Source organism: Cornus florida, unplaced genomic scaffold (genome assembly GCF_030987335.1).
Source record: "Cornus florida cultivar Cherokee Brave unplaced genomic scaffold, ASM3098733v1 CherokeeBrave_3.0.0_Hap2_Chr09, whole genome shotgun sequence".
In the NCBI taxonomy this organism is placed as follows: Eukaryota; Viridiplantae; Streptophyta; class Magnoliopsida; order Cornales; family Cornaceae; genus Cornus; species Cornus florida.
The window spans coordinates 78,543,767-78,615,855 of NW_026775579.1; the positions used below are offsets into that span (position 1 = coordinate 78,543,767).

The following is a 72,089-nucleotide window of genomic DNA, read 5'->3' on the forward strand; positions in this document are numbered from 1 at the left end:
TGAGAGTCCAATACTCCTTGTATGCCTTATGAATGCCATTTAGGAGTAAATTTTTCAAAAGATTGATATCTTGCTTGCACTTGTGGTCCACATCATCCTGATTTTGTGATTGTTTTGAGATTCACTATAGTCTTCTATACTAGCACAGGCTCACACTAGTATTCATTTGTGGGGTACATGCTTTGTTGATTATTGAATTAGTTATATCCCAATTGAGCTAGTAGTGCATTAAAAGTTTTTATTCTTGATAAAGGTGGATAACAACCCCTTTTCACTAAGTAGCCGGGATTCTAGCCTCATTAAGCACTGATCTTCTCGCGTCGAAAGGTGGAGGGCCCAAACTCTAGGTTAATAATTGAACTTGTTTATTAAAAATAAAAAAAATAAAAAAAATAAAAAAAAAGAGCAATAAAAAGTGAGGACTTCTCCCAAATGGTGAGAAGTGGGAAATGATTAGATGGTTGTTGTCTTGATTTGTAGCCTAGTTGATTTGAGCTTGTAAGTCCGTAGGGGTGTCTTAACGCCTAATGCCCTAAAGCCGTCTGGTTTGGGAGTCATTGACCTAACGCTCGACCTCATGAATCGCTAGAAAGCTTAATAGATCAACACATTACACTATACTTCCATCTTTGATCCTATAAAAAAAATAAATAAATAAATATCCGAGTGAAAAGAATAAGCACACCTAGATGAATAAAGCTTTAATAAATGGTCCACTTTTTGTCTTGATGATCGGTACTAGATTTGTGTGCTAGTTTGAGGGTAAGGATGTGATTTATTCTTAAGTTGGCTAAGATTGCAACACATTGATGCCGGTCCACTCAAAAGAATTCTAGAGTCGTTTTGATTTGCATGATCACTTTCTTGATGTGTGAATGACCATACTTGCTTGCTTGATATTGAAATTTTGAGAGATTGCTTAGAAAGGGTTGAAAAATTGCATACTTGAGGTAGTTTTCTCCCAATGCTTGTTTGCAATATTGGTACCTCTTTTGACAAAAATGAGCTTAATGTTTGTGGGTACCATTTCTGGAAACCCTCACAAGACTTCACTCGTCCACTAGGGGTAACCTAGGGGTTTAAAAGGCTTGTTGCATGTGCTAAGTGCAATCGTGTTCCCAACAAAAGTGGCATTATCCATTTATTATTTTCTAGTTCATAGCTGTATAGTTGTTCATCTCATTTCTTTACTTTTTAGTTCATTGCTAGGGACTAACAATATTTAAGTTTGGGGGTGTGATGAGTACTAAAAAGTGCATATTTAAACCCCTTAAGCTTAGGCATTCTAGTACCTTTATCTATCTTACTTTACCGTTTTAGATTGATTTCGTATTATTTCCATTTTCAGGCGCTTATCCCGAAAATAAGCTAACTCAGCCAAATAAGAGCTTAATTGAAGCAATTCTGAGATTGAATGAAGGAAGGAGCAAAGTAGAGAAAGAAAGAAGCAAATGAAGTCAAAGGTGGAAAGTAGCAAAGTTCGATCGATCCAAGTTCAAGGTTTGATCGATCGAACATTGATCAATCTCAGCACTTCAAGATAGATCCAAGCTTTGATCCAAAGCACTTAAGTCCAAAAGTTTGATCGATCCAACATCATTCTTCGATTGATTGAACACCTTTGTCCTTATCCAAATGATTGATCATATCCACAGCTATACTACCCACCAACCACTTTTGTCCTTTTCCCATAAATATCTCCCACAAATATCTCGGATTTGTCTTTTTCCAAAAAGCTCAGCCAGATGGATCAATCCAGCCAAAGTTCGATCGATCTCACTTACTTTCAATCGATCGAACTTCCTCCAGTGCAAAAAAGGTAAAATTTCATCTCATTGAAAGTTATCCTTTATCCAATCATTAGGGAATACTGTGTGCACGATCCCAGCTCATTTTGGGTGTCATTTTGACCTACCTATATAAGGATAAGGATTACTTTTTCAAAAGGGAATGAACATTACTTTCAAATCATCTCTTGGAGAGGAAACTTAGAGGAGAAGGAGGCTAGAGACACCATTGGAGATCTTCATCAACAAGGAGCAAACCTCTTCCATGGAGTTAGCCCTTGAGGGTTGGAACATCATCACCATGAGTGGCTAGACATCCTCTTGGGCCTAGAGTTAGCCCCAAGCATGCTTTCTATATCTTAATCTTGTGTATTATTGAGGGATTAGTGTTGTAATTGATGTTTTGACACTTTGAAATATATAGATCTTGTTTATTCAATGATTTATGTGGTTTAATGCTTCTAATTGGTCATTTCTTTCAATCCATATGTCTATGTATGCTAGAATAGATGTTCATGTGTTTATCTCTAGATTTTGTGTTATTGATGCATGTCTATGTGTATTGATGCTATAGATTTAGAGATTGTCAAAACATTGTGCTTAAAAGAATGCTTTTGTGATTCTCTTGATGGTTCATGCTTACCTCTTGATGGATTGTGCCTCTCCCCTAGTTTATTTTCATGCTAGTAGTGTAGTTGTAGTGTAGTGTTAAATAGGAGGACAATCTATGCTTGTTATTTGATGATCCAAGCTTGTGAATGCAATTAGCATATGTCTCTATCCTTGTGTTGTATTTGGATTGTGAGCTTAATGAAAGGATTAATAACTTGTTTTGATTTATTGTGCCTTTCACATGTTGTTTAGACAATATATACTTCATAGCTTAGATATATTGTGCCTTTCACATGATATTTAGACAATACATGATTAACTAGTCATCCTTGCTTATTGAATCAACTAAATACACACACACCAATATTGCAACCCACTATTTGCCCTCATTAATCACTTGTCAATGATATAGAAATGCATTGCTTGGTGGTGATCTCTAAACCTCAAGATCTCTCTCTCCCTTACTTACTCTCTTTAGCATTGCATTTTTACCTAATTTAATTTAGTTGCTCTTTAATCAACCAACCAATCACTTGTTTGATCATTCAACCTACTAACCCTAATAGCGATTCCACAACCAAATTCGACTCCAATCCCTTGGGACGATCCCTACTCGCCCTAGCTATATTTTTAGTAAAGGTAGTAGTGGCTTTATAATTGTAAAACTTGGACCTCGCCTTAATGCACACTCTCAAACGTATGGTGCGGCGACACGCCATCAACTGCAACGACAATCTCCCAATGAAAAACTCTATGAAAAACAACGACACCTTATCACGTGTTCCACCTCTACCCTTTGAAGTTGACACTGCCTCAATCGCTGTGCGCGCAAGACCTGTGACCTCAATCACAATGACTCACTAACTCTTCAAAGAAAAGATGCCTACATGGCAACACCTACCGATCTGGTCTTAAAGACTAAGCTGTCCACCACTACCTTGATTGATGCACAATCGCATCACATATCCATCAGCACACAACAACACTCACAATTTTCAACCTACATTCGGATCATACCTCAAACTATTACGCTCATCAATACCAAACATCACGTCATAACACCTCAACTACTATTCTTCCCAAACAACAATCCAAACCTATCGTCCCACTGGACCATCAAACCACAACTAAATAACTTTTCCTCTAAACATCTTTAAATCAAAATCATCGCAACAAAAGAACAAACATTACCCTCGATACTCCCCATAATGATCACTGTATATCACTTAGAAAAAAATCTCTATACGGCAATGTCATGCCGACAAATCCTCAAATAAAATGTGCATACGATCCGGAATACTCAACACTCATTTGTCTCCTTAGAATCATCAATGACACAATCATTCACAAACGCTTAACCAACTACTTAATCCACTCCTTCTAAGGTGATCGATGTGCCTAAGCAAGAAAACTTCGTGTCCTAAGTTCAACATCATTGCCATTACCATCATTATCACCATTACTCATTGACCAAACACTTACCAAAGGAAAACACCAATAAAATGCTAGAAATAATTGTAATCACATACCTTTGACTACAGGAGGTCTATCTGGTGACTCAATAGGAGAAACAACAAAATTGTCTCTACGACCCTGAGTCTCCCATTCCCGTAGCTCTTCAAGCTGAACACTAATCTGTGATACTGAAGGTCGAGTCGGTCCTTGCCCTGAACCTATCCCGTCAACTGGAATTTCACCTCTTTTGGGACAATCCTTTTTCCTATGGTCAAGCTAACCACATGTAAAACAAACTCCAGAACTAGGCCGATCCCAAGGGCATTCTGCTCTCAAATGACCTGTCTGCTTGCACCTATAGCAAGTCTTCTCGACCTTAGGGGATGTCTCCAATGGTGACGTAAAAACCACGGGAGAGCGAGAAGAATCACTCTTCAACACCTTCCGTACATAACTCTCAAATAACATTTCCACTTCTTTAACCTGATTCCGCAAGTCTTTATCTCCTGATCCGTCCTTAACCCCTGATCTCTCTGACTACACCATCGACCTCTGAGTTTCCATGACTACTGCACATACAAAGTTTGCCATAGCCTCAACCAGATTCTTAACCAAAAGGTCCCAATCAAGGAACTCGCCCTGCTCCCTATCATTATCTGCTTCTCTACGTCTCTTTGGAGGCATAATCTAAAAATGGAAAGAAACATGTCAAATACAACACAATCATACAACCCTAACTCAAGACCTTGAACACTCACACACAATAAAGGTATTAAGCCAAGAAGTTTGAACCCGTTCTATAGTCGTGCTCTAAGCAACGCAAAGAATGCAATAAAAGATCAGGATGACTACACGCTAAATAGCTTAATCCACGAGCTAGAAGCCTATGCCATTTGTTCGACAGGAACCGGTACCCAAACAACCTTAGAGCACCCGAGCTCCTCACTTACTCAAGTCAAAACCTACCTAACCGTCAATACCATGACGAATACCCTAATATACTAACAATCACTCCAATGCTTAACCTTATAACTACATAAGGATGTGGACGCATATACATACACAAAATGAATGAAGCCCACAATAATATACGAAACACATTTGCATATACCATGCCCATAACTTGTCATATTAGTATCTAAATTAGAACTGCACACACCGTGCCTACTACTTCTCGTCACCAAACTCCTCATGTACAATCAACAGGCTTTTCTTTCCTTTCACATTTTCGTTACACGGTTAAATTATCTAACTAATCCTCATACAAGGCCATGTAGCATAAATTTTAGCATTTAAACACGTAAGCATTTAGCAATTCGGTATGCCCTCAAAATTATAAACATATAAGCATGTGATCACATAAACAACTAAGCAGATAAACTAGTAAGCAAGTAAGCATGCTTTCCAAATTGTAAACACATAATCAATTAGACAAATAAACATGCTTCTTCAAATATCAAAACACGTAACAAATAATTTTATATGCAATGCAACAACCTCCCACGCAATCCTACATAGGCCTCTACTCGTCGTCCTAAGGTTTTTGAACCATCGCTCTGATACCATTCTGTAACGACCCAAATCCTCATGGATCCGAATCATTAAACGGGTCCTTACCCTACCCAAAATCATCCGAGGGTAAAACGGTATTTTCACATTAAATTTAAATATCAAGCCTGAAAAGGGCAAAATGGTAATTTACCACAATTTAATAAATTGAGACTCAAGGGTACAACGGTCATTAACTTATATCACATAGTAAATAAAATAAGGTTCGAGGCAATATAGTCCTTTCGGCGGTTAAAATATAATTATGGCATTTTAGTGGGTCATAAAATAATTATTTACAACTTCAAGTGGGTGCCAAAGTGTAATTTGGGAAATTAAATACATACTACTTGAGTGGCATAAACCGGTCGATGTCTCTACACCATACGTTGAGTGGTTTGGGTATAAACAGTGGGAAAACCCACTGCCAAGATACCAGTCGACGTATGGGGAGCCATACGTCGACTGGTTTGGAACGTGATACCGGTCGATGTATGGGAAGCCATACGTCGTCTGGTTTGGAACGTGTATAAGATTACCACACTATAAGATACCGTCGACTGGTTTGGGTCATTCACGTTCAAAATGCTTACTGTCAGGATATCGGTCGACGTATGGGATGCCACACGTTGACTGGTTTGGGTTATCCAGACTCGGTTGCCACTGTCCAAAGAAAAACCAAACACTTGATGCTCAACCACCCACGCCATTACACTTACGTACATAAATTAAGATATACTTCAACATCAAATTATAACATAATTTACAACACGTTACTTAAAATACACAAAACTAATTTTGAGTGAGTAATACTTAATTACATTTTCCAATATAATTGCAAACTTATTTACATTCTCCAAAAAACTATGATTATACATGTAATGGCCAAATACAAAATAGCAAAAAATCATCTTCTAACAACTTTCAAGCTTTCGGAGGATTCTCATCCACTATATTCTTGCCATGACGTGAAAAATATAATAATATAGTAGGGCGAGCAATTTGCTCAGTAGGTGGCGCCTAAGACGCACCTCATGAGACCCCATGAATCCAAAACAAAGAATAGGCCAATAGGAGTTGGAGTCATTCAATATAGGAAAAATACAATGTGGTTATCATCCTCAATTCAACATAGGAAAAATACAACATGGTTATCATCCTCAATCAACATAGGAAAAATACAGCATGGTTATCATTCTCAACACAAATAATAAGATGCAATGGAGATGCAATGCATGCCGATGTCGCTCCCCATTTTCACAATTAGAATCATCGCTTTCAAACTGTTAATGTAACCCCCTTTGGTGACTTCGCAGTGCCGAGAGAAGGATTGGCTACTATCCCTGACCTTTGGTGACTCCACAACGTCATTATGGGGCCCAGATAGCTCAACAACGCTAGGACAATCTCCCTAGTTCCCTCTAGGTTAGATTAACCTACCGGCCCGTCGGTGACTCCGCAGCGACCGGGTTTTCCAAAACACTTTCATCAAAATATTCTTTCCCAAAACTCCCCCTTTTTATTTCAAAAATAATTTCTTCCCTTCATGCAACCCAATGGTGTACATGCATGTCTCATGATCACAATACTATGAAAATGAGGAATTTGACACAACACAAGTAAGCATTTTCTCATACATTTAATATTTAGACAATAATAGATTATCACAAAATACAATAGGGCATACTTTCATACACCATTTATAGCATGTGAACAATACAATAGGCATAAAACTCATTATATAAGCATACTTCTCATATAGCACAATCAAGACAAGTCTTCACATATTCACATATATACAATCAAGACATTTTAGGCTTCAATTAATACCAATAAGCATGTTATAACACAATTCAAGTAGAATAACTCACAAAGGTGCATGAATAATGTGAATTAGGAAGCCCCTACCTCAAAATGAGCAAAACCCTAGAAATGGGTCAAGAATTTCAAAATCCCTAGGAGGCACCAAATATGAATTTGCTAGTACTCAAGTGTAGAGCTCACCTTGGTCTCCGATTTGCCTCAAACGGTATCCAAAATCTCTAAGTAATGAGAGAGGAATCCAAACACAAAGTTTGGTAACAAAATGGAAAAGAAAAAAAGAATGAAGAAGAGAAGAGAGAAAGGGAGGGTTACGGGAGAGATAAAATGAGGAAGCCAAAATGGGTTTCTAGACCACTTATGTGGTTAATGGTGGGTCCCTGAGAAGCGCTGAATACTGTATATTCAAGCGCCCTAAATTATATTAACAAAGTCCAGTTATTAATTATTTTATGTAGATTAACTCCATTTGCATGTTTTTATGCATTTTCAGGTTAAAGTGCAAAAAGGAAGCAAAAATGATGCCTTGTGGAATTTTGAACAAAAATGATGCCATTTCTGAATTTCTGGTAGCAGTGATCCTGACTTTTGTTGCCATTTTCGACCTAGCAAACTCAAGAACTGGACTTCCATCATAACATGAAAGATTTAGATCTCTGAATCAGCTTTCCAAATCTTCAAGCGGTTCATCATTCGGAGTTCGGAGCAGAGATTTATGATCTTTGTAACAGAGGTGCGCAGAACTGCCTGGCAGCACTGAAGTACTGCCTTTCTCCCCATTTTCGACCAACCAGACTTGAGAATTGGGTCTTCATCAAAACATAAAGTTTTTAAAGCACTGAATCAGCTCTCCAAATCTTCAAACAGATCATCATTCGGAGTTCGGGGCACAAAGTTATAGCAGTTTTACCAAAGTAGGTCAGCGCTAAGCAAGAAGAGCATGTTGCACATTGCACTAATTTAGAGTGCTCGAGACCACTTTTAGAGTGCTCAAAAATCAGGCAGATTGCACTCGGAAATGGCTCAATTTCAGCCACTTGCACATTGGTTTACTCAATGCCATCTTCCTTCTTTATGAAGTGGTTGGAGGTGTTCCTTGGAGGAGAGAGAGGGTTTTGTTGGAGAATAAAAAGCTACCAAAGGCCACACACTTCCTAAGCTTCATTTCTACAAGATTAGAGGAGAGAGAAGAGAGCAAGAAAGAGAGTTCTCCAAGCTTGAAGAAGGGAGCACGAAAATGGAGGAGGTCTTCAAGCTTCTTCTTCATTCTAAGGCTCCAATGGGTAACTAACTCTTCTTCTAGGGAGGTGATGAAGTCCCTCCCTTGTAAGCATGTTCTAGTGTAGATTTTATTTTGGGATTTCAATGTATAACCTATGGTCTTTTCATGGTCTAGAGCATTTTGCTTCTTGTAATGGATCTTCATGTATTTTAATGATTATTGTTGAATTAATTATCTATCTTAGATGGTTTATTCTTTTAATCATAGTGCTTGCACTCTCATGGTGACAATGGTAGTGAGATCATGGAATAGTTTTAATGGCATGAAGTTGGAGAAATTTGATAGTCCATTGCTTAGGTTCCCCCTTTGATGGTCTATTCTTGATTCCTAACTTTATGTGCTTTTATCATTCAATTAAGGGCTTGATAATCTTTGGCTTAGGGAGCATGTTGAAGACTACACCCTAGTTTATGTAGTTTAAGCATGTATTTCTTTGATGGATTATTCTTGTTTTTGATTCAATGAACCTCTTGAGGATATTATAGCAACCAAGGGTTGTTATGTATCATGACCATCGTTTATGTTGATTTCCCGAATTTAAATTTAGCCTAGCATGTGTATAGGGATGGAGACGAATTCACTTCCTTAGTTTTTCTTACTCGTATCTTATCTCGCTTCAATTATTGCAAGTTTCTATTTCATGCACTTCACATATTCAATTTAGTGACAAACAAACAACTCCTTATTTCCCCTTCATCATTCTAAGAACGATTCTAGACATTTAGGTTGCCTTAGACTAGCGCAGTCCCAGTGGTTCGACTTACCCGACCAATAGCCCTATTTTACAATGATTCGTGCTATTGCGAAGGTTGATGTATGATTGACCAACCGATCAATTTTTGGCGCCGTTGCCGGGGACTTGCAAACGGTTTAGCAACCAAAGTTTAGGGTTAAATTTAGTTTGATTGTGCATATTGTGTCTTGTGAATATTCCTTGTGTGTTTTGATCATCTTCGTGTTGCAAGATTCTAGGGACTCGAAGCTCGCCGTGGGATTGCTAGCAAATTGTAAGTCTAGAGGACCCCAGGTAAGTCTCGTGACTTCTAGCTTCAAATTGTGAATATCGTGCATGTGTTAAGCTTAGAAGTAGATAAATTGCAAGCCCTTGTCGAGGCTATTTCAATTGTGTATTTTCAATTCCAAGCATCGGTACTTGTCGTGGCCATTTATTTTCTGTCTTGATAATTGAGGAGAAAGGGAACATCGTATGTGGAGTTGATGATAAAGATTTGTTGTGATGATGTTGTTGTGAATTGTTGATGTTTGGCCGTAGGTCACTCTCTCTTCCCACACTTGACTCGCCTATTGATATAAATTCACTTGAAAGAACTCTTAGACGGAACCTTAGGGAACCCACTCTTACAAGGGACCTTGAAACTGAATTCAATATAATGGGGGATAACGTAGGAAATCCGGGGAATGAAAGGGCTGAAATTCCTAATGTAGAACCAATGACTCTTAGAGATCATTTCATTCCTACCACCTATGCTTCTCCTTCTTGTATAGTGATGCCAAACATCGATGCAGCTCAATATGAGATTAAGTCTAGTACCATTCAAATGCTTCTATCATTTCATGGCTTTGATAATGAAGATCCATATAAGCATCTTGATGAGTTCCTTGAAATCTATTCGACCATCCGGTTGAGAGGTTTTCCGGACAATGCACTTCATCTCCATCTTTTCCCATTCTCCCTAAAGGATAGGGCAAAATATTGGTTGAACTCCCTCGCTCCCAACTCTATTACTTCTTGGGCTCAATTGCAACAAGAATTTCTTAAGAAGTATTATCCGGTGAGTAAAACCAACCAAATGAGGCGTTCCATTCTAAGTTTTTCTCAAGTTGATGGAGAACAACTCCACGAGACTTGGGAAAGGCTACAAGATCTTCTTCGAAAATGCCCTCATCATTTGATCCCAAAATGGCAATTAGTGCAAGCTTTCTATGCTGGCTTGACCGAAACCCATAGATTCATGGTTGATTCTTCTTGTGGTAGGATGTTCATGTCCAAGAATGCGGATAAGGCTTGGACCTTACTTGAGAATTTGAGTGAAAATTCACTTCAACACAATTCTCGTAGGGCTCCAACCGCAACCACTCCAAACAACACCAACCCTTGTCAACCAAAGTCAATAAGGGAGGAATCATCTCAAGTGGATGCCATCGCTCATAAATTCTACCAATTGATAGCACCACATCTTCCTCTTTCATTGTCTCAGAATTCGGCAAGTTCAGTTTGTGCTTCATGTACTAGTCCATTCCATCTCTCGGAAGATTGCCCCACACCGGAGCAATTTCCCAATCCCAACCAAGAGCAAGCTAATGCCATGTTCTCGCGGCCCGGGAACAATCCATATTCTAACACCTACAATCCGGGTTGGCGAGATCATCCGAATTTCTCGTGGCGGCAACAAGCCCCACAAAATTCCCAATTCCAAAACCAAGGGCGGCAAAATCAACCCTCTTCTCAATATCAAGGTAGACCTTTCCAAGCCTCTTCAAGCTACCGTCCTCCTTACAATCCAAATGTCTCCAATCAACCTCCTGTGTGTCCAACTGACGAGATAGTAGCTGCAAACAAGCAAATGATGGAATCATTAAATAAGCAAATAATGGATGCCAACAAGCAACTCTTGACATCCTTACAGCCTACTCTCCAAATGATTCACTCTCATACTCAATCCATAGCTAATCTCAAAAATCAAGTGGGCCAAATAGCTAACTCGGTGAATCAATTGCTTCAAAAGGACAAGGGCAAGCTTCCCTCTCAACCTTTTGAAAATCCTAGAGGAATGCATGTGATTGATGAAACCCCTCCTCCGAGTGGGCCGACTCATGAACAAGTTCAGGCTATCACCACCCTTCGGAGTGGTAGAGTGGTTGACAACAAGGTCGATGGAGACAAAAGTGAGGAAGTTTCTCCTTTGAAAAATCCAAATTCAAGCTCTTCTAATCCAAATTCTTGTCCAAATACCATTCACGGAAATCCCACACATGTCACCCCAAATGTGGACACGACTTATGAGCCAAAAGCTCCGTTTCCTCAACGTCTTCAAGAGTCGACACATTTTGGGAACAAGAATTGTAAAATTCAAGACATGTGGGAAGTTTTCAAGCAAGTGAAGATTAACTTGCCCCTCTTGGATGCTATCAAGCAAATCCCTCCCTATGCAAAATTTCTCAAAGATTTGTGCACTCAAAAACGCACTTCTAAAAATCATTTGCTAAAAAAAGTGAGGTTGACTGAAAATGTTAGTGCTATCATTCAGCACAGCACTCCCCCGAAGTATAAGGATCCGGGTGCCCCCACAATCTCGTGCGTCATTGGTGACAGCAAAATCGAGAGGGCCCTCCTTGACTTAGGAGCTAGTGTGAATTTAATTCCATACTCAGTCTACCTACAACTTGGTTTGGGAGATCTTAAGCCGACTTCCGTGGTTTTGCAACTTGCCAATAGATCGGTCAAGCATCCACGAGGTATTCTTGAGGACGTTATCATCAAAGTGGACAAATTCTACTTCCCGGTAGATTTTGTGGTTCTTGATACGGAACCGGTCCATGACCCAAAAAAGCACATTCCCGTGATCCTTGGTAGGCCATTTTTAGCCACGGCTAATGCATCAATTAATTGCCGAACTGGGGTGATGGACATTGCTTTTGAAAACATGCAAGTCAAACTCCACATCTTTCATGCAACTCAACATCCCTCCAATGAGGATGATTGTTTTCTTGTGGATGTCATCGATGAAGTGGTCGAAGAAGCTCTCCCCTTCATTCTAAGCAAAGATCCTCTTGAAACTTGCATGTCCCATTTTGACTTCTCAAACTTTGATGTTGATCAAGCCATTCAAGAAGTCAATTCCTTGCTTGATATTAGTGCTATCATGGATGTACCTCCTTGGAAAATTCCAAAAGAACCACTTCCCCAACTTTCCACCACTCCTCCGGTCCCATCATTGTTATCTCCGCCACAACTTGAGCTTAAGCCGCTCCCGGCCCATCTCAAGTATGTGTTCCTTGGTCCAAAGCAAACCCTTCCGGTCATTATTGCCTCGGACCTTCAAAAAGACCAAGAGACCAACCTTTTAGCGGTGCTCCAAGAGCATAAAGAAGCTATTGGTTGGACAGTGGCAGATTTGAAAGGAATTGACCCCTCCATTTGTATGCACCGCATTCATATGGAGGATGACGCAAAGCCTACTAGAGAGGTCCAGCGCCGGTTAAATCCAAATATGAAGGAAGTGGTCATGAAAGAGGTGATCAAATTGCTAGATGCGGGAATCATCTATCCTATCTCTGATAGCAAGTGGGTGAGCCCCACACAAGTTGTCCCCAAGAAATCCGGGCTCACCGTTGTTGAAAATTCAGCGGGTGAGCTCGTGCCATAACGAACCACCACCGGGTGGCGTGTGTGCATTGACTATCGTAAACTCAATTCATCAACTAGGAAGGATCATTTCCCACTCCCATTTATTGATCAAATCCTAGAAAGGTTAGCCGGCCAAAGCTTCTATTATTTTCTTGATGGTTATTCCGGCTATAACCAAGTGGCAATCGCCCCCTAAGATCAAGAGAAAACAACATTCACATGTCCCTTTGGTACTTTTGCCTATCGACGCATGCCTTTTGGTCTATGCAATGCACCGGCAACGTTCCAAAGGTGCATGATGTCCATATTCTCCGATATGGTTGAAAGGTTCTTGGAAGTTTTCATTGACGATTTTTCCGTATTTGGCTCCTCCTTTGACTCGTGTCTCAAAAATTTATCTCTTGTGCTCCAAAGATGCAAAGAGACGAATCTCATTCTAAGTTGGGAGAAAAGCCACTTCATGGTCCAAGAAGGCATTGTTTTAGGACATGTCATTTCTAAGCGGGAAATCGAGGTAGACAAGGCAAAAGTTGAGTTAATCTCTAATCTTCCTCCTCCAAATTCCGTCCGTCAAATCCGTTCTTTTCTTGGCCATGCCGGATTCTATCGTCGCTTCATCAAAGATTTTAGCAAAATCTCACGGCCCTTGTGTAATCTCTTAGCCAAGGATGTTCTGTTCAATTTTGATGACGCTTGCATGGAAGCTTTCATCAAACTTCGCATTCTCCTCTCCTCCGCCCCAATCACGAAACCCCCTAATTGGTCTCTTCCCTTTGAGATCATGTGTGATGCATCCGACTATGCATTAGGGGCGGTTTTGGGCCAACGTGTGGATAAACTTCCGCATGTCATTTATTATGCTAGCAAAACTCTCTGCGATGCCCAATTGAACTACACCACCACTGAAAAAGAATTGCTAGCTGTGGTGTACGCCTTGGATAAATTTCGCTCTTATCTTCTTGGCTCCAAGGTCATCGTCTTTTCAGATCATGCCGCTCTTAGGCATTTGTTAGCGAAAAAAGAGACAAAACCCCATTTAATTCGATGGATCCTCTTACTTCAAGAGTTTGACATTGACATCCGGGACAAAAAAGGGACCGACAATGTTGTCGCCGATCATCTCTCTCGCTTACTTATTGAGAAATCTTCAGAATTCGCAGCCATCCGTGATTCCTTTCCAGATGAGCAACTTCTTCAAGTTTCACATTCTACTCTTCCATGGTTTGCGGATATTGTCAATTATCTTGCGGTTGGCAAAATTCCAGCCCATTGGTCCAAACAAGAGAGGGACCGGTTTTTCTCCCAAGTCAAGCATTTCTTTTGGGAAGATCCGGAACTATTCAAGTATTGCCCGGACCAAATCATCCGGCGATGTATTCCTGAAACCGAGGCCACAAGCATTTTAAATTTTTGCCATACTCTTGCTTGTGGAGGCCATTTCAGTGCCAAAAAGACCGCTAACAAAGTCCTTCAAAGCGGATTCTTTTGGCCTACCTTGTTCCGGGATGCATACAATTTTTGCAAATCGTGTGAACGATGTCAAAAACTTGGATCCATGTCCCGAAGAGACATGATGCCCCTCACCAACATTTTAATTGTTGAAATTTTTGATGTGTGGGGGATTGACTTCATGGGACCATTTCCATCTTCTTATGGCTATGAGTACATCTTTGTAGCGGTGGATTATGTGTCTAAATGGGTTGAAGCCGAGGCTACCAAAACCGATGATCATAAAGTCGTGATCCATTTCATTTAGTCTCACATCTTTAGTCGTTTTGGTACGCCCCGAGCAATCATTAGTGATGGCGGATCTCATTTCCGAAATCGTTATCTAAAATCCGTCCTTGCTAAGTATTCTGTCATTCATAAGGTTGCTACACCTTACCACCCTCAAACGAGTGGTCAAGTAGAGATTTCTAACCGGGAGATTAAGCACATTTTGGAAAAAATGATTAAACCGTACCGCAAAGATTGGTCAGTAAGGCTAAACGATGCGCTTTGGGCTTACCGGACAGCTTATAAAACACCCATTGGCATGTCACCATATCGACTTGTCTTTGGCAAAGCATGTCATCTCCCGGTAGAATTAGAGCACCGTGCTTATTGGGCCATAAAAAGGTTCAATTTTGATCTCAAACAAGCCGGCTCTAATCGTGCGTTGCAATTAAATGAACTTAAGGAATTGCGTAATGACGCGTATGAAAGCGCAAAAATTTACAAGGCAAAGACTAAAGCTTTTCATGACAAACACATCGTCAAGAAGTCTTTCGCCCCGGGACAAAAGGTCTGGCTTTTCAATTCCCGCTTGAAACTCTTTCCCGGTAAACTCCGGTCAAGATGGGATGGTCCATACATTGTCACTACCGTCTTTCCTCATGGAGCAATCGAACTTCATGATCCTGCAAGTGGATCACTCTTCAAGGTAAATGGTTAACGGCTTAAGCCTTGCATTGACGACACAATCCTAACCCGAAAAGTTGAGGAAGTCCTCTTGACGGATCCAATTTATGAGGATTAGTGCCTGCTCTAGCTTTGTCTAGCTATCGACATTAAATTTAGCAACTTAAGGGAAGAAATTCTTTCAATTCCCAAGCTTCCTTTTCTTTGAAATTGCTCGTGCCTTGCAAATTTTCTGGGAAACGGTGTAGAAATGCCAAAATTTAACTTTCTCTGGAATTATCTTAACTTGTGTTCCACATTTTTTAAACTGGCTTCTTAGACCTTCTCAACTCTTGTTTTCATTCCCGGAAGTTTCCGGCTCTATCAGGCAATTTTCTCGGACTCCCGACATGGCACTCACATGCATAGCCTCTCATCTTCAATGCATTGTTGAAATGTTCTTAAACTCATCCATGCATTGTGGGAGGTGCAAAGTTTGAAATTTTTTCCAATTTGATCACTACATTAGCAAGATGTTGCAAAGTTTGACAAATTATCCATCCATGCATTGGATTGGAATAATGTGCCAAGTTTCAAATTTTCCATGCACGGCTTGAATTTAGGACTGACATGCAAATTTTCAAAAATTCTCTATGCTTGAAATATTCATTTTGGCGAATTCCATCCATTTTGCATCATGTTGCAATGTTTCAAGGCTTGGAAAGTTTTCCATTGACATGAACGTATAAAAAATAATAATAATAATAATATTAATAATAATAAAAATATTACTTATTATTTTACGCCAACTTACTATTATTATTATTGTTGTTAATAATAATAATACTAACGCCTATTTTTAAGGTTACAGTTCACAGTTTTCTTGCATGCATTGCATTCATGCATCATGTTGCCTACATTCAGCTCTCAGTGCATGCATTGCCTTCATGCATGCATGCAAATTCCATGTAGAAATTCTTGCATGCCTTAACCCCTTGCATGTATCGGACTCAATGTTGCATGGCATGCCACTGTAGTCATTTGCTCACTGGCATGCTCACTGTCCCTCCATGGTTCAATGGTTTCAAGAACCAGCTTCATCCTCCTACCCAAGCCCCGATTGCTCAAGCTCACAAACTCTTTTAAACCACACCATTCTGAGCCTACTGACCCACTTTCAAGCACTCAAACTCCAATTTGGAGTGCTCGAGCTTCCTTGCATTTTTCCTCGACCTCTCTAGCTTCATTTCGAGCAATCTAAGCTCCTATTTGGAGTGCTCGCGGTCCATGCATTAAACCACTGAACCTACTGCTCTCAACTCGAGCACTCGCAATACCATTTAGAGTGCTCGACATTGCTTGCACCAAACAACCACCTCACTGCTCTCAGTTCGAGCACTCGCCAAGCCTCTCTAGAGTGCTTGAACTCCACCTTCTTTCTCTCTCAATAGCCAACCCCAAGACATCCATGCTTGCCTCCACAACCCTTCCCATGCAACCACCTGCCGAGTGCACCATGCACTCTCCAGCAACCCCAACCGGCCAACCTTCCCACTCCCATGCTCTCGGTTTCCCCCTTCTCCCCACCAACTTCAACCAAACCCTCCTCATCTCTCTCATCCAACCATCCCAACAACCTCTCCTTCACCGCCCAAGGCATCCTTGCATGTATGCAAGCTCCATGCATGCATGCATGCAAACCACTCTCCACTTTCTCCCTACCAACTCTCTCCCTCCCAACTCTTGGCTATCCCCAACCTCCATCCCTCCATGCATCCACATCCAACCACACAACTCACTAACCCAAGCCCCCTAACCACACACCATGCATGCATACGACCATGCAGGTGTCACCACAAACCAACTACCAACCTCGCCACCTCACCTCTCAGCCACCATGGAGGTGCATGCGTGCATGCATGCAAGCCCCATGCATGCATGCACCACCTTTCTTCCTCCAGCAACCAACCTCCTCAACTTCTCCAAACCTCTCTCTATCTCGGCATCCAACCCTCATACCCACTTCAACCCTCCTTTGCTCGAACCCCCTCTCAACCCCAACCCACACCAACTCCAAAACCAAAACACCACCTCACCCCCTCAAGCCACCTCACCCAATACCAACTTCCGTCCACCAACCCATCCCCCCCATCAAGCTCACCACCCTAACCCACCACACCAACCCAAACCAAACCCTCTCTGCCGATTTCTAGAGCACTCGAAGCCAAGCTTCGAGTGCTCGCCATTGCCCGAGCTCTCTCACCCAAACCAGCCGAGGCCACTGCCCCAATTTCGAGCACTCGAAGGCACCCTTCGAGTGCTCGAACCAAGCCTCTCTCTCCCTCCCTTTTAAACACCACACCCCCTCACTCTCACTCACCCCTCTCGCCACCATTCCCCACAACCACCTTACTCCCCTTGCCTGCAAGCCCCATGCATGCACCTCAAAACCCCCTCATCTTTCATCATCCACCCTCACCATCTCTCGGTTTCTCCCTTTCCAACACCCCCAATGCATAAACCACCCCATGCATTCCTCTCTCGGTTCTCTCTCTTCAACATCACCCACCTCCACCATTTTCTCAACCCACATAACCAACACCCAAACCAACCCACCCCTTCTCTCTCTCATCCCCACCACCCCATCATCTCACCTCCCTCTTCCTGCCTTCTTTCTTACTCTCGGATACACTGAAATTCAGGTCTGTGTCCTCTTCATTTGTTTTTCTTTTCCTTTGTTCATTCATGGTGTTTTACAAGGAGGATGGGCTTGTAATGTTGGAGTTTGGTTCTGTTGATGCTTTGTTGTTGATTTGTTGATAATAGGGCTTGTTTGTTTGTCAAAAATTTTGGGTTTCATCCTCCACCCCACTCATTTTCACCTTCTCCTTTTTGTGGTGCACGCCAGGTGTTCGCTAAAATTCCTCAACCAAGTCCACCTCTCTAAATGTCTCGTGCCGGTCCTTCTCGCCCTCCTAGACCCTCTTCGGGTGCCCGTGCTTTCACTCGTGAGCGACCACGTGATCCTTGGGATCGCAAACAACTCAACTACGAACTCTCATTTCCGCTCACGGATGCCTTTGACATTCTACCCACAACTTCGTGGGCTGTAGCCGAATTGACTAACCGGCGTCTGCAACACATCTGCACACCCCTTGCCAGGGTTGCCTACCCCCGTGTAGTGCGCCTCTTCTACCAGAATCTCCAATGCCCTGAAGAGCCACCCATTTCTCTCACTACATCCATTGATGGCACCACCTATGCTTTCACTATGACTGACATCATTCAGGTTTCTAGTTGCCCCATTGAGTACCCTGATGACATTGTCAATCGTGAAAATCTCCCTTTATATGAGGAGCCGGATACATTAACTGTGGAGCAGATTGCCGCTGCCCTTTGCCCTGTTGACGATCCTACCAGGCCCCGGTCTTTTATCCGCAAAACCAATCTTCCGGAACGCCTGTGGTTCATTGACACTGTCTTCAAGCACAATGTCTGCCCTTTGGTGCATAGCACCGAGCGTCGGGGCCTCCTTTTGCAAGCCTTATATGCCATGGACCAAGGCCAATGGTTCTCCATCCCAGAGCTCATTTGGACCACATTTATGAAGTTTTGGCATGATGCTCATAATGCACGGGTTCCGCGAGTTGAAAATCGAAAATTGCCCTTGCCGTTTTTCATCACTCGGCTCCTTCAGCACAAGGGTTTCATTGTTCCTCCCCATGAACCAAAAGGCGACAAGATTAAAATTTTTACCCAGCGCCGGTGGATCAATGTTCTTAGCCATTCTAGTACCCCTCAGCCTGCTGCCCCCCTGTTCATCCACGCTCCACCTCCTCCTCCTTCTGCGGGTGCTTCCACCGCTGCAGCCACTGCAAGGATAGAGCCTCCGGTCGACTCTCACCAGGACCAGGCTTTCATCCGGGCTAGCTTTGCCGGTATTCACGAGCAACTGGATCATTTTGAGAATTCTTTGTCCGTGTGCACTCAGACTCTGTGTGAGATTTCTTCACGTGCTGAAGAAGATCATCGTCTTACTGCTGAAGACCGCCATGTCGCTGCTGAGGAACATCGTTTGGCTTCCGCTGAACGGCGTAAAACTCAATCTCTCCTCCATTCCATCCTCGCCCGTTTACCTTCTGGACAGTAGCTTGTTACGAGTGTGGACCTTATCTTTTTGTTTCATATGTAACTATTTCTCTTGTATCTTTTGTTTTCCTTTTGAACTGTAAGAATTTGCTATGTATAGGTTGCTCTAGTCGACATGATCCCTGTACAGCTCTTTTTGTAATCATGTAAACTCTTTTTGCAATGCAAATTCTTTCTGTTCTGTTAACTTTCGGTACATTCTTTTTCTGTATTTATGCTTGTGCTATTAATGCTGTTTGTGGTTGTTTCTTTTTGTTCTTCATGTTGCTCTCCAGGTTGCGCAGTCCAATTCAAGTTTGGGGGTTTTTGTCTCAAGATGCCGTTTCTTCCCCCTGGGTATTGTCGTTCCTTTTTATACTCGTTGTCTTTTTTTTGTCTCTAACTTACATCCATGTCCCACATTGAGGACACTGTGTAGTTTAAGTTTGGGGGTGCATCAAAGCATTCTTGGCATAGTTTCGGTATCATATTTTTGTAAAGCAATGATAGTGTAACTTGGAACTTGTCAGAGACAAAGCATATGTTTAATACCTTGTGTATAGAAGCAATTGAGAAATTTTTGAAAATAAAGAAATTTGAATTTGATGTGATCATGCAAATACAATGTAGTTTGTATAAATGCCTCAATTAGATTCTTGCTGGATTTACACTCTTATAAGCTTCACAATGCACATATGCACATTGGAAACTTAACTGTGAGGCATGCAACTTGATTGACCTTGACCTTGGCCTAGTTAATCTGATTTGATGAACCTGATAGATGTATACCTTTGGCATGTATCTAAAAAAAAAAAAAATGACTAGTTGACGTTCGTAGCCTTTCCAACTCGAGCTATTAAGCCCTAGGAGTGTCTCTACACTTAGCACCCTAAAGCTGTCTGGTTTGGGAGTTGTTGGCCTAACGCTTGCTACAAGGGTTGGTTAGAAAGCTTAAGGGACTTAAACATTGCACGGTCATTCAAAAAAAAAAAAAAAATTTTGTAATAAACATGGTTCATTGGAGTTCGTAGCCTTTCCAACTTGAGCTATTAAGCCCTAGGAGTGTCTCTACACTTAACACCCTAAAGCCATCTGGTTTGGGAGCTGTTGGCCTAACGCTTGCTACAAGGGTTGGTTAGAAAGCTTAAGGGACTTCAGCATTGCACAACCATCTTATGTTTCACTTCTGAGTTACAATAAATTGTCAACAAGCAACAAAAGTTGTCTTGTAAATAAAATCATGCCTTAGGGACCTCATTTAAAGGGGAATTCAATGATTTGAAAACTTGTGCTTTGGAATTGGAAAAGAAAGTAAAAGCCGCATGTTGAGAATCCAATTCACTTTCACTGGAGTTTGAGTTATTTCCATTTAAGAGATGACAATTGAATTATTTATATGGACTATGATGTTGATGCATGCATGTAGAAATGTTTTTTCCCAATTTTTGTATCAATGCTTCATATATGCAAGGTAGTCTTCCCGATGATCCCGTCTCCAGCTCCTTATCTGTTTCAAGTTGTATTTGAGCTATGTTTATGTTTTTCTTTGCCATGGTGAATATTTTTGTAATTGTATTCCCATGTTTTCATTCCATTGAGCTTTGCATTTTGGTTTTGCTAAGGGACTAGCAAAATGTAAGTTTGGGGGTGTGATAAGCGCTGAATACTGTATATTCAAGCGCCCTAAATTACATTAACAAAGTCCAGTTATTAATTATTTTATGTAGATTAACTCCATTTGCATGTTTTTATGCATTTTCAGGTTAAAGTGCAAAAAGGAAGCAAAAATGATGCCTTGTGGAATTTTGAACAAAAATGATGCCATTTCTGAATTTCTGGCAGCAGTGATCCTGACTTTTGTTGCCATTTTCGACCTAGCAAACTCAAGAACTGGACTTCCATCATAACATGAAAGATTTAGATCTCTGAATCAGCTTTCCAAATCTTCAAGCGGTTCATCATTCGGAGTTCGGAGCAGAGATTTATGATCTTCGTAACAGAGGTGCGCAGAACTGCCTGGCAGCACTGAAGTACTGCCTTTCTCCCCATTTTCGACCAACCAGACTTGAGAATTTGGTCTTCATCAAAACATGAAGTTTTTAAACCACTGAATCATCTCTCCAAATCTTTAAACAGATCATCATTCGGAGTTCGGGGCACAAAGTTATAGCAGTTTTACCAAAGTAGGTCAGCGCTGAGCAAGAAGAGCATGTTGCACATTGCACTAATTTAGAGTGCTCGAGACCACTTTTAGAGTGCTCGAAAATCAGGCAGATTGCACTCGGAAATGGCTCAATTTCAGCCACTTGCACATTGGTTTCCTCAATGCCATCTTCCTTCTTTATGAAGTGGTTGGAGGTGTTCCTTGGAGGAGAGAGAGGGTTTTGTTGGAGAATAAAAAGCTACCAAAGGCCACACACTTCCTAAGCTTCATTTCTACAAGATTAGAGGAGAGAGAAGAGAGCAAGAAAGAGAGTTCTCCAAGCTTGAAGAAGGGAGCACGAAAATGGAGGAGGTCTTCAAGCTTCCTCTTCATTCTAAGGCTCCAATGGGTAACTAACTCTTCTTCTAGGGAGGTGATGAAGTCCCTCACTTGTAAGCATGTTCTAGTGTAGATTTTATTTTGGGATTTCAATGTATAACCTATGCTCTTTTCATGGTCTAGAGCATTTTGCTTCTTGTAATGGATCTTCATGTATTTTAATGATTATTGTTGAATTAATTATCTATCTTAGATGGTTTATTCTTTTAATCATAGTGCTTGCACTCTCATGGTGACAATGGTAGTGAGATCATGGAATAGTTTTAATGGCATGAAGTTGGAGAAATTTGATAGTCCATTGCTTAGGTTCCCCCTTTGATGGTCTATTCTTGATTCCTAACTTTATGTGCTTTTATCATTCAATTAAGGGCTTGATAATCTTTGGCTTAGGGAGCATGTTGAAGACTACACCTTAGTTTATGTAGTTTAAGCATGTATTTCTTTGATGGATTATTCTTGTTTTTGATTCAATGAACCTCTTGAGGATATTATAGCAACCAATGATTGTTATGTATCATGACCATTGTTTATGTTGATTTCCCGAATTTAAATTTAGCCTAGCATGTGTATAGGGATGGAAACGGATTCACTTCCTTAGTTTTTCTTACTCGTATCTTATCTCGCTTCAATTATTGCAAGTTTCTATTTCATGCACTTCACATATTCAATTTAGTGACAAACAAACAACTCCTTATTTCCCCTTCATCATTCTAAGAACGATTCTAGACATTTAGGTTGCCTTAGACTAGCGCAGTCCCAGTGGTTCGACTTACCCGACCAATAGCCCTATTTTACAATGATTCGTGCTATTGCGAAGGTTGATGTATGATTGACCAACCGATCAGTCCCACCAATTTTATTTTCTTTTCCTTTTTTCTTTTACTTTCATTATCCACCTCACCCACATTTAATTACATGCACCACCAAGTAAACACCACATAATCATAGAAATTAAATTACACACAATGCAAATGGACCCAACTAAAAATCTCGTACGCAAAAATGTGAAAGGACAAAAATGCCCTTGCAGCGACTAAATTATAGAAAAATAAAAATTGCCAAAAATCAGAAACGTCACAACCAGCATCGCCAAGCCAGATCAGATATAGCCCTAGCAAGAGATATAAACGCGTTCAGGTGGCGCATGAGTCGGTATTCGACATTACCTTCTTTTCCCGGTCAGTTCTGACCCGGGCGGCATTTAACGATATTGACCGGCGCGGTATATCTGCTATTTTTCGCTCCAGTTACTTACCCAGTTTACCCGAGGCTTGTTCGAGTTGTAACGACTCGAACCTACAGGTCCGAACCATTAGCCGGGTCCTTAACTGAACCCGAGGTCAACTAGGGACAACACCATTCTTTCCTACGTCAATACATACTATACGTGTCATTCCGGGTTTATAAAATTTTAAGTAATAATAAATAAATAAATAATAATAATATAATGAGATTTTAGCTACAAAGTATGTCAAAACGGTCTACTAACCCATCAAACCCTGTAGAGGAGCATCGTCCGCCACTTGCCATCCATGTCCTGAAAAATATTAAATATAAGGGGTGAACAAATTGCTTAGTAGGTGGTGCCTAAGACACACCTCTTGTGACCCCATGAATCCAGGTAATGAATATGAATAGAGAATAGGGATTATACTATGCCGGGAAAGAATACAACATCAAATCCAATTTCAAAATTACAATGCCGTGCTATGATATGTGATGCCATGAATGTCGCTCCCTATACTTAAAAATCACTTCATTCTTCACTTTTCAAACCATTAATGTAACCCCTTTCGATAACCCCTCAGCGACGAGAGAAGTATTGGCAACTGTCCCTGACCTTTGGTACCCCCACGGTGTCATTTGGGGTCCAGATAGCTCAACCACGCTAGGGCGATCTCCCTAGTTCCCTCTAGGCTACATTAACGCCACGGACCCTCGGTACCCCCTTGGCAACCGATTTTCACAAAATTCTTTGCTCAAATCTTTTTCCCAACACCCCTTTTTCATTTCTTTCCCTTTTTTTTTTTTTTTTTTTTTGGCCCAATGCTGTGCATGAATGCATCATGCCTTTCCATGCCATAATTCTTCACATATTCACATTTAAACCATATATCACACTTAAGAGAAATTTGTGTAATGCATGTACCATGCTTTCACATTTTAATTACGGTAATTCAAAAACACAAGACATGGAATAAAATCACTTAGAGCATTTTTTTTTTTTTTCACAACACAATAATCAACAACATGTTACCTACATTTAATAACACATAGGATCATGTAGCTTCACATAAAATTCAAGTATATAAATCCAACTTTAGCATGTCATCTTATACAATTCAAATAGGCAATACATATATAGTCAATTATCATATGATATACAATTATCATATTACATACACGAGATTCATATAAGCATAAACAATTTTTCATGAAATTAAAACATGCTTTTACATACCACATCAATTAATTCACATAATTGCATGCTTTAAATACACAATTAAGTCATTTAAAGGAGGATTTAACACAATTGAGCATGCTATATAACAAAACACATGGAAAATCTCACAAAGGAGCAAGAATTTGTGGATTAAGAACCCCTACCTCAAGATTATGCAAAAACCCTCAAAATGGGTCTCAATTTTTGGACTTCCTAGAGTGGCCAAAAGCTGAAATTGCTGGTATGGATTTGAAGATCTCGTCGTGAGCTTCGATTTACCACAAACAGCACTTAAAAATTCCAAAGATTGAAGAAGAAATCAAGTTCTAAATTTTTGATTGAAAAAAAAAAAAGAAAAAGAAAAAGAAAAAAGCAAAGTAAAGAGGAAAATGAGAGAGCAGTGGGAGAGAAGGAGAGAAATGAGAGACCAAGAATTATGGTCTCAAACCCCCTTTAAAGTGGTGGTGGTGGGTCCCACCAATTTCTTTTATTTTCCCTTTTTCTTTTTGTTTCATTTTACACCACACATATACATATACACATAAAATAATGCATAACCTCATACAACACATTAAATAAAATAAATATAATGCAAAAAGACTCAACCAGAATCCCCGTATGCAACAATTCCGATAGCGGGTCCCACACGGGAACATCCGACCTGAAAAACTAAAAAATGCAAAAATGGTTACCCTTACATTTTAAAGAGTCCTGGACTCAATGAAATGCTTCAAACAACTCTTGGACACAACTGGTACACTCTGTATTATCTGGTATGCAAAACGGCAAAAGATGAAAATGCCCTTGCTGCAACAAAATTTTTGAAAAATGAAAAATGGTGAAAATTTGGAAACATCACACGAGTGTTCTTCCAGAACCTTCGATCGGCCCCGAGTAACCTATCGAAGCTATAGACCACTATCGATGGCCACCCCATAAGCATCACTGTGGAGTCACTGGCCATATCTTCACGATGCCCGCATACTTACCCTCCTGGCCTTCAGTATCCCATTTTGAGGAGGCCTTTTTATGCCGACATGGCCGTTGCTCTTAGTGGCCACTACGCAAATGGCGAGACTTTCACCACCTGGACTTATCTGCCTGACAATCTTTGGAACGTATTTATAACGAGCCATAAGATCCAGAGGCGTTCTGATTTTCTTGCAGCCCTCTATGCCTTCTATATCGGGCATTAGTTCTTCGTTCCTGCACTCATCTGGAGTGTTATGATGAGATTGTGTGTGAGCTTCATCAGCAAAGCGAAGCCTAAGCGGGCCACTTTCCTCCCCTTCAGACATCTTATTACACAGATCCTCCGGGACCAGCACTATCCCTTCCACCCGGAGGAGCATACTGAGTCAGGGGCTTACCACTATGGTAAGAAGGATTAGAATAAGAGCTACAATGCTCTTATTCGGAGCTTAGAGTAAGAGGCCATTCTGGCAGCTGAGGAGGATGCAGAGGAGGAGGCAGCAGCAGCGACAGAGCATGATCCAACAAACCCATCGGGGGCTGCGGATATGCATATGGATATAGATCTGGAACGAGAGCCAGCACCAGAGTCACCACATCACTTTCAGGCAGGGTCGCTATTACATTTCCCAGAGCATAGTCAGGATGCGCATCATTCTCCTGACCCAGTCATCCTTGACACTCCAGCATAGACACCTAGCCTAGGAGAGCGTATATAGACCTTGGAGGACGCAGTTGTCTCTCTTCAGTCAGATGTGGCCGCCCTCAGCACTGATATGGCATCTCTCCGCTTCGATGTCATGGCTGTGCTGCGTAACATATCCAAAGACATCCGGGGTTACGCCCCGCTCGCCTTACCTTCTCTTCCTGATCTCTCTATCTTTTTGCTCTCATCATTTTATATATCTGTACTGTGTTACTATTACATTGAAACTGCTATGATATTTTTGCAGCCAGTCTATTGGCCCTGATACTGTGATGTACTGTATATCATCTTTTCTTTTTCTATGTATGATATTTTTGGATGTCTAGATCTTCTATTAATACATTTATCTGTGATTGACTCTATTTATCAGGTACATCACAGTGACTTCAGTGAGAAAGAGTGTTGCCCAATTTTTTTCAAGACCACCCTTATTCCTCTCTCTCTTTACTTCATTTATTATCCCATTTACACTTGTATGTCCACTGTGCACTATTATTATTCCTTTTGTTATCTGATGAGTTTTATCCAAGTGCCATCTTTTCAGGACCACAGTCAATTCCAAGTTTGGGAAGGTTGTACCACCCACTTTGGATACTTGTGTCCCGGCCATTCTTTGCCTTAGTTGTACTGGTATACTCTTTCCTTTTGTTCTCTTTACATATTGAGGACACTGTGCCATTTAAGTTTGGGGGTAATGGGTGTTAATTGCAGTGTTTGCTCTTAATTCAAAATTTTAAGCATGACTTGTGTATTTGAGAGATTTTCTATGATTGGTCCATGACTAGCTATGACTTTGATCTTTTGAGGACTATATTGCTTAAGATTTAAAAATTGCTTGACTTGAGAGTCCAATACTCCTTGTATGCCTTGTGGATGCCATTTAAGAGGAAATTATTTCGAAAGATTGATATCTTGCTTACACTTGTGGTCCACATCATCCTGATTTTGTGATTGTTTTGAGATTCACTCTAGGATTCTACACTAGTACAGGCGCACACTAGCATTCATTTGTGGGGTACATGCTTTGTTGAATATTGAATTGGTTATATCCCAATTGGGCTAGTAGTGCATTGAAAGCTTTCATTTTGACAAAAGTGGATAACAATCCCTTTTCATTGAGTAACCGGGATTCTAGCCTCATCAAGCACTGAATTTCTCGCGCTGAAAGGTGGAGGGCCCAAACTCTAGGTTAATAATTGAATGTGGCTACTAAAAAAAAAAAAAGTTACAAAAATAACAAAAAAGTGAGGACTTCTTCCAAAAGGTGAGAAGTGGGAAATGATTAGATGGCGATTGTTTTGGTTTGTAGCTTAATTGATTTGAGCTTATAAGCCCTTAGGGGTGTTTGAACACCTAGTGGCCTAAAGCCGTCTGGTTAATGCTCAACCTCATGAATCACTAGAAAGCTTAATAGATCACTACATTGCACCATGCTTCCATCTTTGATCCTGTAAAAAAAAATAAAAAATAACAAAAAAATTGAGTGAAAAGAATAAGCGCATCTAGTTGAATAAAACTTTAATAAAAGGTCCACTCTTTGTCTTGATGATCGGGACTAGATTTGTGTGCTGGCTTAAGGGTAAGGATATGATCATTTCTTTAGTTGGCTAAGATAGCAACATATTTGATGTCGGTCCACTCAAAAAGGATTCTAGTGTTGTTTTGATTAGCATGATCATTTTCTTGATGTGTGGAGGACCATACTTGTTTACTTGGTATTGAAATTTTAGGAGATTGCTTGAAAATGGTTGAAAAATTGTATATTTGAGGTAGTTTTCTCCCAATGCTTGTTTACAATATTGGTGCCTCTTTAGTGAGAAAGAGCTTAATATTTGCGGGTATCATTTCTAAAACCCTTACGAGACTTCACTCATCCACTAGGGGTAACCTAGGGGTTTAAAAGGCTTGTTGCATATACTAAATGCAATCGTGTTCCCTATGAAAGTAGCGTTATCCATTTATTACTTTGTAGTTCATACTTGTATAGATGTTCATTTCATTCCTTTACTTTGTAGTTCATTGCTAGGGACTAGCAATATTTAAATTTGGGGGTGTGATGAGCGCTGAAAAGTGCGCATTTAAACCCCTTAAGCTCGAGTATTCTAGGACCTTTATCTATCTTACTTTCCTGTTTTAGACTAATTTCATGTTATTACCCTTTTTCAGGTGTTTATCCCCAAAATAAGTTAATTCAGCCAAATTAGATCATAAAAAAAGCAATCTCAAGCTGAATGGAAGAAATGAGCAAAGTGAAAGCAAAGTGGTAGAAATCAGCAAACTTCTATCGATTAGGAATATTTTCGATCGATCTCACATTGATCGATCTCACCATTTCAAGATGGATCCAAGCCTCTGTCCTTATCCAAAAGAATTCACCATCTTCAATCGATCCAACTTTTCTCAGATCGATCAAACTTTCTTCATCTTATCCTCACCTACCACTTTTGTCCTTATCCCAAAATATCTCAGAGATTTGTCTTTATTCAAAAAGGCGCCGCCAAGGATGGATTGATCTCTGTAGCATTTGATGGATCTCACCTATGTTCGATCGATCTTACCAAAGTTCGATCGATCGAACCTCCTCAAGTCCGAATTAAAATAGAGTCTAGCTCAGTAAAAGTTGGCTCATGGTGCAATCATTGCAAGGACCATAGTGCATGAGTCCAGACCATTGGGTGTGACACTTGAGCCTCCTATATAAGGATTTTGAGCCACTTTTACAAGAAGAGACACATGTACATCTATCTATCATCTAATATCATTCATCATCTATCTTTGAGAGGAGGCTAGAGCATAGAGAGACATACACCATAGTTGGAAGTTCTTCCATTCTTCTAGGGTTTTTATCAAGAAGGATGTCATTTCTACCATGGAGATAACCCTTGAGGGTTGGATGACTACTTCAATGAATGGCTAAACATTTACTCGGGGCTAGAGTAGCCCTTAAGTTTGCTTCCTAGACCTTGTGTTTTATATATTTTTAGGGATTTATTTGTAACAAATGTTTTGATCCTAGACTTATATATATATATATATATATATATATATATATATATATATCTTGTGATTTTTACTTGATGTGTATGGATTAATACTTTTAATTGATTATCCATTTCTAATCATATGTCTATGTATGCTAGAATGGATGATTCATGTGTTTTTCTCTAGATTTAATGGAATTTGTGCATGTCTATGTGTATGGATGAAGTTAATCTAGTGATGATCAAAACATAGTGCTTAATTGAACACTCTTGTTATTTATTTGATGGTTCACACTTGTTTCTTAATGGATTGTGCCACACCTTTAGCTTGTTTAGTTTAATTTCCATGTCTTTAGTGTAGATGTAGTGTAGTTGGTTTAAATTCATAGTTAGGTGGACAATCTATTCTTATTCCTTGGTGTTCCATACTTATGAATGCAAAGGGTGTATGCCTCTAGATAGTTGTGTGTGCATAAATTGTGATTTTATTAAATGGATTTTAGTCTCATTTGATAGGTTGTGCTTTCCATTTGAATTGGCTAAGACATTCTATACTTATTTGCCATCTATGCCTAGTTTCAATTAATGTCACACACACACATAAGTTACAATTCAATTTCCTCATTGATGTACAATTGCTAGTGTCTAGTGAAGTCAAGCTTAGTGGTGAACTCTAGTACCCCAAGTCCTCTCTTCTATATCTTTTTCCCCATCTTATAAATCATTGTATTTTGTTTGCTCTAATTTCAATTGCATTGTAGTTTAATCACTTAAACAAACCACATTTTGATCATTCGACCTACTAATCCTATACATTGTTTCCATTGTAAATACGCCTACAATCCCTTGGGACGATCCCTACTCACCCTAGCTATATTTTTAGTTAAAGGTAGTAGTGGCTTTTATAAATTTAAAACTTAGCCACATTGCACATTCACACTTTTAGTACCTCTTTAAACGTTGGTGTCGGCGGCACGCACCATCGACAGAGAGCCAATTTTGGGGTTCTCAGAAATTTGTCTAAGTATAGAATTTACAATCAATCGCAAATATTAACGATCGATTGTAGATATTTATGATCGATCGTAAACACATTGTACCCACACTTAATGACCAAACTTTGATTAATTTTATCTCATTCATTTCTAACCTAAATTAGGTCATTCTTAAGTCTAAATTGAAGGACCTTGAACCTTCTTTACATTGGTACCAGTCCCATTTCATAATTATGACTCAAAATGAAAATTTTACCCTTGTTAAACTTAGGGGTCCAATGTGAAACCGAAGTTGAAATTTTTTACATTTTCATGGACCTATATAGCCAGAAACAACTACTATGATTTCATTATGACTCCTAGAACTTAGCAAGGTGTATAATGCCAATAAAACCCTTAGATGTCCTTGGGTTTAGGTTAGGACCCGGATAACGATTTAGATCCTCGAGTTTGGGTCGCTACAATTATATACACACCTATTATCTAACTCATCCATTTTTTGTTGACTGTGTACATTGATTGATTCTAGAATTTTTTCATCTATTTTATTATAAAGTCCAAGATTAGATCTATCTAACAAAAATCATAGTTGAGGAGAAGGTGCAGCTTTGTCTAGAAAAATGTTCAGTGAATATAATAAGTAAGAGTAGGTTATTGGATAGTCCAAACACATTGGTATGGCAGTTCTTACTGAGATCTATTAGTGCATTGCAAGTTGCAACATTTGGGAACTATGACACAGATTAAGACTATAGAAATATGAGAAATTGTCATTGCTGACCAACACGGCATTTCCTGCAAGTGGAACTAGGTCCCATAAGGTCATACCAAACATGTATAAACATTTCATAAGTTTTTTGTCCCTATAGAAATGGTTTTCCATAAATACTCCATTTCGGTTTAAATAATTTTCAGACACTATCTCACTAAAATGTAAATATCTCCTTGTAGGATAGGAATATGAAAATTGAATTGATTCAATTGGAAAGCTGACTGAAAATCCTTAAATTTGAGCTCAAGAATGACCAAATTTGGTTTTTAAATGACTAAGTTATGATTGTTTCAATTTCGTGTCACAAAACAGGAAAAATAATAAGCTGAGCTCAAAACATAGATAGACTAACCGAACATCGAAATGAACTAAAACATACTTCTATATCAATGCACATCTTTTACTTTTTATTCCTTTTTTTAATCTTCGGGAAACATAAAGAATTATGGAGTCCTAGAGCTAAGAACTTTGTATCACGTCCATAGAGCATGAGTAGTGTTAAGTTTTAAAGTCTTCCATGATTGTATATAGAATTATGGAGTCTTGGAGCTAGTGATGGACAATTTTATTACATTAAAGAGTTGGTAAGAATTTGTAAATTAGAAAACATGGCAGAATAGTAGAGAGTTCTGTAGGTATTGTAAATATTTATATAGTTAGATGAAAAATTGTTGAGAATATTTCAGCTATCGATGGTAATTCATTTCTATATATAAAGAGTATATGTCTTATCTATAAATAACAAGCTATAATGGTGAGAGTTAGAAATTACATAAGTAGATGGGTGAAGTTACCAGGAATGTAATTATGGAATAAGAGTGTTATTTTCTTTTTGTAAGAGTGTATCATTCAAATTGTGAAATAAGAGTGTTATCGATCGCAGATATTTACGATCGATCGCAAACATTTACGATCGGTCGTCAGAATGCCCATTTTACCCCCACTTAATGACCAAATTTTGATTAACCTTATCTCATTCATTTTTTACCTGAATTAGGTTATTCTTGAGTCCAAATTGAAGGACCTTGAACCCTTTTTCCATTGGTACCAGTCCCATTTCATAATTATGACTTAAAATGACAATTGTACCCTTGTACAACTTAGGAGTCCGGTGCGAACCCGAAGTTGTAAATTTTCATATTTTCATGGACTTATATGGTGATAAACAACTAATATGATTTCATTATGACTCCTAGAACTTACCAAGGTGTATAATGACAATAGAACCCTTAGATGTCCTCGGATTCGGATTAGGCCCGGATAGCAATTCGGACACCCGGGTTCGGGTCGTTATAGTTATACATACACCTATTCTTTGACTCATCCATTTTTTGTTGATTGTGTACATTGCTTGATTCTAGAATTTTTTTTTTCTATTTTATTATAAAGTCCAAGATTAGATCTATCTAACAAACATCATAGTTGAGGAAAAGGTACAGCTTTGTCTAGAAAATGTTCAATGAATTTAATAAGTAAGAGTGGGTTGTTGGAAGGTCCAAATACTTTGGTATGGCAGTCCTTACTAAGATCTATTAGTGCCTTGCAAGTTGCAACATTGGGGACTATAACACAGATTGAGACAATAGAAATATGTGAAAATCTTATTACTAACCAACACGGCATTGCCTGCCAGTGGAACTAGGTCCCTTAAGGTCATCCCAAACATGTATAAACATTTCATGAGTTTCTAGACCTTATTATAGAAATGGTTTTCCATAAATACTCCATCTCGGTTTAAATAATTTTCTGACATTATCTCACTAAAATGTAAATATCTCCTAATAGGATAGGAATATGGAAAATGGAATTGATACCATTGGAAATCTGACAAAAAATCCTTAAATTTAAGCTCAAGAATGACCCAATTTGGACTTAAAATGGCTAAGTTATGACCGTTTCAGTTTCGTGTCACAAAACAAGAAAAATAATAAGCTGAGCTCAAAACATAGATGCACTAACCGAACATCGAAATGAACTAAAACATACTTCTATATCAATGCACATCTTTTTACTTTTGATTCTTTTTTTAATCTTTAGGAAATATAGAGAATTATGGAGTCTTGCAGCTAAAGACTTTGTATCACGTTCGCAAAGCATGAGTAATGTTAAGTTTTAAAGTCTTCCATGATTGTGTATAGAATTATAGAGTCTTGGACCTAGTGATGGACAATTCTATTACATTAAAGAGATGGTAGGAATTTGTAGATTAGAGAATATGGCAAAATATTAGAGATTTCTATAGTTATTGTAATTATTTATATAGTTAGATGAAAAATTGTAGAGAATATTTTAGCCATCGATGGTAATGGATTTCTATATATATAAAGAGTATAGGTGTTACTTGTAAATAACAAGTTGAAAATGTGAGAGTTAAAAATTACATAAGTAGGTAGATGAAGTCACTAGGAGTGTAATTGTGGAATAAGAGTGTTATTTTCCTTTTGTAAGAGTGTATCATTCAAATGATGTCGTTGGACTTAAAAATCCACTTTTATTTTTATTTTGTTATGGATGTGGGATCTACAATCGATCATAAATATTAACGACCGATCACAGATATTTACGATCGATCGCAAACATTTACAATCGGTCGTTAGAATGCCCATTTTACCCCCACTTAATGACCAAATTTTGATTAACCTTATCTCATTCATTTTTGACCTAAATTAGGTCATTCTTGAGTCCAAATTGAAGGACCTTGAACCCTCTTTCCATTGGTACCAGTCCTATTTCATAATTATGACTCAAAATTATAGTTTTACCCGTGTAAACCCTAGGGGTCCGGTGTGAACCCAAAGTTGGAAATTTTCATATTTTCATGGACCAATATGGTTAGAAACAACTACTACGATTTCATTAGGACTCCTAGAACTTAGCAAGGTGTATAATGACAATAGAACCCTTAGATGTCCTCGAGTTTTGATTAGGACCCAAATAGCGATCCAGACCCACGTGTTCGGGACGTTACAGTTATACGTACACTTATTCTTTGACTCACCCATTTTTAGTTGACTGTGTACATTGATTGATTCTAGATTTTTTTTTCTTCTATTTTATTAGAAAGTCCAAGATTAGATCTATCTAACAAAAATCATAGTTGAGGAGAAGGTGCACTTTGTCTAGAAAAATGTACAGTGAATGTAATAAGTAAGAGTGGGTTGTTGGAAGGTCCAAACACTTTGGTATGGCAGTCCTTATTGAGATCTATTAGTGCCTTGCAAGTTGCAACATTAAGGACTGTGACACAGATTGAGACTATAGAAATATGAGAAAATCTCATTACTGACCAACACGGCATTGCCTGCCAATAGAACTAGGTCCCTTAAGGTTATACCAAATATGTATAAACATTTCATGAGTTTATAGACCCTATATAAATTATTTTCAATAAACACTCCATCTCGGTTTAAATAATATTATGACACTGTCTCATTAAAATGTAAATATCTCCTAGTAGGATAGGAATTTGAAAATGGAATTGATACCATTGGAAAGCTACGAAAAATCCTTAAATTTGAGCTCAAGAATGACCCAATTTGGATTTAAAATGATTGAGTTATGACCGTTTCAGTATTGTGTCAAAAAACAGGAAAAATAATAAGCTAAGCTCAAAACATAGATGGACTAACTGAACGTCGAAATGAACCCAAACATACTTCTATATCAATGCACATCTTTTTTACTTTTTATTCTTTTTTTTTTAATCTTCGGGAAACATAGAGAATTATGGAGTCTTGGAGCTAAGGATTTTGCATCACGTCCGCGGAGCATGAGTAGTGTGAAGTTTTAAATTCTTCCTTGATTGTATACAAAATTATGGAGTCTTGGAGCTAGTGATGGACAATTCTATTACATTAAAGAGTTGGTAGAAATTTGTAAATTAGAGAACATGGCAGAATAGTAGGGAGCTCTGTAGGTATTATAAATATTTATATAGTTAGATGAAAAATTGTAGAGAATATTTTAGCCATTGATGGTAATGCATTTCTATATATAAAGAGTATTGGTCTTACATGTAAATAATAAGTTGTAAGGGTGAGAGTTAGAAATTATATAAGTAGGTGGATGAAGTCACCAGGAGTGTAATTATGGAATAAGAGTGTTATTTTCCTTTTTTAAGAGTGTATCATTCAAATGATATCGTCGAACTTAAAAATCCTTTTTTATTTTATTTTTGTTATGGATGTGGGATCTAAAATTGGTCGCAAATATTAATGACTGATCGCAGATATTTACGATCGTTCGCAAACATTTACGATCGGTCGTCAGAATGCCCATTTTACCCCTACCTAATGACCAAAATTTGATTAACATTGTCTCATTCATTTCTAACCTGAATTAGGTCATTCTTGAGTCCAAATTGAAGGACCTTTAACCCTCTTTCCATTGGTACCAATCCCATTTCATAATTATGACTCAAAATGACAATTTTACTATTGTAAACCCTAGGGGTTCGGTACGAACCCGAAGTTAGAAATTTTCACATTTTCATAGACCTATATAGCTAGAAACAACTACTATGATTTCATTATGACTCCTAAAACTTAGCAAGGTGTATAATGACAATAAAACCCTTAGATGTCCTCGAGTTTGGGTTAGAACCCGGAAAGTGATTCGGACCCTTGGGTTTGGATCGTTATAGTTATACATACACCTATTCTCTGACTCATCCATTTTTTGTTGACTATGTAGATTGATTGATTCTATAATTTTTTTTTCTTTTATTTTATTATTGATAGGGAAAAATAACCTACCTTGATTAGCCGCCAGACCTCTTTGACATATTTCGTTATCAAAGATAAAGATTTTCCTCGGATAAAAATAATGACATTTCTTATCCAGGATAATGAATGACGACGTGGTTCAACAGGGTGAGGATAACCTTGGCACAATTTGAGGAAGTCAAAAGAGTAAATCATATCTCTAACAAATCTGGCAACAAACGATCTCTTCTGATCTCGCACAAGCGGATCTCCCACGGGATCAATTTGATTCTAATCGACAGCCATAAATAGGGCACCAAGTCGTTAAAGAAGGTACGAGAAAAAACCCTTAAACAGAATATATATAATTATTATGTGATACGATTACAAGTACTAACTTGATCGTTAGAGGGTCCTCAGCTAGCACTGGTGGGGTGCCATTCGAGGTGACGTCCCTTTGTTTTGCAGGTAAACGCTGTCGTTCTGAATCGTGAAGATTTTCGCATCAACAGCTGGTGCCGTTTGTGGGAACGATTAGTTCTCTGAAGAAATAAAAATCCTAACGCGACTTGGCTCAGACGGCAAGATGACAGTTTCCGATCATAAAAACCATCCCAAAGTCATTAGTTAACAACGGGTTTCCATGATCTTATATAAGGACTGGTCTCTACATCATAATTACCTGTCCATCATATAGGGGGAAAAACGGTGGGTTACGTGATGCCACCCAGTGTACGATGACAATAATCATAATTTAGCACGTCGATCCAGACAATCCAATGTGGTGTTTTCCATCTAGTGATGCTTGGACCCCTCACTACTGAGGTTTGGTCATCAAAGACCAAACTCTATCTCTGGCCGCAGCCAACTACCAAGGCCTGATCGTTGAAGACTAAGGCTTGGTCCTTCTGCGCCTACATAAATGAGTTAGTCTCCACCCATCAAGAAGATCACTACCAACAAGGGGGTTTCTACCTACTAGTAAAGCCTCCATCTACTAGACGACAGTCGTCACCTCTCCTCCTTTGCAGGAATTGCCTATCGACTTCAGATTATGCAGAATTTTGGATTGATAATCCATGGCTGGTTAATTTTCAGTAATCATTTATAACACAATCTAATATTTTTAGACAACTGTAAATTGTTGTAGCACCAAGCACCTCGTCCGCTGTATAAACATCTATAGAATGGGTCATCACCTAAGATTCCATCATCGGGACAGAATAGTGGATCACATGATATTAATCGTCGATCTACATATTAAGGGAAGTAGGTTTTATCATCGTGGTGTCGTATATAATTAAAGCTTCCTTCATTTATTAGAGAGACAAGACGACTACCTCTCGTATTAAAGGGGTCACCCTCTTTCAAACTACACCTCTTTCCCCCATAAGGGATACAAGGGATGATAATGAGTGTCCTGTACTATAAGGACCCGGGCTGAATGAATCCCATAATCAATATCCCCGTACTATATGGGATAGTAAATGAATGTACTGTATTATAAGGACCCGGGCTAAATGAATCCCGTAATCCATATCCCCGGACTATAGGGGATAAGTGTCCTGTATTATCAGGACCCGGGCTAAATGAATCCCGTAATTAATATCCCCGTACTATAAGGGATAGTAAATGAGTGTCCTGTATTATAAGGACCCAAGCTGAATGAATCCCGTAATCCATATCCCCGGACTATAGGGGATAAGTGTCCTGTATTATCAGGACCCGGGCTGAATGAATCCTGTAATACATATCCCCAGACTATAAGGGATAAGTGTTCTGTATTATCAGGACCCGGGCTAAATGAATCACGTAATCAATATCCCCGTACTATAAGGGATAGTAAATGAGTGTCCTGTATTATAAGGACCCGGGCTTAATGAATCCCGTAATCCATATCCACGGACTATAGGGAATAGTAAAATAATGTCCTGTATTATAAGGACCTGGGCTGAATGAATCCTGTAATCCATATCCTCGGACTATTGGGGATAAGTGTCATGTACTATCAGGACCCGGGCTGAATGAATCTCGTACTCCATATCCCCATACTATAAGGGATAGTAAATAAATGTCCTGTATTATCAGGACCTGGGCTGAATGAATCTCGTAATCCATATCCCCGAACTATAAGGGATGGTAAATAAATGTCCTGTACTAAAAGGACCCGGGTTGAATGAATCCCGTAATTAATATCCCCTTACAATAAGGGATAGTAAATAAAAATCCCTTACTAAAGGGATGAGCTAAGTAAAGCTCGTAAAGTTCAATTCCCTTATTAAAGGAGTGACGACCTGAGTAAAGCTCGTACAATTTATTCCCTTACCAAGGGAAGATTACCTAAGGGTACCAAAAATAGTACCCAGAGGAAAAATAGTACCCAAGGGTACCAAAAATAGTACCCAGAGGAAAAATAGTACCCAAAAGTATCAAAAATAGTACCCAGGGGCAGAGTACCTAAGGGTACGAAAAATAGTACCCAGGGGCAGAGTACCCAAGGGTACTAAAAATAGTATTCAAGTGAAGATTAGCCAAGGGTTCCAAAAATAGTACCCAGGGGCAGAGTACCCAAAGATACCAAAAATAGTACCCAGGGGCAGAGTACCCTAGGGTACCAAAAGTAGTACCCAAGCGAAGATTACCCAAGGGTATCAAAAATAGTACCGAGGGGCAGAGTACCCAAGGGTACAAAAAATAGTACCCAGGGGCAGAGTACCCAAGGGTACCAAAAATAGTACCCAGGGCAGAGTACCTATAGGAACTAAAAATAGTACACAAGGGAAGATCACCCAAGGGTACCAAAAATAGTATCTGGGGGCAGAGTACCCAGGGGTACTAAAAATAGTACCCAAGGGAAGAGTACCTAAGGAAAAAAAAAAAAAAAAAAAAAAAAAAAAAAAAAAAAAAGGTAACTGTTCACATGAACAGTACCTGCGGGCACTGTTCCCAGGGCAAAATAAAAAATAAAAAATAAAAATTTACATTCCCAAAGCTAGATGAGCAAGCTTTGGAATGGAGGGCAATTGATAGGGAAAAGTAACCTACCTTGACCAGCCGCCACACCTCTTCGACATATTTCATTATCAAAGATAAAGATTTTCCTCGGATAAAAATGATGACATTTCTTATCCAGGATAACGAATGATGACATGGTTCAACAGAGTGAGTATAACCTTGGCATAATTTGAGGAAGTTAAAGGAGTAAATCACATCCCTGACAAATCTGGCAACAAACGATCTCCTCTAATCTCGCATAAGCAGATCTCCCGCGGGATCAATTTGATTCCAATCGACAGCCATAAATAGGGCACCAAGTCGTTAAAGAAGGTACGAGAAAAAAACCCTAAACAGAATATACATAATTATTATGTGATACGATTACAAGTACTAACTTGATCATCGGAGGGTCCTCGGCTGGCACCCCATCGGTGCCATTCGAGGTGACGTCCCTTTGTTTTACAGGTAAACGTCGTCGTTTCGAGTCGTGAGGATTTCCGCATCAACAATTATAAAGTCCAAGATTAGATCTATCTAGCAAAATATCATAGTTGAGGAGAAGGTGTTGTTTTAACTAAAAAAATGTTCAGTGAATGTAATAAGTAAGAGTGGGTTGTTGGAAGGTCCAAACACATTGGTAGGGAAGTCCTTATAGAGATCTGTTACTGCCTTTCAAGTTGCAATATTGGGGACTATGACACAGATTGAGACTATAGAAATATGAGCAAACCTCATTACTGACCAACACGGGATTGCCTGCCAGTGGAACTAGGTCCCTTAAGGTCATACCAAACATGAATAAATATTTCATGAGTTTCTAGACCCTATAGAAATGGTTTTCCATAAATACTCTATCTTGGTTTAAATAATTTTCTGACACTATCTCACTAAAATTTAAATATCTCCTGGTAGGATAGGAATCTGAAAATGGAATTGATACAATTGGAAAGCTGACGAAAAATTCTTAAATTTGAGCTCAAGAATGACCCAATTTGGATTTAAAATGACTGAGTAATGACAGTTTAAGTTTTGTGTCACAAAACAGGAAAAATAATAAGCTGAGCTCAAAATATAGATGGACTAACCAAACATCGAAATGAACCAAAACATACTTCTATATCAATGGACATCTTTTTACTTTTTATTCTTTTTTTAATCTTCGGGAAACATAGAGAATTATAGAGTCTTGGAGCTAAGGACTTTGCATCACGTTTGCATGGCATGAATAGTGTTAAGTTTTAAAGTCTTCCATGATTGTATACAGAATTGTGGAGTCTTGGAGCTAGTGATGGATAATTCTATTACATTAAAGAGTTGGTAGGAATTTGTAGATTAGAGAACATAGCAGAATAGTAGAGAGTGTTATGGGTATTGTAAATATTTATATAGTTAGATGAAAAATTATAGATAATATTTTAGCCATCGATGGTAATGCATTTCAATATATAAAGAGTATAGGTCTTATCTGTAAATAACAAGTTGTAAGGGTAAGAGTTAGAAATTACATAAGTAGGTGGATGAAGTCACCAGGAGTGTAATTGTGAAATAAGAGTTTTATTTTCCTTTTGTAAGAGTGTATCATTCAAATAACCAACGGGCCAGTGAACTAACGGTATCAGTCTTTTACTTCCCAAAAGGAGGTCAAGGGTTCAAGTCTCAGAAGAGACAAGTGTGTGTGAGTACCAACTAGGAAAAAAAAAAAAAAAAAAAAAAAAGTATCATTCAAATAATGCCACGGGACTTAAAAATCCTCTTTATTTTATTTTTGTTATGGATGTGGGATCTACAGTCAGTCATAAATATTAACGATCGATTGTAGATATTTACGATCGATCGCAAACGTTTACGATCGGTCGTTAGAATGCCCATTTTTCGCCCACTTAATGACCAAACTTTGATTAACCTTATCTCATTTGTTTCTGACCTGAATTAAGCCATTCTTGACTCCAAATTCAAGGACCTTGAACCCTCTTTCCATTGGTACCAGTCCCATTTCATAATTATGACTCAAAATGATAATTTTACCTTTGTAAACCCCAGGGGCCCGGTGTGAACTCGAAGTTGGAAATTTTCACATTTTCATGGACCTATATGCCTAGAAACAACTACTATGATTTCATTATGACTCCTAGAACTTAGCAAGGTGTATAATGACAATAGAACCCTTAGATGTACTAAAGTTCGAGTTAGGACCTGGATAGCGATTCGAACCCTCGGGTTCGGGTCGTTACAGTTATACAAACACCTATTCTCTAACTCATCCATTTTTTATTGACTGTGTAGAGTATGAGTAGTGTTAAGTTTTGAAGTCTTCCATGATTGTATATAGAATTATGGAGTCTTGGAGTTAGTGATGGATAATTCTATTACACTAGAAAGTTGGTAGGAATTTATAGATTAAAGAACATGGCAGATAGTAGAGAGTTCTATAGATATTGTAAATATTTATATAGTTAGATAAAAAATTGTAGAATATTTTAGCCATCGATGGTAATGCATTTCTATATATAAAGAGTATAGGTCTTACCTGTAAATAACAAGTTGTAAGGGTAAGAGTTAAAAATTACATAAGTAGGTGGATGAAGTCACAAAGAGTGTAATTATGGAATAAGAGTGTTATTTTCCTTTTGTAAGAGTGTATCATTCAAATGATGTCGTCAGACATAAAAATCCTCTTTCATTTTATTTGTGTTATGAATGTGGGATCCACATAATACATTTGTTTATGCAATCTTTGAACCTTGCATCATTGCTTACATCATCAATGATAATCCCTTAGAGTGGTAAGCAAGTTTGTTGGCTTACACAGAAAGCTCATCGTTGAGCCTATATATATACTCATCAATTGTACTTCGAATGTGATATAGAAAAGGAAAAAGAAAATCAATAAGATTATATTACTTTCTTTTATCTCTTTTTGTCCCTCTATTTATATATGTTGTTATACTGTCTATAACATATAAAATTATAATATGTTATCAGCATGGTGGTCGATAAATGTTTACCAATAATAATCAACACTTGTAATAGCACAAATCATTGTAAAATAGGGCTATCGTAAGGGTAAGTCGAACTAGGGATTGATAGTTTATGTCAACCAAGGTTGTCAAATAAATTAGTTTGAAAAAAGAGGTGTAAGTGGTTTGTTTTGTTTGTCACTTAGAACAAGGAAATGAAATTTGCATAAAACAGTAAATGGGATGAATTTAAGATGAATTAAACTTATGTAGAGAGAGCTAGGGAAGTGAATTAACCACCAACCATATAAACATGCTTGTTTGCGATTAACTGGGGAACAACTTATATATGTGACCATGATATGTAGAAATACATGATTACTACATTACCTTCAAGAAATTCATAAAATCAAAAATTAAGTATAATCCATCAAAGTTTTACATGATTTCACTACCTAGACTATGGTGTAGCTTAAGGCATGCTCACTAAGTTATGGACTATCAAATTCCTCAATAAGTATCATGAGAGCACATGAAGTCAAAAACTAAGCATAATCCAACAAAGGTGTTTCTAAGCTATGGACTATCAAAACTTCCATACAACATGCCATTAAAAACCATTTCATAATCTCATCTCCATTCTCACCATGAAGATGTAAGCAGTATAATTACGAGAAAATACAATCTAAGACAAGATAATAAGTTCAACACAATCATTTATTGAAATGAAGAGCCATTACAACTTGTGTAAATCTCTAGACTATAAAACTATCATATACATATTTCATTCCGCAAATTAAAATACAACTAGAGCATGATTACAAGGAAATGCTTCATCACCTCCCTAGGAAGGGAGTTAGTTACCCATAGCAGCAAGGAAGGAAGAGGGTGAAGAACTCAACCCTTTCATTCTCACCACTTTCAGAAATATACAACCCAAAACTCAATAATTCTCTCCCTAGAATTATTCTCCAATAACTCCCTATTCCGAGCTCCCTTTTTACAATGATCACCCTTTCTTTAAGTAGACAAAATGTCTACCAAACCTCCTCCTAAAAGCACTTTACCAACAACCTCAATTAAGGAGGGAATCAAATTGAAAGGTTCAAAATGCCAGCTAGATTTGCATTGTCTGGACGAGCGCTCGTCCAATGAAGGGACGAGTGCTCGTAATTAGCCTTCTACTCACTGGCCTTTGGAAGAGTGCTTGGTTTGCTTTGGAAGAGCGCTCAATTTGCCTTGGAAGAGCGCTCGGTTGGCCTTTGGAAGACCGCTTGGTTTGCCTTGGAAGAGCGTTTGGCTCTCTGAATGAAGCATTCGGCAATTGCTGAAGGAAGAGCATTTGGCTCTTTGATTACCGAAGGAAGAGCGTTCGGCTAATGGACAAGGGAAGAGCGTTTGGCTCTCTAAAGGGAAGAGTGCTCGTTCGGATGGCCTTGGAAGAGCGTTTGGCTCTCTGAATCAAGCGTTCGGCAATTGCCGAAGGAAGAGCATTCAGCTAATGGACAAGCCCACCCCTAGATCCGCCTTTGGCCAATGATTTGTGTGAGTTGTGGGCTATTGGTCTTCCACAATCTCTCACTCTTCTCCCATGATGAAGAAACCCAAATCAATTTTCATGCCCCTCTTCAGACCTGTTACCAAAATTAATAGTTTTAAACTAAAAGCACAGAGCGGAGTAGACAGGACATGGCTACAGAAACAATTGAAAGCCACCATAACTGATCAAAATCTGGAATTTGAGAGAAAAAAATGTCATATATGGATTGCTTCACGTTTTGCAAGGATCTTTCCTACTGGAAGCAGTTGCCAATAAACCCATTATACCAAAAAACTCTAAACACCAATACAAAAATAAAATAAATATCATTAAACCTTTGTTTCAATTCAAAATTCATACTCACACCATGCTTATAGAAGCTGCAATGGTGTTTTGCATCTTATTCAAGTGCATTTATTTCCCAAAAAAGCATCTTCTTGTGAAGTCTTAATTAAATAAAAAGTAATGATAAGAAACCGAAAATGAATCCCCGAATTAACACCGAATCTGACTTGATTAACTATACTTGTCATTTGTTATTATTTTTTAAAAACTGTTTAAGTAAATAGGGTGAGATTCACTGCTTATTCGAAATTAATTCTTCGGTCTCCCTATCATTATTTTATTGTCTTCTAAGTACCATAAAAATAATAATAACAAAATCTGTAAATAAGAAATCAAATCAAAATCTGTAATGAAATTTTCAGTAGTATTTTGGTAGGACTTTTTTTTCAGCTTATTAATTTTTAAAGAACCGAAAATCAGAATACTTTACACAAACTTATCTGGTTTTCACTTTTATAAAAACTTGGTTAAAATAAATAAATAAAGTGGACAACTACTATGCTTTTAATGAATAATTTAGAAGGAAAAAGTATTATACTTTTAATGAATAATTTAGAAGGAAAACAATACATAAATATCAGTCACTCATATAGGGAAAGAAAAATTAGATTCAAGTAGGTAAATAAATAAATAAAGCTTGTTGAAATGAAAAGAGTTTTCCAGTATCAAGACATTAGAGCTTGGAGAACAGTATATTACACCTTCATTATTCACCTACAGAGAGCATCATATTAATAACCCGGTTGACCATGACGACAAACAGCATGTAACCTCTCCAAGGTTTGAACAACTTCATTCATATATGGACGTACGCCCGTGTCTGACACACTGCGCATTGCCAGATCAGTAATTTTATATCCATCGTGTTGACTGAACCCCAAATCTTCTTCAAAGCTTTTGTGCACGAGAGAGAACTTCTTTGAGAGGGCAAAGCGGCCAAATGATGATTTCTTCGGCTCGTTCAAATTGTATTGGGCTTCAGCCCAACTGTGTACAGGTTTCTTGATCTCAGAGGGTCTTTTGGATATGAGCTCCAAAAGCACAGTGCCAAACGAGAAGACGTCGTGTATCTTCCACCATGTACCTGTTGAAGGGTTTTTTTTTATTAACGAAAAAAATATATATATCACACAACTGAAAAGATGCCAAACACAAAAAGCTAGTAGAAGCTAAAAAACAAAGCAACTACAAAATTCCATCTACCAAATTCTTTTTATATTTCTGTTTTTCTTTTTCTTTATCCTTTTTTCCTTTTGGTGAGCACATCTTACTAATTCCATTAAACAGAATTTGCAAAATTTCAACACGAATATGTGCGCTAAAAACCATTTGAGATACTTCTTGCTGAAGACAGTCTCAAGGGTGGCTTTGCTCCGCATAAATTATAATAAATAAATAAATGGATGGCTACAATCACCCACTCAAGGTAGTTTTTCATGCAAAAGATACAATCATACAGTAAGAGTACCATTTGAAGGTTCTCATCTTTCTAGAAACTAAAATCAATTCATTCAAAATATGTAAAATCTAGCAAGAATGGAATTGACCCTGACAATAACAATAAAAATAATAACAATGATATCAATAACTAACAACAATAAACATATAAATCATATACAATCGAAAGAATGATCACTTCATACATTCCTTATTCTCTACTGAAAACATAATTGTCAGTTCTCTTGTTCATACCAAATAGCAAGTGTTCTAAGTTACTTTAGCTGCTGTTTGATAAGTAACAAAAACTTCAGGGCTAAGTTATACTAGGAATCTAGGATGAAATTTTTTAATTTGATGAAATCAAAGTTAAGGATCAACATGCAAGTCCAAATTCACTTAAAAAATACCCATCAAAAAGCTTGTTAAGTGTGGATTATGACCTTGAAAATTTATATCACTTTCTAAATGGAAAACATTTTTCTTAAAGACAACTCAGAGTCCATTTATCAAAACACTAGACAGAAAACCACTGAAAGTTTCCAGTTTTAAGCACTTGGTACTTTGGTAGGGGTGTTACCAAAAAGCCCTTTATGTTGACAAATATAATTAGTAAGAGAGTTCACAAGAAAAAGCCCAAGAGAAAGGAGGGCCCACACCTCAAAATCAGATAAAGAGATCAAAAGATTAGAAACTATTATATTACGAAACAAGAAAGTAAAAAATCATCTTGAAGAAAATTAATTACATATATATATTTTTCATTAATAAATTAATTACTTCAAATATTCCTCAAAATAGTTAAAATCTCAGAAAAAGACCAAATTGGAGTCAAGTAAACAATCATGTGATGTCGTACTCTAGATTGGAATAAAATGAATTAGACAAACAAAACATGAAGCGCAAACAACCAGAAACAATATGGTATGACACAGTGTCTAAGGTAGGTATACAAGTTTTGGAAGTCCAATGAAAGGGCTACAAACCTCATGCAATTAAGAAAGCTTATGATAAAAATGAAAGTGTTTGCTGTAGTTTTTTGTTCTTTAATTTCTCTGCTCTAAGTCCCAATGTTCAGTAGGACTTCAAATTTTCAAAAAAATTTGCATACAGTTTAATTATTTAGAACTTCTCACATCAAGAGAAGTTCAAATCACTGTAGTCCTTCCAATTGAAGCATCTGACTGTAGAGGGTTCAATTTATCTCTAATAGTGAATTAGTTAGGTTAGATGGGTTATCTTAGTTTCTTTTACTTGATCTTTAAAAGGATTTTAAACTTGGGTGGACGGCCCCCAATTCCCAACTCTTTCATGTATTAATAGACACGGAATAGTCAGATATCCAAACCAAATTATACAAATCAATTCAGCCTATGTTCATCTTTGGCCTGGATAAAACTTGAGGGCCCACCGCCCACCAAATATTTTATTTCGACTTCTACAAGATATATTTATATATGCACATGAATTTAATTATACTAATATGGACCTCCATAAAATAATGTGGAGTTATATGGAAATTAAAATTTTATTCAAGTATTTTTCAGAAGGGATCGTTCTAGCTGTGTTAGATTTGAAGATCCTTTCATCTGTAAGTTATATAGCATAAGTGGTCCTATGAAGCATATGATACTTCATTAGAGGTAAAATAATCTTTACATATTTATTGTATATGATCTCCAATACGTGGATTTGCTTTCGATACTTTCATTGGATAGGCTCTCGAACTTTTATGGAAGTATTATGTTGAGATGAAAATGACAAGGTCAAAGAATATTCTTGTATGCAATAAGTAAGTTGCACCCAGAATGAAGAAGACCATCTTTTATTAGAGCAAAAATACAACCACCATCTCTCTCTCAACCAAGGGGCACTCTCTTTCTCTTGCTTAACATCATCAATAATTTTTCCTTTTTTTCCACCTCTCTTCCACAATCAACAACAAATGACCTTTCATAGCCAAAATGAATTGAAATTAATTACTTATTTTGGGATTTTACAATTCCTTTGCACCATCAAGTCACTTCGATCTTCACCATTATGATTCATACATGTATGCAACAAGAGAAATTTTGATACTATGTCATATTCATAAAGCGAACCACATAACAATAGCATGATATTAGGATTAGAGTTTTTTGAACACAAGTTTCCTCCCCACAATAAGCACCATGGATTCCCAAAAAAAGAGGGGTCAAGGACGCTTTTATGAGTAATCATAATGATTTACTCATATGTTTGGGTTGATATTTTCACTTGACATTCCTCTTTTGCCCACAATTTATTTAGCATTATATAATAGATGGAAAAAGAAAAGAAAAAAAGCACTCGCAATTAAGAAATGCACTGGTGACACAGGCAATGAACTCTAGGCTTGGAATAGATTATAAATACAATATTACGTTGACATACCCATATTCATAATGATCGGATCAGTATAGCCTGGCGCTCCAAGTACAAACATATTTGCGATTGGTTGCTCATCACCAAAAACCCCACCAACTAGCATACAAAAGTCGAATAGTACTGGATTGTAATCCTGAGTTTAAGCATAACATAATACCAAGTTTAATTCTTATTAAAAAATTCTCCAGAACAAAATTACTGAAAAGCTAAGTGCACTAAGTACATGGACACCAGATCGAACCTGATCAACCATCATATGTGCAGAACTAATATTGCGAACTAGGTATTGCGGTTTATGATGATAATGCAAAAACTCGAGCAGACGTGCCATATCAATTGCCACCTTGATTCTGTGGAGCCAGGAAAAGCGATCTACGTTTACCCGAAAAAACAAAACTCTTTTAGTAAATAGCATACTAATCTATTTTAAAGAAGTTTATCTTAAGTACCAACCATATCCCTTCATGTGATGGCAGCTACACTCTACTAAATGTGGTACGTCCAAACAAGTCAAAATTTTAATTACTCGAAGAAATATATTTTCTTAGTCAAAGAAGAAAATAAAGTACACACACAGAGAGAGATAGAGATACAGAGAGAGATTATCCAACAAACTAAACAATGATTTACTAAAATAATCAGTTTAGGAGCAGATTTAAGATTCAGTATAGCAAGCCAAAGTAGTAAATGTTATCACCAAACACTAATATGGAAAATCAGTTGGTCTTGCAATTATAGTTGTCACTTTGTAAGATTCATTTTCCCTCTCTCCCAACATATACTGAAAACATGACGTGCATGCTCAACAGATTGATGGATGATTAGAAAAGTCAAGTTGTAACATATTAATCGAAGAAAGAAAATATGAAATACCTTTATCAATGAGGTTGTGCACTGTATCCACTGGTTTAAGGTCATAAACAACCCCCAACAGACTATCTTCACAGCAATATCCCAAAAGTTTGACCAGACTTGGATGATGATTTACACTCGACTCCATTAGAAAAATGCATTCTTTCTGATAAAATTGAACACAACATTCAACAATGACAGGAACAACATCTATAACCATCAAATTTCAAAATTGAAATTTCAGACACTAAACTAATGAAATACTGTTACTACCGCAAATTGGGAACGGTGTTCATCCCGGCCTACAGCAAATTTTCCTAAATCTTCCCAAATCTTCACAGTCACATCCTGACCTTGCTGAGTCTTTCCTCGATACACTTTGCCGAATTGGGCTTCTCCAATCAGATTTGCTTGGCTAAAATTACTAGTCAAATCATCTAACTCCACAGGGGAGAACTTGATGATATCGTACTCTCTGAGCATTTCCATAGTTGGACCTATCTCATATAAAGTATCGCAGCACACACTGTCAGTACTGTCAAATACAGTTAAAAAACCATGAGAATACATTTGTAAATTAGATCATTTTAAAGTGAAACTACGTTGAAACAATATTACATATTTTCTACTTAAATAATCCACAGGTTTAAGGTGATAAACATTTGTTTATACATTGGATCATTTTTAAGTGACTACAAGAAACAATTTAATTTTTCTTTTTCTTTTTCTTTCTTTTCTCAGCATGTGGTGACACCAATAGAGAACTTGAAAGAATGGGCGTCTAATTTTAACGTCTTGAAATTGGAATTGAAATTGAAGACAATATCAATCAAACTATAAACTATTTTCCCTTTAATTTCAAGATTCGAGGCACAGTTTCAATCCTGTGAAACATTTTAGAGACATGATTCACATTGAAGAGACTAAAAGCTCAAAGGGAAAATAAAAACCAAATTATACCCTCTCTTTTTTTCCCAAATCAGTACGTCAACTACTATAAGAGAACGAAAATAATGAAACAAGAAAAAAGACAATCGACAAGCTTAGATGATCAATCAAATCAAGATTCGGAAAATAATAAAAGTCCAGTAACACAAGGCGATCGCAATATACAAATTCAACATATTGAACGAATATCAAACGTTTCTCACCTGTGTGTGTATATATATTGAGGTGAACAAACAACCTCTCTAAACTTCAATTAATTTGTAGCTTTAGCAGCCGTCTGTAGTGTGTGTGGGGTATATATTAAGTGAGTAATAAAATAAAGAATTTTGAACCAGATCAATCAAAATCAAAATAAATTTGTTTAGAATCTCTTTCATTTTAATTCATTTTATTTATAGAATCGCTTGTATTTTTATTCATTTTATAACGATAAATAAATATTTTTTTATATTAATAAATAAATACTGAAGAATTCTAAGCATAATATGTTTTATTTTAATTGGTAACTTATAGGATTTATTTTAATTTGGTAACTTATTTTATTATTTGATAAATTATTTTATTATTTTATATATAAATGATTTGAAACATTGTAACTTGTTTTAGTTATTTTAATAGTTTTATAGAAACTCTTTTATTTTAATTCATTTTATCTACAGAATCTATTTTATTTTAATTCATTTAATTCATAGAAACTCTTTTATTTTTATTCATTTTATATCAATTAATTTTTTTATATTAATAAATAATTATTGAAGAATTTCAAGAAAAATAGGAATTATTTTAATTGGTAACTTATAAGAATTATTTTAATTGGTAACTTATAAGATTTATTTTAATTAGTAACTTATTTTATTATTTGGTAATTATTTTATTATTTTATCTATAAATAATTTGAAACATCTTGATTGAATTTCAATTAAATAATTACCTATTTAATTTTAATTATAAATTTATTTTATAATTTAAAACGTATTGATTACATATTTAATTTTAATTGATAATTTATTTTATTATTTGATAAATTATTTTATTTAATAAATACCTATTTTATGTAACTTGTTTTAGTTGTTTTAATAGTTTTATAGAAACTCTTTTATTTTAATAGAAGATACTGAAAAACTGAAACTCTTTACCTTTTTAATAATAGTATAAATATAGATATATATTTGAAAAAAGTACATATTTGGCAAAGCCAGAAACATGTTTGGTAAAGAGTGTTTTTTATTTGTTTTTAAAAAATTAAAATATATTAATACATTATTATTAGTTTGGAAAAAAAAAAAAAAAAAAAAGTCCATCAACATAGAATTCAAGTTTCCATTTAAATAATAATAATAATAAAACTAAATGGATAAATCGAAGCACGAATATCAAACGTTTCCCACTCGGGATTAGGAATTAGGTTTTCCTTCCGGTTGCACCTTTTCTCGCAACAAGCTTCAATTAATTTGTAGCGTTAGCAGAACCCACGTGTCTTTTTACTTCTATGTGTATATCTATTGAGGTGAACAAACAACAATCTCGGCCCAAGCTCTGAAATAACTGGCCCAGTTCAAACTTGGGCACATGCCACGTTATGATTTATGCTATAAATTGAGTTTCGGCCTGCCTAATTAAGACTTTGACCTATCAATTTTAGTCATATACCACCAAACTAGTACCCGTTTTGTTTTTGCCTCTATATTTTGGGCTCGTTTGTTTCGACGTTTCTTGAATTTTTATTTTTATTTTTTATTTTTCATGTAAAATAGTTTTTAAAGTTTTGGTATTTGGCAAATGTATAAGTAAAGATTGAATTCGAATCCATTGAGCTCTAATCCATTAAGCAATAGCTTACCTAAAATATAAGGGTGGCAAAATGGTTCAGAAACTATCAATCTGCCCATATCCACTCGCTTTTTAATGATTATGGGTGAATTATATTTAAGATGGGTCAAAAATAGGTTGGATTATTTTTAATCACTTAATTTGAGAGTCAAAATGAATTATATATGATTACAAATATTCAATCAATATTTCACCCATCACAAAATAGACACATAATACATATATATTCTACATTACATTCAACTCATTCCTCTCTCTCACGAAGGGCTGCAAGTTGGGCTAGCCCAATCCAGCCCAGTCCCAGCCCATATTTTGGGCAGGTTATGCGGGTTTCACGGGTCTCTTTTTTTTTTTAATATATATATTTTTTAACAAATATACAAATTACATTTTCCTTTTCTATGTTTGTAAACATTAAATTTTTTAAGAAAATTTTATTTTTCAACATCAAAATTTTGGGTGGGTCGGTCGGGTTTCATAGGTAAAAAAATTTATTTATTTATTTTTTCAAATATGCAAATTACATTTTCTTTTTCCATGTTTGTAAACATCAAAATTTTAAAAAAATATATATATATTTTTAAACATCAATATTTTGGGCAGGTCGATCGGGTTTCACGGGTATTTTTTTTTTTATTTTACAAATATACAAATTACGTTTTCCTTTTTTAATAAAATTTTATTTTTTAAACATCAAATTTTTGGGCGGGTCGGTCGGGTTTCACAGGTCAATTTTTATTTTATTTTATTTTTTCAAATATGCAAATTACATTTTCTTTTTCCATGTTTGTAAACATCAAAATTTTGGGCGGGTTGGTCGGGTTTCATGAGTCAAATTTTATTATTATTATTATTTTTCAAACTGGCAAATTACATTTTCTTTTTCCATGTCTATAAACATCAAAAAATTTAAAATTTTTTTATTTTTAAACATCAATATTTTGGGCTGGTCGATCGGGTCTCACGGGTCAAATATATATATATATTTTTTACAAATACACAAATTACGTTTTCCTTTTTTATGTTTGTAAACATCAAAATTTTTAAAAAAAAATTATTTTTTAAATATCAAAATTTTAGGCGGGTCGGTCGGGTTTCACGGATCAATTATTATTTTATTTTTTTTCAAATATTCAATTTTTTTTTTCCATGTTTGTAAATATCAAAAATTTTAAGAAAATTTTATTTTTTAAATGTCAATATTTTGGGCTGGTCGATCGGGTTTCACGGGTCAAAATTTTTTATTATTATTTTTTTATACAAATTACATTTTCCTTTTCCATGTTTGTAAACATCAAAATTTTTAAGAAAATTTTATTTTTTAAACATCAATATTTTTGGTGGGTTGGGAGGTTTTCACGGGTCATTATTTTTTACAAATATGCAAATTACATTTTTTTTTCCCATATTTGTAAACATCGAAATTTTTAATGGGTTCACGAGTCATAACAGGTTGACCCTATACATTTTTTACCCATCCATTTTCAACCAGTTCTGAGCGGGTTGAATATGGGTCTTGACCCATGTTTGACCCGGTCATTTTCAACCCAGCCCAAATCCGACCCAACCCGCCCATTTGCCACCTGTGGTAAAATATATATATATATATATATATATATATATATATATATATATATATATTTTAGTATTTGGCAAACGTTTAGGTAGAAGTTGAGATCGATCTCATCGAGTATGGCGCGTAAAATAATTTACCGAAAATTGACAGGTAAGTTAAATTTGTTACGTTTTACTAAATATTTTTTTTCTCCGTAATTATTTTACGATAACCAAACACATAGAAAAAAATATATATATTTTACATGCAAACAAATGGAGCCTAGTGTTAGTAAAACATGTTTTTTCCACTACACACGATTACATAAAATAAAAATCACCAAAACAAAATGCGTAGCAAACATGCCTAAATCATCACATAACTACCTCAGCTATTCTAAAATAAATCAATCTCACCCATCTGTAGTTTACCATTATAACAGTTTACAACACTATAAATTGATCCATTTGAGAAATTAAATATTTGAGGACCAAATTATCCTTTTTAGTGTCTAAAATACCCATGCAACCTATTATATGTGAACTCATTCTTATAAAATCTTATTCTCAATCATCTTCTCCATTTGTGAGTATAGATACCGATAAGCTACTATATTACTATAAATATAGTGAATTTTGTAATTCAGTGGGGGAGGTTGCCCCGTTGATCCCTTACTATGTCCATCCCTGCAACAACTCAATGGTCATTTTTCCTCCCTTTTTTTTTTTTGGCCTATAGTGAAAAAAATATTTAAATATAAACTCATGCAAAATTCAGTAACACAAAGTATGACGGTGTTGCTCGAATGATAAAAACTTCAAATATCCCGACCCTATGATCTTATATTGAAATCCTCTTCCCCTATCCACACCAACTCCTAACAGTTCCATTAACATTTGGCCTTATATGACACATTTTACACTTATAATCCCTCTTCCACTTACACAGAAAATTTTCAAACAAAAAAACAGAAGCACTCCTTTGAAATAAGAAAATCACTGTTCCATCATGCATATTAAGAGGACCATTAATATGACAAGTGAATAAGAGTACTGGGCTATTATGGTGTTAATAGTCCAGTACTACTATTTACTTATCTAAGGCATTGCTGATTTAAATTTGAGTATAGATATATATAAATTACTATATTTCTAGTTTGCTTAAGTCTAAGACAATCCTAAATTGGAAATTTTATACTTTACACAAAAATTATAAATAAATAAATAATCTTTTCAATATAATAAAAGGTCCAGAACAAAACAGTCCAATTTGTATAATCCAAATTGTGTTTAATTAACCCAAGCCCAGTTTCCTAAACCCATGTATAATTAAAGCCCATATACATTATTACAATACTTTATTAACCAACCAAACCCCTAAAATGCTCTCAGCATTCCTTCATCTTCTCCAACAACGGCATTGCTATGGACTAGAGATAGAAGATTGTCCTTCACAAGCAGCTTAACGAGACCAAGGCGAGAGATCTGTGAGTATTTCCGTTGATTGGTTTTTCTTTAATTCTCAACGTTTTGTGTATGTATATGTTTTTATTCTTGATCAGAGAATGCTTGTTGATTATTGAACTTCTTGTTATTATTGTTGTTGTTGTTGTTGTTTTGACTGTTTCACATTATAATTAGCGAAAGCTTGAAGGATTTTGTACGTTCCTCTGTTGTTTGGTTTGACAATGCTTGTACATTTTTTTTCCTTTGTTGGGTAACCAAGCAGTGACATTAAACTCGATGCCTATTTTATGCTTGTTTCGGAAATTACCTAGTATGCACTTGATTAATGGACTGTGTACATTGTTATTGTGACGTTCCGAATTTTTCAACATTTTTTGTTTTTTTTGTATTTATTTATTTTTAGCTTCGTTTAGCATGTTGTGTGGGTCCCAAGAGTCATTTAGGGCATTTCTTTAAGTTTAGAACTCTTGGAAATGCATTTTGAGTCGTTTAGGCATTTTTTTGATGTTTTATCCTGGAGGTCCCGTGTGGACACCACGCTCAGATTTGTCGTACTCGGGACTAATTTTCGGGTTCATTACATTCCATGTTTATTTTTTAATATATGCTTATGTGTGTTGTTGCTTGTTTGGAATTGTACTTGCATTAAGGGGCAAAAGGGTACTTTTGTGGGTCAAAGTGGAGCCCACCTTGACTTAGGCATGTAACTAAGGGACAAAGGGACTTCATTTTATTCGCTCCCCCTTTCTCTCTCTAAATATTTTTCTCTCTAAAGCTACAACTAAAAGCTCCATTTTCACCTCATTCCTCTTGGAATTTGTCTTTACTATAGAAGACAAAGTTGGAGATCTCATCGAAGGCTTCGATTTGATCAGAACTAAACTTCATTTGGGTGACCTTGATGATTTTTGAAAATTAAGGCTTTTGCTCTCCAAAGAGATAGAGTTGTCTATTTTCAATTTACTTTAACTTTGTAGTTAATTTCATGTTTTTCCCCTCTATTAGCATGGCAAATTGATGATACTTGTCTTGTATTAGTTCTAGGGTTCATATATGTGGAGGAAGTTGCTAAATTTTTGTCTATAGTGTGGTTGTATAGTTACATTGTGTGCAAGTTGTGACCAATTTGCTACCAATGTGTTATATGATGAATCCTAAGACCAATGCATGTTAGAAGGTGAAAGTGTTGTATTAGCATGCTATGTGGTTACATTATTCTCACATAATGTTATGTCTATTTATTAGTGATTGTTGTTGATATGAATTGCCTTTAGAATGAAATAACTTTGATAAGAAATTGAATGGGCTATGTATGTTGCATCCTCATTCACATGGCATTGATTACATCTTCATATACTCATGAGGTGAATGTGTTGAGGCATGTGTTTGGATTGTGAAAAAGGTGAATTTAGAACTTGAGAGTTTTGGGAAAAGGTTTTTCTTAAACCCGGCCTTGGGGAGGTACATCTTTGTCGGCGGTGCTAGTTAGTTAATGGGACACGAGAGGTACCCATTAGTAGTTTTAGCGACTCGAACCCCAGATGACCGTTGGGAGGTACCCTTCTGTTAGGGACGATGGCAAAATTCTCCCTAGGGACCGAGGGAGGTACCCAAGGTCTAGCTAGTTAGCACATTTTCAGTGTGGGTGGTTTTGCGGTTGTATAATGCATTATATGCATTGCATTGTTCAAGATTGTTGTTATGACTACTTGATGATCTAGATGATGTAATTGAGACCCAACCCCTAGCATGATCCCGTTCACACTTCTCTATTCTTTATGTGTAAAGGATGTCGTTATCTACTTTGCTTGAGGAGATGCCACTTAGGCACTCTCTACTGGTCTTGTGCTCTTTCTTCTACTATTTTTCAGGAACCGGAAAAGAAATAATAGACGATCCATAACCTCACCCACGATGACATTGGGGGATTCTTTTATTGACTAGAAGCTGGTTATTTTGAAGCATTTGTAATTTTTTTTTATGTAAATGGAACTCAAAGTTAAACATGTCTCGTGTTGTTATAAACATGTACTTGAATGAATACTTTCATGTATCTTGTGGATGAAAATAGTTTTGAGACCAATCATTCCTTTTTGTGGTCTCATTAGGATTTTTAATCCATTGATTTATTTTGAACCCTTTTAATGTATGGACGTTATTTTGACGAAGTATTTATATCTTTATGAATTTTTTGGGGCATATTTTAAGTTATATAAATGTATCATTTGCCAAAATTGAGGTATAGGAATCAAATTGTAGCATTTTAGGAAGAAAAGGTAATTTCAAGACAATTTAAGATCGATCACAAATATTAACAATCGATCAGTCCATTTTTGGGCTGTTAAATTTTTTTTTTTTTTCTAAGTATAGGATTTATGATCAATCATAAGTGACTTGCGATTGGTCGACAGAGAGCCAATTTTGGGGTTCTCAGAAATTTTTCTAAGTATGGAATTTACAATCAATCGCAAATATTAACGATCGATCGTAGATATTTACGATCGATCGCAAACATTTACGATTGGTTGTCAGAATGCCCATTTTACTCCCACTTAATGACCAAACTTTGATTAACCTTATCTCATTCGTTTCTGACCTAAATTAGGTCATTCTTGAGTCTAAATTGAAGGACCTTGAACCCTCTTTCCATTGGTACCAGTCCCATTTCATAATTATGAATCAAAATGAAAATTTTACCCTTATAAACCCTAGGGGTCCGGTGTTAAACTGAAGTTGAAATTTTTTACATTTTCATGGACCTATATAACCAGAAACAACTACTATGATTTCATTATGACACCTATTACTTAGCAAGGTGTATAATGACAATAAAACCCTTAGATGTCCTTGGGTTTAGGTTAGGACCTGGATAGTGATTTGGACCCTCGGGTTCGGGTCATTACAATTATACATACACCTATTATCTAAGTTATCCATTTTTTGTTGACTGTGTACATTGATTGATTCTAGAATTTTTTTCATCTATTTTATTATAAAGTCCAAGATTAGATCTATCTAACAAAAATCATAGTTGAGGAGAAGGTGCAACTTTGTCTAGAAAAATGTTCAGTGAATGTAATAAGTAAGAGTGGGTTGTTGGAAGGTCCAAACACTTTGGTATGGCAGTCCTTACTGAGATCTATTAGTGCATTGCAAGTTGCAACATTTAGGGACTATGACATAGATTGAGACTATAGAAATATGAGAAAATGTCATTGTTGACCAACACGGCATTTCTTGCCAGTGGAACTAAGTCCCTTAAGGTCATACCAAACATGTATAAACATTTCATAAGTTTCTAGACCCTATAGAAATGGTTTTCCATAAATACTCCATCTCAATTTAAATAATTTTTCGACACTATCTCACTAAAATGTAAATATCTTCTAGTAGGATAGGAATATGAAAATGGAATTGATACCATTGGAAAGCTGACGAAAAATCCTTAAATTTGAGCTCAAGAATGACCAAATTTGGATTTTAAATGACTATGTTATGATCGTTTCAGTTTCGTGTCACAAAACAGGAAAAATAATAAGCTGAGCTCAAAACATAGATGGACTAACTGAACATCGAAATGAACTAAAACATACTTCTATATCAATGCACATCTTTTTACTTGTTATTCTTTTTTTAATCTTTGGGAAACATAAAGAATTATGGAGTCCTAGAGCAAAGAAGTTTGTATCACATCCGCAGAGCATGAGTAGTGTTAAGTTTTAAAGTCTTCCATGATTGTATACAGAATTATAGAGTCTTGGAGCTAGTGATGGACAATTTTATTACATTAAAGAGTTGGTAGGAATTAGTAGAGAGTTACTATTGGTATTGTAAATATTTATATAGTTAGATGAAAAATTGTAGAGAATATTTAGCTATCGATGGTAATTCATTTCTATATATAAAGAGTATATGTCTTACCTATAAATGTAATTGTGGAATAAGAGTGTTATTTTCCTTTTATAAGAGAGTATCATTCAAATGATGTCGTAGTACTTAAAAATCCTCTTTTATTTTATTTTTGTTATAGATGTAGGATCTACAATCGGTCGCAAATATTCATGATCGATCGCAGATATTTATGATCAATCGTAAACATTTACGATCGGTCGTCAAAATGCCCATTTTACCCCCACTTAATGACCAAATTTTGATTAACCTTATCTCATTCATTTTTGACCTGAATTAGGTCATTTTTTAGTCCAAATTGAAGGACCTTGAACCCTCTTTCCATTGGTACCAGTCCCATTTCATAATTATAACTCAAAATGACAATTTTACCCTTATAAACCCTAGGGGTCTGGTGCGAATCTGAAGTTGGAAATTTTCATATTTTCATGGACCTATATGGTTAGAAACAACTACTATGATTTCATTATGACTCCTAGAACTTAGCAAGGTGTATAATGACAATAGAACCCTTAGATGTCCTCAGGTTCGGATTAGGACCAGATAGCGATTCGGACCCTCGGGTTCGGGTCGTTACAGTTATACATACACCTATTCTCCAACTCATCCATTTTTTGTTGATTATGTACATTGCTTGATTCTAGAATTCTTTTCTTCTATTTTATTATAAAGTCCAAGATTAGATCTATCTAACAAATATCATAGTTGAGGAGAAGGTGTAACTTTATCTAGAAAAATGTTCAGTGAATGTAATAAGTAAGAGTGGGTTGTTGGAAGGTCCAAACACTTTGGTATGACAGTCCTTACTGAGATCTATTAGTGCCTTGCAAGTTGCAACATTGGGGACTATGACACAGATTGAGACTATAGAAATATGTGAAAATCTTATTACTGACCAACACGACATTGCCTGCCAGTGGAATTAGGTCCCTTAAGGTCATACCAAACATGTATAAACATTTCATGAGTTTTTAGACCCTATAGAAATGGTTTTCCATAAATACTCCATCTCGGTTTAAATAATTTTCTAACATTATCTCACTAAAATGTAAATATCTCCTAGTAGGATAGGAATCTGAAAATGGAATTGAAACCATTGGAAATCAAACAAAAAATCCTTAAATTTGAGCTCAAAAATGACCCAATTTGGACTTAAAATGGCTAAGTTATGACCGTTTTAGTTTCGTGTCACAAAACAGGAAAAATAATAAGATGAGCTCAAAACATAAATGGACTAACCGAACTTCGAAATGAACTAAAACATACTTCTATATCAATGCATGTCTTTTTTCTTTTGATTCTTTTTTTAATCTTCAGGAAACATAGAGAATTATGGAGTCTTAGAGCTAAAGACTTTATATCACGTTCGCAAAGCATGAGTACTGTTAAGTTTTAAAGTCTTCCATGATTGTATACAGAATTATGGAGTCTTGGAGCTAGTGATGGACAATTCTATTACATTAAACAGTTGGTAGGAATTTGTAGATTAAAGAACTTGGCAAAATATTAGAGATTTCTGTAGGTATTATAAATTTTTATATAGTTAGATGAAAAATTGTAGAGAATATTTTAGCCATCGATGGTAATGGATTTCTATATATATAAAGAGTATAGGTCTTACCTGTAAATAACAAGTTGCAAGGGTGAGAGTTAGAAATTGCATGAGTAGGAAGATGAAGTCATTAGGAGTGTAATTGTGGAATAAGAGTGTTATTTTCCTTTTGTAAGAGTGTATCATTCAAATGATGTCGTTGGACTTAAAAATCCTCTTTTATTTTATTTTTGTTATGGACGTGGGATCTACAATCAGTCGTAAATATTAACGACCGATCGCAGATATTTATGATCGATCGCAAACATTTACGATCGGTCGTCAGAATGCCCATTTTACCCCCATTTAATGACCAAATTTTGATTAACCTTATCTCATTCATTTTTGACCTAAATTAGGTCATTCTTGAGTCCAAATTGAAGGACCTTGAACCCTTATTCCATTGGTACCAGTCCCATTTCATAATTATGACTCAAAATGATAATTTTACCCGTGTAAACCCTAGGGGTCTTGTGTGAACCCGAAGTTAGAAATTTTCATATTTTCATGGACCAATATGGTCAGAAACAACTACTATGATTTCGTTAGGACTCCTAGAAGTTAGCAAGGTGTATAATAACAATAGAACCCTTAGATGTCCTCGAGTTCGGATTAGGACCCAGATAGTGATCCGGACCCTCGTGTTCGGGACGTTACAGTTATACGTACACTTATTATTTGACTTATCCATTTTTTGTTGACTGTGTACATTGATTGATTCTAGAATTTTTTTCTTCTTGTATTTTATTAGAAAGTCCAAGATTAGATCTATTTAACAAAAAGCATAGTTGAGGAAAAGGTGCAGCTTTGTCTAGAAAAATGTTTAGTGAATGTAATAAGTAAGAGTGGGTTGTTGGAAGGTCTAAACACTTTGGTATGGCAGTCCTTATTGAGATCTAGTAGTGCCTTGCAAGTTGCAACATTAGGGACTATGACACAGATTGAGACTAAAGAAATATGAGAAAATCTCATTACTGACCAACACGACATTGCCTGCCAATAGAACTAGGTCCCTTAAGGTCATACCAAATATGTATAAACAGTTCATGAGCTTTTAGACCCTATATAAATGGTTTTCCATAAATACTCCATCTCGGTTTAAATAATTTTATGACACTATCTCACTAAAATTTAAATATCTCCTAGTAGGATAGGAATCTGAAAATGGAATTTATACTATTGGAAAGCTACGAAAAATCCTTAAATTTGAGCTCAAGAATGACCCAATTTGGATTTAAAATGACTGAGTTATGACCGTTTCAGTTTCGTGTCAGAAAATAGGAAAAATAATAAGCTAAGCTCAAAACATAAATGGACTAACCGAACATCGAAATGAACCCAAACATATTTCTATATCAATGCACATCTTTTTACTTTTTATTCTTTTTTTAATCTTTGGGAAACATAGAGAATTATGGAGTCTTGGAGCTAAGGATTTTGCATCACGTCCGCGGAGCATGAGAAGTGTGAAGTTTTAAATTCTTCCTTGATTGTATACAAAATTATGGAGTCTTGGAGCTAGTGATGGACAATTCTATTACATTAAAAAGTTGGTAGGAATTTGTAAATTAGAGAACATGGCAGAATAGTAAGGAGCTCTAAAGGTATTGTAAATATTTAGGGTAATTTACAGAGACCTCCCCTATGGTTTGCCATAATTACGGGCGGTACCCTTCCTATTCCGAAAATTACGCGGACCTCCCCTACTTTTTAACAAATCTTACACGGACCTCCCTTATCTGTGATAGACTGTTAAATCCACTAACGGAGCTGTCAAAATTACTGAAATACCCTCATATTGTTACCTTAAATTACTAAAATACCCATAAGCTTTTATATATAGATTGTTTTCTAGTTAGAGACCTCTTCTCGTTTCAAGATCTTCACCTGTTCGATGACCATATTTTTGGCTGGAAAGTTGTTCGTCTGATCACAGCCGTTCTCTTAAAACCACACAGGATGACTTCGCTTTCGCCTGCAGGTACGCATTGAGCTGGGGTTGGAGTTACGGTTAGGGTAAGGTTTGAGTCTAGACCATGTCTAATAGGACCAATTGTGATTGTAATCACCACTGTTGGTGGCGTATTAGACTTTCACTCTACAAATCCACCCTTCAATTTGCAACTTCTGTAAATCCTAGATCTGATTCAGAGCATCCACAAACAGGTAGTCCATATGGTTCGGCGGCGCCACCATTGACCGCAGTATTGACGATTGTACCGGAATGGAATTTATAGCATCCACAAACTGTTCCCTATCTGAATTCCCCTAATTCGATGATTTCAGGCGATGAGATGATAGAGAGGTAAGGTTGTGCTTTTTTATAAAGCTATTAGCTATGCTGGTGGATTTGGAAGGGTTCTGGGTCTACGCAGTGGTATATCGGAGGTGACTACAAGGATGCTGGAGTCGACGATGGCGATGAGAACGGTCGAGTCGGAGTCGTAGAGATTGACCCGGTATGGTGTTGTTTCTGATGTTTGCAATACAGCAATAGATCAGTAGAGGTTTTTTTTTTCCTATCCTTATTTTAATAAAGTTTAAAAAACTTGCACCTTCATACTTTTCAATCCGAATTCCATAAATTTTTGACATCAAGGTTAAGATGAATATGTGTAGTAGATCATACTAGTTGACAGAGACCATATCCTCTGTCATTGTAATGGGCAAAATCAAAATCCACCCCTAATTCTCCATCGCATCATTAGCTACCACCAAACTCTACCATGACTAGCTTGGATCATATGGAACTCTTGTCTTCAAAGATGTAAGAGAGCAAATGATGGTAAATTCATAGTATGTTCAATATATATATATAATGAAGTCATTACTTTGATTGATACAGGAGCTGATCTTAATTGTATTCAGGAAGATCTCATACCAACTAAATACTATAAGAAAACCTCTGAAAGGCTAAGCTCAGCTAATGGATATAAAATACAAAATGACATTGGTAATCTTGATAGGGTACAAGAATTTCTTGATGGAACAGTCAGAATCAACTTTGATGAACAACGCCTTCTGACTCGCTCACGTCCTTTTATTTCCTATGATAGACCAGATAGCAGTCTATTAGACAAGGAAAATGAAGACAAGGAAAGTAAAACCCCTCCTCTAGATAGGAAAAATTCCCGTTTTTACCCTTAACCTAAAGATACTAAGTTAAAAGGTATTCAAATTGAAGAGCAAGTTACTCACCCTTGTTATGTTACCCCAAAATCACCAAAATCTGACAAACATAGGTCTTTGCCTACCCCTCCTACACCCTCTGATTTTGTTACAACTTTTAATGCTATCCATCCTCAATTAAATACTATTAGTAAACCTTTTAAGTATAATCTTTTAAAATTACATGATGACTACTCTTCCCCTAGTAATAAAGAAAAGCGAAAGATTTTTCGAAAAACCCATCCTGAAAAAGAACAAAATAAAATTCTTCGTGCATGGAAACAGTTTATGGTTGAACACAAAATTGAAGTCAAATTTTTTGATTATTTGGAAAATTGTCATAACTAAGTCAATGTCCTCACTAAATTTAACTGGAAAACCTCTGACACAACAACAGTCTCTTCTTCCCATCCTCCCTTGGAAAACGTAACTCTTGATCACATGGGAATGGAGGTCACTGCCTCCCCCATCAAAGTCAGTAGCACAGCCGATGCTGATACAAGAAAAATAATTGAGCAAAATGATTACACCAACCAGTATTTACACACTCTTGGTACCCAATTAAACAAAATTGAGCTCTCCCTGGTCCCACCTCCCAAGCCTTCAGTCAAGACTCTTCCTACTTCCCCTATGGAAACACCTATTATTTCTATGCCCGAGCACAGAAAAGGTCTTCCACCTGCTTCGCCCAATCCTTCTGTTATTCTTCAAATTGAAACCCTTCTCAAAACCCTTGAAAAAGGTAATGCCAAGGTCAAAGATGAAAAAATAGTCACTGTCATCAATAATACTGATGATTCCAATACTCCTTCTTCTGGTTCTAGTTACCCCTCAAATATTCAACAGTTTGAGCATGCCATCTCCAATTTTGAACTCAATCGTCTAACTCATAAAAGAGTCAATCCTACTAGCCTTACCAAAAACTAATACCCTAGGCCAACACCTCCAGATATTCAATTCGAAGAAAGAAATATTCAAAATCAATTTTCAGTCTCCTCAGATAAACTATATGAATAGAATATCGATGGTTTATCCGAACAAGAAATCCTTAATAAGCTCAGTCATATTTCTATGGTTGCCAATAATTATGTTACTTCACATAATTTGAGTCAACCAGAAATAGTTGATTTGCTTACTTCAGCATTTTCAGGAATGTTAAAATCATGGTGGGAAAAACATCTCACTGAAGATTCTCGTTTAAAAATAAGAAATGTTGTCCAACAAGACAACAATGGTCTTCCTATTTTTGATGAAGCCATAGGACGAGGTGTTCCAGATGGAGTTAACACACTAGTCTATACTATTGTTGAACACTTCATAGGTACTCCAAGCAACATCACTTATAGAGTACATGATCAACTAACCAATCTTACTTGTCCAACCATGAGTGATTTTAGATGGTACAAAGATGTATTCCTTTCTAGAGTCATGCTTAGGGATGATAGTAATAAACCATTTTGAAAAGAAAAATTTATTAATGGTTTACCCAATCTATTTACCCACAAAATCAGGGATACTCTTAGTAAAGCCACAGGTAATATTGATTATGATAACCTTACTTATGGCAATGTCATCAGTTTAATCCAAAAAGAATGATTAAGAATGTGTATTGACATGAAAATTAGTAACCAGTTACAAGATGATAGAAAAAGAGCTAAATATGAAATGGGAACCTTTTGTGAACAATATGGTCTTCCCCCCATCACTCCCTCAAGACAAAACCCCAAACCTCATAAGAAAAGTTACAAAGGTTATCGTCGACATTACAGAAACAAAAAACCCATATTCCCGAAAAATGAATATTATTCTCAAAAGTCTAAACCTAAGAAGAAATTTAGTAAAAAAATTTCTAAGAAAAAGGATAACACCAATACCACAGATGTTAGCAAAGTTAAATGTTACAAATGTGGTCGATTAGGTCATTTTGCAAGAGATCGTTATGCAAAAAAGTAGATCAATCAGTTACAAATTTCTGATGAGATTAAAGACTTTATCTATTAAATACTCCAGTTAAAAGATACTGATGATAGTAGTAGCGACCCAGAAGTTAACTCTTCCTCACAGTCATCTGATACTTCCCCCAGCTCTCCCAATATTACATTAGGATGTAAGGATGGCTGTTGCAATCCCAATAAATCACTTAATGTTCTCACTAAAAATGATGAACAAGAGCATCTACTTATCGATTTAATTAGCAAAGTAGATGACCCTGAGTTAAAAACCCTATATCTTAAGAAACTGAAGGTATTACTAGGTAATACCGAAACCGAAACCCCAACGGTTAGTAAACCTAATTTTAGCCTGTATAAAACATTAGAAAGATTTAATAACCAGCCTAAAGAAGTTACCATTCAAGACCTTCAGGCAAAAATTAATATCATTAAGAATGAAATTAAAAATCTCAAATTGGAAAATCATGTCATAAAAAACGATATCAACGAATTAAATACGAATCCAGCTTTTTCTTTTAAAGAAAAGAGTCATCTGATGAGGAAAGTCCTACACATTCAGAGTCCTCACAAAAGCTCCAAATGTTAACCCACATATCATTTCAAAAATGGTATGCTAAAGTTACCCTTATCATCAACAAAGATTTCACATTTGAAGTCATTGCTTTGATTGATATAGGAGCTGATCTTAAATGTATTCAGGAATGTCTCATACCAACTAAATTCTATGAGAAAACCTCTGAAAGGCTAAGCTCAGCTAATGGAAGCAAAATGGACATAAAATACAAGTTATCTAAAGCTCATATTTGATAAAACAATGTACGTTTTAAGACATCTTTTGTCTTGGTCAAAAATATGACTGATAAGTTAATCTTAGGAGTTCCATTTATCTACCTCCTTTATCCCTTTACTACTAACAATGAAGGATTAGTCACTCGACCCTTTGGTCAAGAGGTCCACTTTAAATTCCTAAGTCCCCCTTCAAGGAAAGAGTTGAAGTCGGTAATTGATTCCTTTGTATCTAAATCTGTCAACCTACTTCAAAGAAAAATTCAACAACTCGCATTTTTAAAAGATGAAATTAGTTATAAACGCATAGATAATCAGTTAACCAATCCAGTGCTCCAACAAAAAATTCAAGATTTTGAACAGCAAATAAAAAATCAAGTCTGTTCTGATCTCCCAACTGCCTTCTGGCATAGAAAAAGACATTCAGTCAAGCTTCCTTACATTAAAGGCTTTAAGAGAAGACACATTCCTACTAAAGCAAGACCCATACAAATGAGTCCTGAAGTCATGAAATTTTGTAAAAAAGAAATTGATGATCTTTTACATAAGAAGATTATCAGAAAAAGCAAGTCACCCTGGTCTTGCCCGGCTTTCTATGTTCAGAAAAACTCTGAAATAGAAAGAGGAGTTCCTCACTTAGTCATAAACTATAAACCACTTAATAAAGTTTTAAAATGGATTAGGTATCCTATCCCTAATAAAAAAGACCTTATCAGCCGGCTTAGTCAAGCTGTCATCTTTTCCAAATTTGACATGAAGTCAGGATTTTGGCAAATTCGTTTAAGTAAAAAAGATAGGTACAAAACTACCTTCACTGCCCCTTTTGGTCATTATGAGTGGAACGATATGCCTTTTGGGTTAAAAAAATGCCCCTAGTGAATTCCAAAATATCATGAATGATATTTTTAATCCTTACAGCCATTTTTTCATTGTTTATATTGATGATATTCTTCTTTTTTCCAAGTCCATTGATGAACACTGGAAGCATTTGAAAATATTTCTTGCTGTAATCTAGAAAAATGGTCTTGTAGTCTCTGCTTCAAAAATCAAGTTATTCTAAACAAAAATCAGTTTTCTCGGTTAGCATATTCACCAAGGACAAATTCGTCTTATTGATCGTTCAATCCAGTTTGCAGAAAAGTTCCCTGATGAGATTCTTGATAAATCACAACTCTAGAGGTTCTTAGGATCTCTCAATTACATTGCTGATTTTTACAAAGATCTTCGTAAGCAATGTAAACCACTATTTGAGCACCTTCAAAGTAATCCTCCTCCATGGACTTCTGTCCATACTAGCATAGTCAAATCTATCAAACAATATGTTAAGACATTACCTTGTCTTGACATTCCCACTACTGATTCCTTTAAAATTATTGAAATTGATGCCTCTGACATTGGTTATAGTGGCATCCTCAAACAACGAGTCCGTCCCAATGCACCTGAATAATTAGTTCAATTCCATTCTGGTGTTTAGACAAAAGCTCAAAGTAATTATAGTACTATTAAAAAAGAAATTTTATCTCTTGTTTTATGTATTAGTAAGTTTCAAGATGATATTTTAAATCAAAAGTTTTTAATCAGAGTTGATTGTCAAAGTGCGAAATATGTTTTAGAAAAAGATGTTGAAAATATTACTTCTAAACAAATTTTTACCCGGTGGCAAGCTATATTAAGTATATTTGATTTTGATATAGAATATATCAAAGGCAATAACAATTCCATTTCAGATTTTCTTACAAGGGAATTCTTGCAGAAATCTAATGGCAGACCGGCAGCCTCCCCTGAGGCCTCACCTAGTTAAACCTTTTGATATTTGTTCAGGCAAAGCTCCAGTTACCAGATCCCAGTCACAATCCCCTTCTGCATTAGCAGTAACCAACAGATTCCAACCTCTTGCTTCCTCATCAACTTTTAAGTCAGCCCTAGTCAATCCAACACCAGATCCTTTCCAAGTCCAACCCCATATTCAAACCTAGTCCCAGATCCAACAGTTCACTGCTAAAAAATCATCAAGTCCATATGTTGAAAAACCCCCCACTTCCTTGTTTTTCATTGAGCCACACCTTAGTCACATTAAAGACCCACTCTAATTGGCCCGCTCCTATTTTCCAAGTAACCTTCACTATGCCCCAGGTCATCCTTCTAAAACTCTTAAGTTTTACAGAGATATCCTGTACCACACTGAATCTATCATAGTTAAGACAACTTATGATAAAAATGATTCTTCCAAAGTTATTTACCATTCCCTGTACATCGGACGGATAATCTCCATGGAAGAATGGGGCAGTCATCCTTACTTACCCCAACCATTACCTGATCATAATATTCAGTTTACGTATTACGATTATATGACAGCCTGGTCATCTGTCCTATTATACCAAAATGAGTCATTTACTCATTCATGGTTTATCAATTTTGATAGTTATTTCAAAATTCAAATCCCTACCTGGTTTCTGAGATGGTGGACTCTTCATGGTGCTATTCCGGAAATCCTCCCCCTCTCCCTTGCAGATCAAGTCAAATACTTTCACACTGTTCACAAAGTTAACAAACATAGTTCCCAATTTCCAGTCCTCTTGTTATTTTGCTGTAAATACAAAGTCCCATGGATATTTAAATGGCAATATGATATCCAAGACAATATAGTCATCCGTCGCCACTATGTTAAATGGTGGGATACTTTTAAAATTGACAGGATTATTGGGTATGTCGAAGATGATTATCCCAAACAATCCTCAATCCAAGTTACTTCACAAAAACATGTCACTCCTCTAACAAAGCAAGTCATTCAACAGAAACAGCATTCCCCTACTGGTTCTACTATTTCTACCAAGTCACGGAAACATGCTCCCAAGTCAGAAATAGAAGAGGTCAAGAAGATGGCAGCCTCACTGATTGATCGTATCCAAGAGTTGTCTAAAGATGAAGAAGAAGCAGATGATGTTTCCTCTGCTGCTGAATCAAGTCACCCAGTTAATTTATATGATGATTCATTATTCCAGGATAGTCAGAATCCAAACCAAGATCCATTCAATTGAGATTGGGAAAAAGTCAAAATTGTTACAGTAAAAGTCAAAGTCACTATTTCAACAGTAATTGTCGGCAGAATCACTATTTCTACAGTATTCCGACAAAGTACTATTCATCTACAGTAACCATCAGCACAAAACGACATGAACAATAACTTACTATTCATGAACAGTCAAAAGATTTTTCAAAAGTCAAAAGCTTACTTTTCCAAAGCCGGAAATCATGCTGAAGAATCTCTAAACAGTGGCAAAGCTCGATTATAAATGCAGAGGCCAATCCCTTTGGAAGACAGGCATCATTCGAAAGATTTCAGGCTTCATTACATTTTCTCAGTTTTAAATTGTAATTTTCAGTTCAATTCTATTTATCTTTTCTGAGTGTAATACATCACCAGTATGCTATACTTATCAAACTACTATCAGTAATTAGTAAGTTATTTTCAGTTGTTCTCTGTTGTAATTACATTCACTAATATAAGTTTGATTTCAGTTACATTTACTTTCGTTTATTATCTTAGTCGGTTATAGTTACATTTACTTTTGTTTATTATCTTGGTCGGTTATACACCGCCTTATTTATTTTAATACTTTATCTGTTTTAAGTTAATGTGCTACTTCATGATTATCATCTTTAATTTTGTAGAATTGAGAGTCAAAAAAAGTTGAGGTAACAGAGAGTTTGGGCATTGCAGTTATGGTGGGTATAAGTAGACAGAACTGGAGAGGAATGGTTGTTTGTGTAGCAATGGTGTTCAATGAAGGATTCTACAGGCTGTAATTCAATTGGCGCAAGATCAATTATATATTTATGCAAAATGTTTTGAAGGGGATGCAAAGAGATCGAGTTAATGGATACCCAAAAATAAAATTTGAGACCTGGGAAAGTTTTATGCAATCACTCGAACACGTATATTAAAAACCACTAAAGTGTGAAATATATTGAATCATAATTCTACAATAAAATAGATTGTCTCACAGTAGATGAGTTTAAAGAGGAAAAAACCAGAAGGAAAATCAGATTGTCTCACAGCCTCGCCGTCGCCTTCTTATAGCCTCGCCGTCACAGATCCTCACCGTCGCTATCTCACAGCCTCGCCGTCACCATCTCACAGCCTCACCATCTCAAACCCACCACCACAACCCGTCACTATCACAGATCCTTGCCGCCGTCACAGATTCTCACCGCCATCACCACTGACTAAACCAGATGAAGGCTTGATATATATATATATCTCTTTTAAATATAATATTTATTTAATTATATAGGCAAGGGTATTTTAGGAATTTTAATAAAAATAGTAGCTGACGTCATCAATTTTCGTTGTTGACTGGCATTGACCGTAACGGAAGGGAGGTCCGTGTAGGATATTTTCAAAAGTAAGGGAGGTCCGCGTAATTTTCGAAATAGGAAGGGTGCTGCCTGTAATTATGGCAAACCATAGAGGAGGTCTGTGTAAATTACCCTAAATATTTATATAGTTAGATGAAAAATTGTAAAGAATATTTTAGCCATCGATGGTAAAGCATTTATATATATAAAGAGTATAAGTCTTACATGTAAATAATAAGTTATAAGGGTGAGAGCTAGAAATTACATAAGTAGGTGGATGAAGTCACCAAGAGTGTAATTGTGGAATAAGAGTGTTATTTTCCTTTTTTAAGGGTGTATCATTCATATGATGTCGTCGAACTTAAAAATCCTTTTTGTTTTATTATTGTTATGAATGTGGGATCTAAAATTGGTCACAAATATTAACAACCGATTGCACATATTTACGATCGATCGCAAACATTTACGATCAGTCGTCAGAATGCCCATTTTACCCCCACTTAATGACCAAAATTTGATTAACATTATCTCTTTCGTTTCTAACCTGAATTAGGTCATTCTTGAGTCCAAATTGAAGGACCTTTAACCCTATTTCCATTGGTAAAAGTCCCATTTCATAATTATGACTCAAAATGACAATTTTACTATTGTAAATCCTAGGGGTTTGGTCTGAACCCGAAGTTGGAAATTTTCACATTTTCATGGACCTATATAGCTAGAAACACCTACTATGATTTCATTATGACTCCTATAACTTAGCAAGGTGTATAATGACGATAAAACCCTTCGATGTCCTCGAGTTCGGGTTAGGACACGGAGAGCGATTCGGACCCTCGGGTTTGGATTGTTACAATTATACATACAGGGACGGAGCCAGTATGGGACCAGGAGGGGCACGAGCCCCTCCTGGATTTTTTCCTATAATAGGTATATATTTTTTGAAAATGTGTAAAAGTGCCCCCCCTCAAATTTCTCCATCCCTTGTATATTTGATATGTTTCTTTAAATTTTGCTTTCTTAAATTGTTTCATTATATTCTATATATGTAATTTAATTAATTTACCTTATTCTAAAAATATCAATCTCTATCTATATATATTCATATATTTCTCTTTATGTATATGTATTCGATAAATATTAATTTATATGTATTTAGTGTACAATGTGCCCCTCCTGAACAAAAATTCTGGCTCCGTCCCTATATACATACACCTATTCTCTGACTCATCCATTTTTTGTTGACTGTGTCCATTGATTAATTTTAGAATTTTTTTCTTCTATTTTATTATAAAGTCCAAGATTAGATCTATCTAGCAAAAATCATAGTTGAGGAGAAGGTGCAGTTTTATCTACAAAAATGTTCAGTGAATGTAATAAGTAAGAGTGGGTTGTTGGAAGGTCCAAACACTTTGGTAGGGCAGTCCTTACAGAGATCTATTACTGCCTTGCAAGTTGCAACTTTGGGGACTATGACACAAATTGAGACTATAAAAATATGAGAAAATGTCATTATTGACCAATATGGGATTGCCTACCAGTGGAACTAGGTCCCTTAAGGTCATACCAAACATGTATAAACATTTCATGAGTTTCTAGACCTTATAGAAATGGTTTTCCATAAATACTCTATCTCGGTTTAAATAATTTTTCGACACTATTTCATTAAAATTTAAATATCTCCTAGTAGGATAAGAATCTGAAAATGGAATTGATGCAATTGGAAAGCTGACGAAAAATTCTTAAATTTGAGCTCAAGAACGACCCAATTTGGATTTAAAATGACTGAGTTATGACCGTTTTAGTTTCGGGTCACAAAATAGGAAAAATAATAAGCTGAGCTCAAAATATAGATGGACTAACCGAACATCGAAATGAACCAAAACATACTTCTATATCAATGCACTTCTTTTTACTTTTTATTCTTTTTTTAATCTTCGGGAAACATAGAGAATTATGGAGTCTTGGAGCAAAGGATTTGCATTACGTCCGCAGAGCATGAGTAATGTTAAGTTTTAAAGTCTTCCATAATTGTATACATAATTATGGAGTCTTGGAGCTAGTGATGGATAATTCTATTACATTAAAGAATTTGTAGGAATTCGTAGATTAGAGAACATGGTAGAATAGTAGAGAGTTCTGTAGGTATTGTAAATATTTATATAGTTAGATGAAAAATTATAGAGAATATTTTAGCCATCGATGGTAATGCATTTCAATGTATAAAGAGTATAGGTCTTACCTGTAAATAACAAGTTGTAAGGGTAAGAGTTAGAAATTACATAAGCAGGTGGATAAAGTCACCAGGAGTGTAATTGTGAAATAAGAGTTTTATTTTCCTTTTGTAAGAGTGTATCATTCAAATAACCAATGGGCTAGCGGTATCAGCCTTTTACTTCCTAAAAGGAGGTCAGGGATCAAGTCTCACAAGAGACAAGTATGTATGAGTACCAACTAGGAAAAAAAGAAAAGAAAAAAAGTGTATCATTCAAATAATGT

At 36.5% G+C, this 72,089-nt stretch overlaps 1 protein-coding gene across 1 annotated transcript; it reads right to left on the bottom strand.

Annotated features, from left to right (window-relative positions):
- Nucleotides 1–25,776: 25,776 nt before the first annotated feature.
- On the bottom strand, nucleotides 25,777–48,599 carry LOC132272919 (probable serine/threonine-protein kinase PBL22). The gene is made up of 6 exons (XM_059773984.1): nucleotides 48,303–48,599; nucleotides 48,051–48,195; nucleotides 47,419–47,549; nucleotides 47,184–47,310; nucleotides 44,096–44,418; nucleotides 25,777–25,998 (listed from the first exon to the last, which is right to left on the bottom strand). The coding sequence occupies exons 1-6, from the start codon at nucleotides 48,597–48,599 to the stop codon at nucleotides 25,777–25,779; spliced, it is 1,245 nt and encodes a 414-aa protein (XP_059629967.1).
- Nucleotides 48,600–72,089: the final 23,490 nt, after the last annotated feature.

Bases quoted from the DNA above. Each gene is read 5' to 3' on its own strand.
- LOC132272919 (XM_059773984.1), bottom strand. From the start codon at position 48,599: ATGTATTCTCATGGTTTTTTAACTGTATTTGACAGTACTGACAGTGTG. The intron at 47,550-48,050 runs GTATTTCATATT...GGGTAAACGTAG, and splicing joins GCACAACCTCATTGATAAAG to ATCGCTTTTCCTGGCTCCAC. The intron at 25,999-44,095 runs GTTTGTCGTCAT...TGACTGGGTCAG, and splicing joins CCTTGGAGAGGTTACATGCT to GAGAATGATGCGCATCCTGA.